Here is a 72,089-nt window from a genome sequence, read left to right on the forward strand (position 1 = left end):
TCTTCATTAATTGTAAACACCATTTTGGGGACGAAAAGTCTAGATACTTTGTAAACAATTCAGGTGAAAATTTTCGAACAGAAGATCTTTTGGATAGTGTATATAGTAAGGATATGAAAGCCGTAATATACTATTCCTATTTCAACGTTACAGATACGCTTATTTCAGTAACTTTCATATTTAAAATTTGCTATTTAAAATTCCCGGTAAAATCAAAGTTGTTGAATACACTGCCGCTAGGAGCGCTAGTATCTGCGAGCAATTTTTAAGCCAATCATATTGAGGGAATTGACTGTAAGAGAATTTTGCAACCACGATCACAATGGCGAGGTGACCCTCGCCAAAAATATATTTGAGTAGAAACACTTGCTATAAGAATTATATATTTATTCCAAATATAGTTCAGATTTTATTTTCTTTTAACACATTTTATAATCAAAACGTGTTTGAAATGACACTTCGGCAATAAATATTTTTTCATTTGCTCTAAAAAAACCTTTCAGACTTTCATCCCTAGTAAGCCTCGGCGAACCGTGAAAAATGTATCGCCTAGAGAGAACGTATAGTGGTATCCTTGATAGACCGTGCTGAAGCCGTAGTGTACATGTATCTTTAACCTCCCGGAACAGCACTTTCCCCAATATCCACGGTCCACCACGTAATCCATAAAGGACCGTGGTAAAACTTCACAAGACCTAGCTCAATTTGAGTACAGAGACCTACTGCCCGATCCAGACTTAAATATTTTGATTTAATAAAAATATTTTTAAATGAAATGAATACAGAGACAAAAATAGCCAAAATTCCACGCACGACGCACCACGTTTCGGTCAAACGGGGCTACCGTGGTCGCCGGGAATATGGTGTAAACCTAGCATTATATGACCTTTGCTCTTAATGGGACATTAATTAATCAAACAAACAAACAAACAAACAACAACTGGCAACGAGCAAACTATACATACTATATATAAACTTGAATAAAAACTTGAAACTTGAGCAAACTATACACTGCCAATTAAGAATAAAATCTGATATAATTGATTAAAGTGTGGTGGTGGTGATAGTCGTGGTATGACGAGGCTCCGATTACCTATCATATTTACATGTGTTTGAGTGTTAAACATAATAATGACCAAACCTCTTTATTCATCATTCAACTTCCTGAACGACGTCATGACGTAATGATTTATTTTTTTTAATTTTTTTTTGTGTGTGTGAGAACTTGTATGCTACCAGAGTGAAAAAAAGTGTTTTATGATATTTGCAACAATATTTGTTGTTATGATTTTAAAATGTTGAATATCCTAAAAATGGAACATATTGATCACAATGTTGGAAGTGTACTGATGGTTTTATTTTTTTTGCACCGCGAATTACGTCGGGAGTACCTATGAGGTCACAGCGGGGAAATTGATTTCGTATTAACGATGACAGTGTACATTACAGCTTTGAAATAACGGAAAACGGAAATATAAACATTAAATTGCCTTCTAACGCGCGTTGTTTAATTTGTCTGCAATACTGGGGGGATTATGGGACCATTAATCCCCCAAGAAGGCAATTCTCATCAGCTAAATGTCGACTTTCACATGACAGAATATTAGACAGTGAAACAATCTCACAGTAAAACGGAAAGCAGATCAGGGAAACAAACCTGAACCAATCACTGGCCTGCAAAATCTTTCTTTAAGTACTACAGAGAGAGCGACGCCGTACCTCAACGCCACACAGTCAACCACAGTGTACCGTTATACGGCTCTTTTAATGTATATAAAAAGACCAAAATTACCTGTTCTGTTGCCTCCAGTTTTACGATTGGATAGTCCAGGGATGAAGAGATCGTAAGTGATCGAAACCCCTAGAGTATCGAGGATGTTCGGCTAATGATTGTTTTTATTATAATATCGACAGCAATCTGCCCAGTAAAACGTTAGTTACAACACATATTCTTACCTGAATCAGGCCTGAAATATAACGTATTTGATAATATTTATTACAAGACTTGCCTGCACTGTGTTAGAATATCACAATAAACTTGATATATATATAGAGAAATTTTGACTGATGTCCTGAACAGTCCATGTCACTGGCACAAAACTGCGAAACGATAATTGGTTGTGATTATGTTTCCCTCGACGGGAAAAAATGTCCGATGTCGTTAATAAAGTCACATTCTCGGAATGACCATGTTATAGATACCATATCTAATGAATTCCAATACACCGCGCAAGACTATAGCAAAGTCATGCAATCTTTCCATTCTTTTACAAGCGTGATTTATGAATAGTTCGATAGATTTTGTCGGTTATTGTTATTTATTCAAATTAGCGCCATTGATAAAACAGATCAGAAGTTATCATTGATAACAGTTTACAAGAAATGCATTTTAATATTCAACACATGCATCAGCGGTTCTGTGTGAATTTAGAGTGTTTCTATAGAGACAATAGCTGCCTGACAGGACGTCGATCAACTTGTTAAATTAGGATTTCTTTGATTGGCGGATTGACTTTTATATGTAGAATTTGGAATATCGAGATATAGTCCTACAGCCACTAGGTAAATGTCATTAGCACATGGGACTTTTTCAGATTCAACCGAAGAATCGAGAGAAATTCGTCAAGCCAGGCTACAATGTCCAATTCACGCAGTATTACCGGTTTTCAATATGAAGGTCTCCTGTACATTCCAACTTTCTTGGGGACGATCATTGGAATTCCAGGGACATTAATCACAGTCTGTTTCTACGGAAAACGGATTAAGAAAGCATCTAACGCGACGGCGTTGTTGCTCACTGCGCTAGCGGTATTCGACTTGCTTTCCCTTGTCTTGAGCGTTTTACCAGGCGCAATTGTACTTCAGGATTTCTACCTTGGCGAATGGATGGACACCGAAGAACACTCCGGGGTATTCTATGTTAGCCGGATACCAAAGTACTGGTCTAACATGGTACTATTTTTAGTTGCAGTTGAACGTGTCATGTGTGTTCTCTTTCCTCATACAGTAAAGGAAATTTTCACAAGGCGCGTTAGTGTAGTATGTACAATACTCATAGTTATAACAGGACCAGTGGTTCTCCTGCCTTTTGCATTGGACGGCTCCTTGGTCACTTTACCTACAAACGGTACCATTACACACGTACAGCTGAAGCCTCAAACATTAATGAATCCTGACGTGTTTAGCGGATTATTGTCCGCGGCTTTCGTGTTTTATTTTGGACTTCCAATCATCGGTATACTGATTAGTAATATCAGTCTGGTGATCGCCCTGTTGTGTAGATTAAAATCTAAACATGCGAAAACACGTGCCATGACGTCATCACAAATGAAGGAGTTGCGTACAACAAAACTGGTGATGGTAGTTACCATGGCATTCATTGTCTGTGTATGCCCTCTAGTGGTACTATATGTACTTGCATCAAATTCCGGAGAGCCTCTTCCTATAAGGTTGATGCTAACTATAGTACCATTGTCTGCCCTTTTGGAAACCGTCAACCACTCCATGAATGTCTTTGTGTATTATTACGGAAGTTGTAACTTCCGGTCTGAAACTCGTGAAAAATTATCCAGGATCTTTATATGCTTTAACAAAACGACCAGTGTAACTCCAATTGACAGCGGTTTATCATGATAAGATATATTTCCATTGTATCATAATCCGTTCGTTGTCCATTGTATCATAATTCGTTCGTTGTCTATTGTATCATAATTCGTTCGTTGTCCATTGTATCATAATTCGTTCGTTGTCCATTGTATCATAATTCGTTCGTTGTCCATTGTATCATAATTCGTTCGTTGTCCATTGTATCATAATCCGTTCGTTGTCCATTGTATCATAATTCGTTCGTTGTCCATTGTATCATAATTCTTTCGTTGCCATTGTATCATAATTCGTTCGTTGTCCATTGTATCATAATTCGTTCGTTGTCCATTGTATCATAATTCGTTCGTTGTCCATTGTATCATAATTCTCGTTGTCCATTGTATCATAATTCGTTCGTTGTCCATTGTATCATAATTCGTTCGTTGTCCATTTATCATAATTCGTTCGTTGTCCATTGTATCATAATTCGTTCGTTGTCCATTGTATCATAATCGTTCGTTTCGTATCATAATCGTTCGTTGTCCATTGTATCATAATTCGTTCGTTGTCCATTGTATCATAATTCGTTCGTTGTCCATTGTATCATAATTCGTTCGTTGTCCATTGTATCATAATCCGTTCGTTGTCCATTGTATCATAATTCGTTCGTTGTCCATTGTATCATAATTCGTTCGTTGTCCATTGTATCATAATTCGTTCGTTGTCCATTGTATCATAATTCGTTCGTTGTCCATTGTATCATAATTCGTTCGTTGTCCATTGTATCATAATCCGTTCGTTGTCCATTGTATCATAATTCGTTCGTTGTCCATTGTATCATAATTCGTTCGTTGTCCATTGTATCATAATTCGTTCGTTGTCCATTGTATCATAATTCGTTCGTTGTCCATTGTATCATAATTCGTTCGTTGTCCATTGTATCATAATCCGTTCGTTGTCCATTGTTATCATAATTCGTTCGTTGTCCATTGTATCATAATCCGTTCGTTGTCCATTGTATCATAATCGTTCGTTGTCCATTGTATCATAATTCGTTCGTTGTCCATTGTATCATAATCCGTTCGTTGTCCATTGTATCATAATTCGTTCGTTGTCCATTGTATCATAATCCGTTCGTTGTCCATTGTATCATAATCCGTTCGTTGTCCATTGTATCATAATTCGTTCGTTGTCCATTGTATCATAATCCGTTCGTTGTCCATTGTATCATAATTCGTTCGTTGTCCATTGTATCATAATCCGTTCGTTGTCCATTGTATCATAATTCGTTCGTTGTCCATTGTATCATAATTCGTTCGTTGTCCATTGTATCATAATCCGTTCGTTGTCCATTGTATCATAATTCGTTCGTTGTCCATTGTATCATAATCCGTTCGTTGTCCATTGTATCATAATTCGTTCGTTGTCCATTGTATCATAATTCGTTCGTTGTCCATTGTATCATAATTCGTTCGTTGTCCATTGTATCATAATTCGTTCGTTGTCCATTGTATCATAATCCGTTCGTTGTCCATTGTATCATAATTCGTTCGTTGTCCATTGTATCATAATCCGTTCGTTGTCCATTGTATCATAATTCGTTCGTTGTCCATTGTATCATAATTCGTTCGTTGTCCATTGTATCATAATTCGTTCGTTGTCCATTGTATCATAATTCGTTCGTTGTCCATTGTATCATAATTCGTTCGTTGTCCATTGTATCATATTCCGTTCGTTGTCCATTGTATCATAATCCGTTCGTTGTCCATTGTATCATAATCCGTTCGTTGTCCATTGTATCATAATTCGTTCGTTGTCCATTGTATCATAATTCGTTCGTTGTCCATTGTATCATAATCCGTTCGTTGTCCATTGTATCATAATCCGTTCGTTGTCCATTGTATCATAATTCGTTCGTTGTCCATTGTATCATAATCCGTTCGTTGTCCATTGTATCATAATCCGTTCGTTGTCCATTGTATCATAATCCGTTCGTTGTCCATTGTATCATAATTCGTTCGTTGTCCATTGTATCATAATCCGTTCGTTGTCCATTGTATCATAATCCGTTCGTTGTCCATTGTATCATAATTCGTTCGTTGTCCATTGTATCATAATCCGTTCGTTGTCCATTGTATCATAATCCGTTCGTTGTCCATTGTATCATAATCCGTTCGTTGTCCATTGTATCATAATTCGTTCGTTGTCCATTATATCATAATCCGTTCGTTGTCCATTGTATCATAATTCGTTCGTTGTCCAATGTATCATAATCCGTTCGTTGTCCATTGTATCATAATCCGTTCGTTGTCCATTGTATCATAATTCGTTCGTTGTCCATTATATCATAATCCGTTCGTTGTCCATTATATCATAATTCGTTCGTTGTCCATTATATCATAATCCGTTCGTTGTCCATTATATCATAATCCGTTCGTTGTCCAATGTATCATAATTCGTTCGTTGTCCATTGTATCATAATCCGTTCGTTGTCCATTGTATCATAATCCGTTCGTTGTCCATTGTATCATAATTCGTTCGTTGTCCATTATATCATAATCCGTTCGTTGTCCATTATATCATAATCCGTTCGTTGTCCATTATATATCATAATCCGTTCGTTGTCCATTATATCATAATCCGTTCGTTGTCCATTATATCATAATCCGTTCGTTGTCCATTTATCATAATCCGTTCGTTGTCCATTATATCATAATCCGTTCGTTGTCCATTATATCATAATCCGTTCGTTGTCCATTGTATCATAATCCGTTCGTTGTCCAATTGTATCATAATCCGTTCGTTGTCCATTATATCATAATCCGTTCGTTGTCCATAGTATCATAATCCGTTCGTTGTCCATTGTATCATAATCCGTTCGTTGTCCAATGTATCATAATCCGTTCGTTGTCCATTGTATCATAATCCGTTCGTTGTCCATTGTATCATAATCCGTTCGTTGTCCATTATATCATAATCCGTTCGTTGTCCATTGTATCATAATCCGTTCGTTGTCCATTATATCATAATCCGTTCGTTGTCCATTGTATCATAATCCGTTCGTTGTCCATTGTATCATAATCCGTTCGTTGTCCATTGTATCATAATCCGTTCGTTGTCCATTATATCATAATCCGTTCGTTGTCCATTATATCATAATTTGTTCGTTGTCCATTGTATCATAATCCGTTCGTTGTCCATTGTATCATAATCCGTTCGTTGTCCATTATATCATAATCCGTTCGTTGTCCATTGTATCATAATCCGTTCGTTGTCCATTGTATCATAATCCGTTCGTTGTCCAATGTATCATAATCCGTTCGTTGTCCATTATATCATAATCCGTTGTCGTCCATTGTATCATAATCCGTTCGTTGTCCATTGTATCATAATCCGTTCGTTGTCCATTTATCATAATCCGTTCGTTGTCCATTGTATCATAATCCGTTCGTTGTCCATTATATCATAATTCGTTCGTTGTCCATTGTATCATAATCCGTTCGTTGTCCATTGTATCATAATCCGTTCGTTGTCCATTGTATCATAATCCGTTCGTTGTCCATTATATCATAATCCGTTCGTTGTCCATTGTATCATAATCCGTTCGTTGTCCAATGTATCATAATCCGTTCGTTGTCCAATATATCATAATCCGTTCGTTGTCCATTGTATCATAATCCGTTCGTTGTCCATTATATCATAATCCGTTCGTTGTCCATTATATCATAATCCGTTCGTTGTCCATTATATCATAATCCGTTCGTTGTCCATTATATCATAATCCGTTCGTTGTCCATTGTATCATAATCCGTTCGTTGTCCAATGTATCATAATCCGTTCGTTGTCCATTATATCATAATCCGTTCGTTGTCCAATGTATCATAATCCGTTCGTTGTCCATTATATCATAATCCGTTCGTTGTCCATTATATCATAATCCGTTCGTTGTCCATTATATCATAATCCGTTCGTTGTCCATTGTATCATAATCCGTTCGTTGTCCATTATATCATAATCCGTTCGTTGTCCATTGTATCATAATCCGTTCGTTGTCCATTGTATCATAATCCGTTCGTTGTCCATTATATCATAATCCGTTCGTTGTCCATTATATCATAATCCGTTCGTTGTCCATTGTATCATAATCCGTTCGTTGTCCATTATATCATAATCCGTTCGTTGTCCATTATATCATAATCCGTTCGTTGTCCAATATATCATAATCCGTTCGTTGTCCATTATATCATAATCCGTTCGTTGTCCATTGTATCATAATCCGTTCGTTGTCCATTGTATCATAATCCGTTCGTTGTCCATTATATCATAATCCGTTCGTTGTCCATTGTATCATAATCCGTTCGTTGTCCAATGTATCATAATCCGTTCGTTGTCCAATGTATCATAATCCGTTCGTTGTCCATTATATCATAATCCGTTCGTTGTCCAATGTATCATAATCCGTTCGTTGTCCATTGTATCATAATCCGTTCGTTGTCCAATGTATCATAATCCGTTCGTTGTCCAATGTATCATAATCCGTTCGTTGTCCATTGTATCATAATCCGTTCGTTGTCCATTATATCATAATCCGTTCGTTGTCCATTGTATCATAATCCGTTCGTTGTCCATTATATCATAATCCGTTCGTTGTCCATTATATCATAATCGTTCGTTGTCATTATCATAATCCGTTCGTTGTCCATTATATCATAATCCGTTCGTTGTCCAATGTATCATAATCCGTTCGTTGTCCATTATATCATAATCCGTTCGTTGTCCATTATATCATAATCCGTTCGTTGTCCATTATATCATAATCCGTTCGTTGTCCATTATATCATAATCGTTCGTTGTCCATTATCATAATCCGTTCGTTGTCCATTATATCATAATCCGTTCGTTGTCCATTATATCATAATCCGTTCGTTGTCCATTATATCATAATCCGTTCGTTGTCCATATCATAGTATCATAATCCGTTCGTTGTCCATTGTATCATAATCCGTTCGTTGTCCATTGTATCATAATCCGTTCGTTGTCCATTATATCATAATCCGTTCGTTGTCCATTATATCATAATCCGTTCGTTGTCCATTATATCATAATCCGTTCGTTGTCCATTGTATCATAATCCGTTCGTTGTCCATTGTATCATAATCCGTTCGTTGTCCATTGTATCATAATCCGTTCGTTGTCCATTATATCATAATCCGTTCGTTGTCCATTATATCATAATCCGTTCGTTGTCCATTATATCATAATCCGTTCGTTGTCCATTATATCATAATCCGTTCGTTGTCCATTGTATCAATAATCCGTTCGTTGTCCATTATATCATAATCCGTTCGTTGTCCATGTATCATAATCCGTTCGTTGTCCATTATATCATAATCCGTTCGTTGTCCAATATATCATAATCCGTTCGTTGTCCATTGTATCATAATCCGTTCGTTGTCCATTGTATCATAATCCGTTCGTTGTCCATTATATCATAATCCGTTCGTTGTCCATTATATCATAATCCGTTCGTTGTCCATTATATCATAATCCGTTCGTTGTCCATTATATCATAATCCGTTCGTTGTCCAATATATCATAATCCGTTCGTTGTCCATTGTATCATAATCCGTTCGTTGTCCATTGTATCATAATCCGTTCGTTGTCCATTATATCATAATCCGTTCGTTGTCCATTATATCATAATCCGTTCGTTGTCCATTATATCATAATCCGTTCGTTGTCCATTGTATCATAATCCGTTCGTTGTCCAATGTATCATAATCCGTTCGTTGTCCAATGTATCATAATCCGTTCGTTGTCCATTATCATAAACGTTCGTTGTCCATTATATCATAATCCGTTCGTTGTCCATTATATCATAATCCGTTCGTTGTCCATTGTATCATAATCCGTTCGTTGTCCATTGTATCATAATCCGTTCGTTGTCCATTGTATCATAATCGTTCGTTGTCCATTATATCATAATCCGTTCGTTGTCCATTATATCATAATCCGTTCGTTGTCCATTATATCATAATCCGTTCGTTGTCCATTTATCATAATCGTTCGTTGTCCGTATCATAATCGTTCGTTGTCCATTGTATCATAATCCGTTCGTTGTCCATTGTATCATAATCCGTTCGTTGTCCATTGTATCATAATCCGTTCGTTGTCCATTGTATCATAATCCGTTCGTTGTCCATTGTATCATAATCCGTTCGTTGTCCATTGTATCATAATCCGTTCGTTGTCCATTATATCATAATCCGTTCGTTGTCCATTGTATCATAATCCGTTCGTTGTCCATTGTATCATAATCCGTTCGTTGTCCATGTATCATAATCGTTCGTTGTCCATGTATCATAATCCGTTCGTTGTCCATTGTATCATAATCCGTTCGTTGTCCATTGTATCATAATCCGTTCGTTGTCCATTATATCATAATCCGTTCGTTGTCCATTTTATCATAATCCGTTCGTTGTCCATTATATCATAATCCGTTCGTTGTCCATTGTATCATAATCCGTTCGTTGTCCATTATATCATAATCCGTTCGTTGTCCATTGTATCATAATCCGTTGTTGTCCATTATATCATAATTCGTTCGTTGTCCATTATATCATAATCCGTTCGTTGTCCATTGTATCATAATCCGTTCGTTGTCCATTATATCATAATCCGTTCGTTGTCCATTATATCATAATCGTTCGTTGTCCATTATATCATAATCCGTTCGTTGTCCATTATATCATAATCCGTTCGTTGTCCATTGTATCATAATCCGTTCGTTGTCCATGTATCATAATCCGTTCGTTGTCCATTATATCATAATCCGTTCGTTGTCCATTATATCATAATCCGTTCGTTGTCCATTATATCATAATCCGTTCGTTGTCCATTGTATCATAATCCGTTCGTTGTCCATTGTATCATAATCCGTTCGTTGTCCATTGTATCATAATCCGTTCGTTGTCCATTATATCATAATCCGTTCGTTGTCCATTATATCATAATCCGTTCGTTGTCCATTATATCATAATCCGTTCGTTGTCCATTATATCATAATTCGTTCGTTGTCCATTGTATCATAATCCGTTCGTTGTCCATTATATCATAATTCGTTCGTTGTCCATTATATCATAATTCGTTCGTTGTCCATTATATCATAATCCGTTCGTTGTCCATTATATCATAATCCGTTCGTTGTCCATTTATCATAATCGTTCGTTGTCCATTATCATAATCCGTTCGTTGTCCATTATATCATAATCGTTCGTTGTCCATTGTATCATAATCCGTTCGTTGTCCATTATATCATAATCCGTTCGTTGTCCATTATATCATAATCCGTTCGTTGTCCATTTTATCATAATCCGTTCGTTGTCCATTATATCATAATCCGTTCGTTGTCCATTATATCATAATCCGTTCGTTGTCCATTATATCATAATCCGTTCGTTGTCCATTATATCATAATTCGTTCGTTGTCCATTGTATCATAATCCGTTCGTTGTCCATTATATCATAATCCGTTCGTTGTCCATATCATAATCCGTTCGTTGTCCATATCATAATCCGTTCGTTGTCCATTATATCATAATCCGTTCGTTGTCCATTGTATCATAATCCGTTCGTTGTCCATTATATCATAATCGTCGTTCGTTGTCCATTATATCATAATCCGTTCGTTGTCCATTATATCATAATCCGTTCGTTGTCCATTATATCATAATCCGTTCGTTGTCCATTGTATCATAATCCGTTCGTTGTCCATTGTATCATAATCCGTTCGTTGTCCATTGTATCATAATCGTTCGTTGTCCATTATATCATAATCCGTTCGTTGTCCATTGTATCATAATCCGTTCGTTGTCCATTATATCATAATCCGTTCGTTGTCCATTATATCATAATCCGTTCGTTGTCCATTATATCATAATCCGTTCGTTGTCCATTGTATCATAATCCGTTCGTTGTCCATTGTATCATAATCCGTTCGTTGTCCATTATATCATAATCCGTTCGTTGTCCATTATATCATAATCCGTTCGTTGTCCATTATATCATAATCCGTTCGTTGTCCATTATATCATAATCCGTTCGTTGTCCATTGTATCATAATCCGTTCGTTGTCCATTGTATCATAATCCGTTCGTTGTCCATTGTATCATAATCCGTTCGTTGTCCATTATATCATAATCCGTTCGTTGTCCATTGTATCATAATCCGTTCGTTGTCCATTGTATCATAAATCCGTTCGTTGTCCATTATATCATAATCCGTTCGTTGTCCATTGTATCATAATCCGTTCGTTGTCCAATGTATCATAATCCGTTCGTTGTCCATTGTATCATAATCCGTTCGTTGTCCATTGTATCATAATCCGTTCGTTGTCCATTGTATCATAATCCGTTCGTTGTCCATTATATCATAATCCGTTCGTTGTCCATTATATCATAATCCGTTCGTTGTCCATTATATCATAATCCGTTCGTTGTCCATTGTATCATAATCGTTCGTTGTCCAATATCATAATCCGTTCGTTGTCCATTGTATCATAATCCGTTCGTTGTCCATTGTATCATAATCCGTTCGTTGTCCATTATATCATAATCCATATCATAATCCGTTCGTTGTCCATTATATCATAATCCGTTCGTTGTCCATTATATCATAATTCGTTCGTTGTCCATTTATCATAATCCGTTCGTTGTCCAATGTATCATAATCCGTTCGTTGTCCATTATATCATAATCCGTTCGTTGTCCATTATATCATAATCCGTTCGTTGTCCATTATATCATAATCCGTTCGTTGTCCATTGTATCATAATCCGTTCGTTGTCCATTGTATCATAATCCGTTCGTTGTCCATTATATCATAATCCGTTCGTTGTCCATTATATCATAATCCGTTCGTTGTCCAATATCATAATCCGTTCGTTGTCCATTATATCATAATCCGTTCGTTGTCCATTATATCATAATTCGTTCGTTGTCCATTATATCATAATCCGTTCGTTGTCCATTATATCATAATTCGTTCGTTGTCCATTGTATCATAATCCGTTCGTTGTCCATTATATCATAATCCGTTCGTTGTCCATTATATCATAATCCGTTCGTTGTCCATTATATCATAATCCGTTCGTTGTCCATTATATCATAATCCGTTCGTTGTCCATTGTATCATAATCCGTTCGTTGTCCATTATATCATAATCCGTTCGTTGTCCATTATATCATAATCCGTTCGTTGTCCATTATATCATAATCCGTTCGTTGTCCATTATATCATAATCCGTTCGTTGTCCATTATATCATAATTCGTTCGTTGTCCATTATATCATAATCCGTTCGTTGTCCATTATATCATAATTCGTTCGTTGTCCATTATATCATAATTCGTTCGTTGTCCATTGTATCATAATCCGTTCGTTGTCCATTGTATCATAATCCGTTCGTTGTCCATTGTATCATAATCCGTTCGTTGTCCAATGTATCATAATCCGTTCGTTGTCCATTGTATCATAATCCGTTCGTTGTCCATTGTATCATAATCCGTTCGTTGTCCATTATATCATAATCCGTTCGTTGTCCATTATATCATAATCCGTTCGTTGTCCATTATATCATAATTCCGTTCGTTGTCCATTATATCATAATTCGTTCGTTGTCCATTATATCATAATCCGTTCGTTGTCCATTATATCATAATCCGTTCGTTGTCCATTGTATCATAATCCGTTCGTTGTCCATTGTATCATAATCCGTTCGTTGTCCATTATATCATAATCCGTTCGTTGTTATATCATAATCCGTTCGTTGTCCATTATTGTATATAATCATAATAATCCGTTCGTTGTCCATTGTATCATAATCCGTTCGTGTCGTAATGTCCATTGTATCATAATCCATCCGTTCGTTGTCCATTGTATCATAATCCAGTGTGGTCCATTTGTTTCATAATCCGTTCGATGTATTGTTTCATAATGCGTTCGTTGTGCCATTATAAACATACATCCCAAGGAAAGACAATAAATTCTGGACGTTATTGTGACTTATTACTGAATTGTTAAATAGATATTACTGACGATCCAAGAGAAACAATACATCTGGACGTTAATTATGACTTTATTACTGATTGTTAATCAAATATTACTGACGATCCAAGGAGACAATAAATTCTGGAGACGATTCAATTATGATATTACTTTATTACTGATTGTTTAATTAATTATTACTGGACGAGCCAGGGAACAATAAATCTGGCGTTAATTATACTTTCTTACTAATTGTTAATTAAATATTACTGACGGATCAAGGGAACAATAATCTGTACGTTAATTATACTTATTACTGATTGTTAAATAAATAATTACTCACGTTCCAAGAGAATAATAAAATCTAGGACCGTTAATTATGACTTATTACTGATATGTTTTAAATATATATTAACTGATGATCAAAAAAACAAGAGAACAATAAATCTGGACGTTAAGTATAACTTTATGTACTGATAGTTTAATTAAATAATACTGAACGATCCAAGTGAACTATAAATCTGGACGTTAATTATGACTTTATAACTGATCATTTAAGTTAAAATATTACTGACGATCCAAGGGAACAATCAAGTCTGGACGTTAAATATTAGCTTTTACTACTGATTGTTAATTAAATAATTACTGATGATCCAAGATAAGCAATAAATCTGGACCTGTAAGTATGAGACTTAACAACTGATTGTAAATAAATCTATTACTGACGAACCAAGGGAACAATAAAGTCTGTACGTTAATTATGACACTTTACTACTGATTGTTAATTATAAGTATTACTGACGATCAAAGGGAACAATAATAAATCATGGACGTTCTAATTATGACTTTTTTTACTGATTGTTTAACTAAATATTAACTTGCCGATCAAAGGGAACAATAAATCTGAAGTTAATTAAGACTTTTACTCTACTGATTGTTAATTAAAGTATTACTGACGAATCAAAGGCGAGACAATAAATATCCGGACGTTAATTTGTGACTTTTTTACTGATTGTTTAATTAAATATTACTGACGATCAAAGGGAACAATAAATCTGACGTTAATTATGACTTTATTCCTGATAGTTAATTAGAGATAGGGTTAACTGACGATCCAAAGGAACAATAAAATCTGACGTTAATTTATGACTTATATTTACTGATTAGTTAGAATTAAATATTACTGACGATCCAGAGGGAACACTAAATTCTGGACGTTTAATTAATGACTTATTTAACTGATTGATAATCAAATATTACTGACGATCCCAAGGGAACAAAAAAATCCTGGACGATTAATTATGACTTTTATTACTGATTCTGTTAATTAAATATTACTGACCCAGATCAACATGGTAGAACAAACAATCTGGAGCGTTTTACTAATGACACTATTACTGATTGTTATTGTAAAAATATTACTGACGGATCCTAAGAGAACAATAAAATCTGGACGTTAATTTATACTTTATTCACTGATTGTTATAATTAAATATTACTGACAGATCTAAGAGAACAATAAATCTGTACGTTTAATTATGACTTTACTACTCGATAGTTAATTACATATTACTGACGATCAAAGAACAATAAATCCTGGTACGTAGATAATGACTTATACTACTGAAGAGTTAATGTGAAATATTAGCCCTATACGATTGGGCTAGGGAACATAATATGGACGTTTTATCATGACTTTAGCTTTTCCTTTACTGATTGTTAATTCATAAATATGGGTTACTGACGATCCAAGGGAACAATGTCAGTAATCTGGACGTTAATTATGACTTGGATGGCATTTTTGGATCTTGATGCAGATCAAGTTAAGAGTAATGGGACTTCGCAGTGGCAAAATGTCAATTATAATTGTTATACTCATGACTTATATTCCAGAATAACCATATGTAAAGTTTATATTTATGAGATCCATTTATAACTTCGATTTCGACGCCTGCGTGCTTTTTTATATTCTGACTGCAGGGCTATCTGGACAGTTAATTACAACAATTTTGACCTAAAGATTAATGACTGATGTTAATAATGATAAACTGATCGTAAAAATTTCAAAGAGAACAATAAATCTGGACGTTTTAAGTATGCTAACTTTTTTACTGAGGATGACTTTAAGTTAATATATTCTGTTACTAAACATTATTCTACGAGAAGGATATAATTTATTTTACAGTATAGGAACATCGAATGTATTATCTGTCAATTAATACAAATTACTACGATACTTACAATTAATCCTTCTCTCCATTACACCCACAAAAAAATTTACCCCTTAATATATCAAACAGACTTGATAGAGAGAAAATAAACCGTCGAGTTGTCCCCCCTGTGTAAACTACTGACTAATTAAATATTACTGACGATCCAAGGGAACAATAAATCTGGACGTTAATTATGACTTTACTACTGATTGTTAATTAAATATTACTGACGATCAAAGGGAACAATAAATCTGGACGTTAATTATGACTTTTTTACTGATTGTTAATTAAATATTACTGACGATCAAAGGGAACAATAAATCTGGACGTTAATTATGACTTTATTACTGATTGTTAATTAAATATTACTGACGATCAAAGGGAACAATAAATCTGGACGTTAATTATGACTTTATTACTGATAGTTAATTAAATATTACTGACGATCCAAAGGAACAATAAATCTGGACGTTAATTATGACTTTATTACTGATAGTTAATTAAATATTACTGACGATCCAAGGGAACAATAAATCTGGACGTTAATTATGACTTTACTACTGATTGTTAATTAAATATTACTGACGATCCAAGGGAACAATAAATCTGGACGTTAATTATGACTTTATTACTGATTGTTAATTAAATATTACTGACGATCAAAGGGAACAATAAATCTGGACGTTAATTATGACTCTATTACTGATTGTTAATTAAATATTACTGACGATCTAAGAGAACAATAAATCTGGACGTTAATTATGACTTTATTACTGATTGTTAATTAAATATTACTGACGATCTAAGAGAACAATAAATCTGGACGTTAATTATGACTTTACTACTGATAGTTAATTAAATATTACTGACGATCCAAAGGGAACAATAAATCTGGACGTTAATTATGACTTTATTACTGATTGTTAATTAAATATTACTGACGATCCAAGGGAACAATAAATCTGGACGTTAATTATGACTTTATTACTGATTGTTAATTAAATATTACTGACGATCTAAGAGAACAATAAATCTGGACGTTAATTATGACTTTATTACTGATAGTTAATTAAATATTACTGACGATCAAAGGGAACAATAAATCTGGACGTTAACTATGACTTTATTACTGATTGTTATTTAAATATTACTGACGATCCAAGGGAACAATAAATCTGGACGTTAATTATGACTTTATTACTGATTGTTAATTAAATATTACTGACGATCTAAGAGAACAATAAATCTGGACGTTAATTATGACTTTATTACTGATTGTTAATTAAATATTACTGACGATTCAAGGGATCAATAAATCTGGACGTTAATTATGACTTATTACTGATTGTTAATTAAATATTACTGACGATCCAAGAGAACAATAAATCTGGACGTTAATTATGACTTTATTACTGATTGTTAATTAAATATTACTGACGATCCAAGAGAACAATAAATCTGGACGTTAATTATGACTTTACTACTGATAGTTAATTAAATATTACTGACGATCCAAGAGAACAATAAATCTGGACGTTAATTATGACTTTATTACTGATAGTTAATTAAATATTACTGATGATCCAAGAGAACAATAAATCTGGACGTTAATTATGACTTTATTACTGATAGTTAATTAAATATTACTGACGATCCAAGAGAACAATAAATCTGGACGTTAATTATGACTTTATTACTGATAGTTAATTAAATATTACTGACGATCCAAGAGAACAATAAATCTGGACGTTAATTATGACTTTATTACTGATTGTTAATTAAATATTACTGACGATCCAAGGGAACAATAAATCTGGACGTTAATTATGACTTTATTACTGATAGTTAATTAAATATTACTGACGATCCAAGAGAACAATAAATCTGGACGTTAATTATGACTTTACTACTGATTGTTAATTAAATATTACTGACGATCCAAGGGAACAATAAATCTGGACGTTAATTATGACTTTACTACTGATAGTTAATTAAATATTACTGATGATCCAAGAGAACAATAAATCTGGACGTTAATTATGACTTTACTACTGATAGTTAATTAAATATTACTGATGATCCAAGAGAACAATAAATCTGGACGTTAATTATGACTTTACTACTGATAGTTAATTAAATATTACTGACGATCCAAGAGAACAATAAATCTGGACGTTAATTATGACTTTACTACTGATTGTTTATTGTAAGGCAGCCCAGATCTTCATATACAAGAAAACGAAGCCATTGTATTGACTGTACAATGTCTTATAATCAAAAGTGAAAGATTTGGGTACTGAAACATAATAACTTTGTATATATACTTATTATTTAAGAATGGTAGGCTTTTATTGAATCTGAAGTCAATCAATGAATAGGAATATGATAGACATATATTAATGTTGTATTTAAAATTATAGTATATGATATATAACATATACATATGTGTATTTCAAATTATAGTGTATGATATATAACATATACATATGTGTATTTAAAATTATAGTGTATGATATATAACATATACATATGTGTATGTATAATTATAGTATATGATATATAGCATATACATATGTGTATTTAAAATTATAGTATATGATATATAGCATATACATATGTGTATTTAAAATTATAGTGTATGATATATAGCATATACATATGTGTATTTATAATTGCAAAAAATGATTACATGTCTTTTTGTATGATCATCATCTTCAGCACGTGCTATCATTAGGATACATCCATATTTTTCAAAAATACATTCATAATTGAAAATTAAAACCCACACATCAGAACATACGCGTCGTATTGCATCACGTGATGTCGTTGTACGCTTCGTTTCCTGTGGTCATTTTCAGGTCTGCGTCGGTGTCTACAAATTAAAACAAGTAAAATAAAACATGAATCACCTATTCCGAATTTGCATATTACAGAGTTATCTGCCCTTGCGGGTAGGTATTGATTGTGACGTCATATGTTTGGGAGAGTAACGTCATACGTTTCGGAGAAAACGACGTGAATTGCGCTCACAAAATAATGACGTTACAATCTATACCTACCCGCAAGGGAGCTTACTCTGTAATATGCAAAGACGGAATATTCGTTTTTCAGTAAGTCTACATAGACACGCGATAGGTGGTTATGTCATATGATGAATTAATCTAAAACAGACTAATATCATTTGGGTAATCGGGTGGTGTAGTGGTTAAGCCGCTCGCCTTTCACTTAATTCCAGGTTAGAGCCTTTCACCTTACATAATTCCTGTCATAAACACTGAAACAATTATCTCCTATTGTTTTAAAGAGAACGAAGGAGTGTTTTCATTTAAATGACTCCTTCATGCAATACTGTTCTATCGTTTAAACGTTTCTGTCTAAATCTGAGCACGTTGGTTATTTCTAAATGTCATTATACTTACATTTCAACTTTCCAAAGATCATTGATTTTTATCATATAAGTGTTCAGGGTCTAAAACATAATTTTAATATTTGATTTAAACATATACAGTGATATAAAAAAATTGTGATTTTATTTGACCACACTTAATAGGTTAACAAAACATTATTAAAACTTGGTGGTATGTATTATATATACTTGAAAGAAATAAAGAAGACAGACAGAAAGAAATCAACTAAAACCAATTCCTAAAATTCAGTAACCAAATATAGCATTACTATTATGAATTAAACAAACCCTATATGTACCTGTGGTTTGATACAGATCCTGATACTTCCGGCCATCTTCTGTTGTATTCTCATCACCGACTTGTGTATAAAAAGGATAACATACTAAATATATATTTCTCCAAATCAGTAAGTTATAATACTATAAATAACATCATTTAATCATGTAAATGACGATCATCTTCATTGGCTTAAATCAATGTTATCATTATATAATTATTATAGTCTAAATTAACGACGCCATTTGAAGCGTCGACTTTGATGGGTTTGATTCACCATGTTTGATGATAGAGGAAAACCGCAGTACCCGGAGAAAAACCACAGACCAGCTTTCGTTACCTGGCAACTGCCCTACATGGGATTCAAACTAGCGACACAAAGGTGAAAGGATTGTGGTAATATGTCGGGACATCTTAACCACTCGGCCACCATGGCCCCTGATAGAGACTAGAACACTGACACACCAGAAAGTGTCCCGCTCAATGTGCCTTATGGTTAGAAAAATAATATCTTCATAATGAAGTTAAAGAGGTTCACTTGATGACAAATCTTGAAAGTAACTGATGACTGTATAGTACTAGAGGTCCCTGTGCGATATTGGCACCTACCAACGATCTACATTTGTTTGTCTAAAAATGGAAAGAGGGATGCTTTTTGTGCTTACAAAACTTTAAATATCAAAATCCAATATGACTGCCTGTTGGCTATTATGATGATGGATCGGTCTCAAAATGCAATATGCACAACTAAGGTCCTAGGGGGACCTACAATTACAACTTGTGAAAGATGCCTTCAGTACTTTATGAGAAACAGCGGCTACAAACTTCAACTATCAAAATCCAAGATGGCTGACTGGTGTTCATCTTGCTAACCAATCAGTAACAGACTTTAGCCGTTCGATTATGTTGTTGACCGATCCGTCACAAAATGTAATATGCACAACTAGAGCCTAGGGGAACCTTATATATGGAATTCGAGGCAAATACTTGCAGTACTATCTGAGAAATCGTAGTAACAAGAAAACGGACAGACGGACAATCGACATTGCGCAAAACCAATATTAATCTTAGTATAATTCATGAGCAACTGAAACATGTTCAGTAGTTTCATTGAATCAAATTAAGATGGAGACTTGAATATTAGGATATTAAAGTAAACCAGTGAGCATTCAAAAACGGAGAGAGAAAAATAAGTTAAAGTGATACCATCTCGATATTCGTGAGTTTACGACCACAGTCGTTATATCCACCTCTGGACTACGCCATAGAAAAACTGAATGTTATACGCGACAACAGGGTGCGACTAATATTAGAATCGGAAATGACAACAAAGCGAAATACATAGAATGGGTGTAGGATTACAGATACACAACAAATATCATGGACAATGCCGTAGTGCACATGATGGGAACACTGACCGATCACAGGCATTCAAATATGAACCAAGGTTTTCTTATATTTTTGTATTAGAAGTCATATATAGGCTATAAGGCATCGGTTTCTAATGGCAAGCAAATTGCCTCATCTAAATTAAGATCAAACCAATCTATTTCACGTCGCCTAGGTAACATTTTAGATTAAGGAATGTTCTTTTTAAACATGTTAAGTTTATCAAAAAAAAGAAGTTTTGATAATGTTGATAAAACCCGGCAACATTATCAATCTCATTTTAATTGGAATGTTTTGTGTAGTATTATCCCTTTAATAAGACTGATATATAGAGAATACATGGTTAGTATCTTACAATACAAGGTTTATTTTGGTGCGAGACTTAGGAAAGCCGAGATGACGAGGCTTTGCCGAGTCATCTTGGCTTTCCGTGTCGAGCACCAAAATAAAACTTGTATTGTAAGATACTAACCGTGTATTCTGTTTATCCTGCAACAATTATGGCATTCAAAACGAAAGCAAATTGACAGTTCCTTACTTTGTTTCGCTCGAAGCGAGACGCTTCTTTGATGCGGAGGTAAAGATTCATTCACTTAACCGAATGAGAGTGTACTCCTTTTTACTGCCGTGTGGGAAATAAATAAGCGCATTCACAAACAGTAACCGTAATTCTATTCAGTGAATATACTCAAATAACAATAAATACCCATTAAAGAATTACTTAACAATACATACCTTTGTCATGAGCCAAGAAAAAGACGACACAGCCATACGAGATTTTCGATATCTTAAAAATGACGTCATTTCGGTGAATGTGACGTCACGTTTTAGCGGACGACTGAATGACGTTTCATTCACCGGAAGGTTCAAGTTCAGGGTCAAGTTAGAAAAGTTCCGTCAGATATGGAACAAATTCACGTGATCGTATTGACGGATAAAGCACAAGTTTATCTGGCAGTAGTTATCGGTCAGTATGTGGGACAGTTGCAGGATAAATATATATATACCTGTGGATTCATATCTATAATAAAACGTCGAGGTATGAAACAAATATACTCTTTCATAAGTGGATATGAAGGATAAGGATATTATACCCTCGGGATCACAAAATGTAGTAAAACCTCGGGTAGTATATCCCTATCCGTCATATCCACGCATGAAAGAGTCTTACAATATACCTGTGGATTGATTCATATCCATGTATTCCTGGTCATCCCCAGTTGCATTCACAGCTGCACCTAATACATAAACAAATGGCTAGAATGTAGAGCTATGATAAGCGTTGTGGTGAAACTAACAACGCAGACATCATTTATTTTTGTATAACACAAGCAAAGAAATGAATCGATCACTTTTTAAAAAATCTCAAACGCCGCAATTTATTACGCCGATTCTGATTAACCTATGCAATGGCGTTAAGATTTCTGAGAAAAACAACATAACGTTATTTTAACATGTTTAGTGTTTTTTATGCCATTGATAACAAGTCAATACTTGTTATAAAAACGTTTTTCTTCAAGAAATTGTCTGCTTTTGCGCGGTGTTTTTTTCTTCTAATTCATTAATAATGACATGTACTTAATATTGATAGTATGAATCAAACAAACTATATAGGGAACAACCATCTAAATAAAAAAGACCTTCGAAATGGCCCCTGTGTATATAAGATTGAGCCCAGGATAGAATTTTAACCCGGCCGCTGATTGACTGGCTAATTATGAATTTCAAAAGTAAATATGTTTTGTGACAGGTAATTATTCCTAGGTAGCCATGATATGAATTTGGAAATTCATTTTGAAATTTAAGGATTTGTTAGTGCAAAATGCACCTGATTTCAAAATACCTACCCTGGTTGGAGTTTGAGCAGAAGGACCCAAATTTTTTTTCTATCTAGTGTTATATGAGAACCTACATGTAGACTTTAATTATAGAACACAATAGCCAACTAATATTCCTTTGTCTTAATAATACAGTACAAAACTTTAACAAAGTTTAACACTGTGGTCTATGTAAAATTATGATGTGGTTGTTCCCTATAGGGCAAAGAACAAACCATACATATATACCTTTAGATTGATTCATATCCATGTACCCGTTATCTTGTATCGTATTATCAGTGGTACCTAATGTGTAGATAAAGACTCACACGTTAAGGTATATTCTCTCTAGAGGTCTGTGATAGAACTAGAATAAAGTAGATTTCGGTTGAACGTATTATGTATACAATTACAAATTCAGAAAAGAATATCCAGAAAGCATTACATCATCAAAATGTCCGAATTTTACATATTTTTATATCTTTCATTGTCACTGAATTATGTCCCTTGGCCTATGGCGGTACAGTTGCATATATGTCAATATTTACATTTTGACAGTTTTATTTTACCGGAACATTAAGTTAAAAATAAAAAGTCATTTGGAATATGCAATTGACACACCAGTAAACAACAACAAATTAAAGTTTTTCCTTAAGCATTCCCTACGTATTCCGTGTGTTGTTGATTACCGATCATTGAATGAAATAATCCAACTGATATTCATACTTAAACATACATAACTACTGTTGGATTCATGAGCCTTTAACACTATTAGTATGAGCCAAATTAACCATATATACCTGCGGATTGATACAACTCTAGATACTCCCGGTCATCTTTGTTAGCGTTCTCAGTGGCACCTAATGCATAGAAAATGTTGAAAGTACTGCAACACGAACAAACTTAATTTTGTTGTGCTAATTATAAATTTGTATAATTCAGAGTTATGTGCGTTAATGGGTAGGTATTTATTGTAACGTTTCAAAGTTCAGGGCGTAAGGTTTTACTTTAAGAGAATATAATGCGAGTTTCACTCACAGACTTATGACGTTTCAATGGATACCTCCCCGCATGGGAGGTAACTCTGTAATGTCTACTTGGAGTTCACTGATAAACTTTAAATGTTATTCTTCTTTTTATGTTTCCATCGGCAGACTTCAAACATTTATTTTGATTTAGATTTTTGAATAAGAAATTAAAATATTACTCATCGCCCTTAACACAAACAATATATTTTGTTACAACATTGGTATATACTTCATCGCTCTTAACAAAAATTTATCACCAGCAACCAGTGGATTCATTGGTATATGACTCATCGCTCTTAACAAAACAGAGTTACAACATTGGTATATACTCATCGCTCTTAACAAAACAATATTTCACAGCAACCAGTTACAACATTGGTATATTTCGCTCTTAACAAAAAAATTTCACAGCAACATTGGTAGTTATCGCTCTTAACAAAAATATGGTATTAACAACACAGCTTACAATATTGGTATATACTCATCGCTCTTAACAAAAATATATCACAGCAAACCAGTTACAACATTGGTATATACTCATCGCTCTTAACAAAAATATATCACAGCAACCAGTTACAACATTGGTATATACTCATCGCTCTTAACAAAAAATATATATCACAGCAACCAGTTACAACATTGGTATATACTCATCGCTCTTAACAAAAAATATATCACAGCAAACCAGTTACAACATTGGTATATACTCATCGCTTCTTAACAAAAAATATATCACGCTCTTAACATCACAGCAACAGTTACAACATTGGTATATACTCATCGCTCTTAACAAAAATATATCACAGCAACCAGTTACAACATTGGTATATACTCATCGCTCTTAACAAAAAATATATCACAGCAACCAGTTACAACATTGGTATATACTCATCGCTCTTAACAAAAATATATCACAGCAACCAGTTACAACATTGGTATATACTCATCGCTCTTAACAAAACAATATATCACAGCAACCAGTTACAACATTGGTATATACTCATCGCTCTTAACAAAAATATATCACAGCAACCAGTTACAACATTGGTATATACTCATCGCTCTTAACAAAAATATATCACAGCAACCAGTATATAACACAACCAGTTACAACATTGGTATATACTCATCGCTCTTAACAAAACAATATATCACAGCAACCAGTTACAACATTGGTATATACTCATCGCTCTTAACAAAAAATATATCACAGCAACCAGTTACAACATTGGTATATACTCATCGCTCTTAACAAAAAAATATATCACAGCAACCAGTTACAACATTGGTATATACTCATCGCTCTTAACAAAACAATATATCACAGCAACCAGTTACAACATTGGTATATACTCATCATCGCTCTTAACAAAAATATATCACAGCAACCAGTTACAACATTGGTATATACTCATCGCTCTTAACAAAAATATATCACAGCAACCAGTTACAACATTGGTATATACTCATCGCTCTTAACAAAACAATATATCACAGCAACCAGTTACAACATTGGTATATACTCATCGCTCTTAACAAAACAATATATCACAGCAACCAGTTACAACATTGGTATATACTCATCGCTCTTAACAAAAAAATATATCACAGCAACCAGTTACAACATTGGTATATACTCATCGCTCTTAACAAAAATATATCACAGCAACCAGTTACAACATTGGTATATACTCATCGCTCTTAACAAAAAATATATCACAGCAACCAGTTACAACATTGGTATATAATCATCGCTCTTAACAAAACAATATATCACAGCAACCAGTTACAACATTGGTATATACTCATCGCTCTTAACAAAACAATATATCACAGCAACCAGTTACAACATTGGTATATACTCATATCGCTCTTTACAAAAACAATATATTCCACAGCTAACCAGTTACAACATTTGTATTTACCCATTCGCTCTTATTAACAAAACAATATATCCACAGCATCAAGTTACAACATTGGTATATACTCATCGCTCTTAACAAAACAATATATCACAGCAACAGTTACAACATTGGTATATACTACATCGATCTTAACAATAACAATATATCACAGCAACCAGTTACAACATTGGTATATATATCGTTCTTAACAAAAACAATATATCACAGCAAACCAGTTACAACATTTGTATATACTCATCGCTCTTAACATAAAAACAATATATCACAGCAACCAGTTACAACAATTTGCGTTTTATATCATCGCTCTTAACAAAACAATATATCACAGCAACCAGTTACAACATTTGTGTTTTATATACTCATAGGCCTTAACAAAAAAATTTAATCACAGCATACCAGTTACAACCTTTTGGGTATATATCATCGCTCTTAACAAAAAATATATCACAGCAACCCAGTTACAACATTGGTATATACTCATCGCTCTTAACAAAAAAAAAAATATAACAAAAATTGGTTTACAATATATCACTCAGCTTTCTTAACAAAATATATACAGCACAGTTACAACATGGTCATATACTATCGCTCTTAACAAAACAATATATCACAGCAACCAGTTACAATAATTGGTATATACTCATCGCTCTTAACAAAAATATATCACAGCAACCAGTTACAACATTGGTATATACTCATCGCTCTTAACAAAAAATATATCACAGCAACCAGTTACAACATTGGTATATACTCATCGCTCTTAACAAAAAATATATCACAGCAACAGTTACAACATTGGTATATACTCATCGCCTTAACAAAAATAAATCACAGCAACCAGTTACAATATTGGTATATATTCTCATGAAAGAAAACGGATTTCCATTAACAAAACAATATATCACAGTACTAAGAGAGAAAGAGAGGGAGAGTTACAAACAACGTCCTTGTAGTCTATAAATCACGATATTCAGAAGCGTTTTACATCAACATCTATATAGTGTTACTAAAATATAGGAGATTGAATAATATTAAAGGAAGTTATAGGTACATCATAAACATTAGTAGTGACATTAACATTATAGGAATTTATAGGACATTCATAAAAACATAATATGACATTATAGGACATTGACATTATAGGGACATTATAGGACATTATAGGACATCTTATAGGACATTGATATTATAGGACACATTATAAGGACATCATATGACATTATAGACATTATAGGACATTGACATTATAGGGCATTATAGGACATAAGACAGCATTATAGGACATTATAGGACATTATAGTACAGGAACATCATAAGACCATTATAGGACATTAACGACATTATAGGACATTCATATGACATTATAGGACATTATACGGACAGTCAACTAGGACATTATAGGGATCATTATAGGACATCAAAACATTATAGGACATTATTAGACATTATAGGACATTAGACATTATAGTACACATAAGACATTATGAGGACATTAACATTATAGGACATTATAGGACACCATAAGACATTATAGGACATTTAACATTATAGGGACATTATAGGACATTAACATTATAGGACATTATAGGACATTATTGGACATTATAGGGACATTATAGGACATTAACATTATAGGACATTATAGGACATTATAGGACATTAACATTATAGGACATTATAGTACATTAACATATAGGACATTATAGGACATTTATAGGACATTAACATTATAGGACATTATAGGACATCATAAGACATTATAGGACATAATAGGAACACCATAAGACATTATAGGGACATTATAGGACATTAACATATAGGACATTTATAGGACATATAACATTATAGGACATTATAGGACATCATAAGACATTATAGGACATTATAGGACATCATAAGACATTATAGGACATTATAGGACATCATAAGACATTATAGGACATTATATGACATTAGGACATTTTAAGACATTATAGGACATTAACATTATAGGACATTATAGGAACATTAACATTATAGGACATTATAGGACATTAACATTATAGGACATTATAGGACATTTAAGGACATTATAAGACATTATAGGACATCATAAGACATTATAGGACATTATAGGACATCATAAGACATTATAGGACATCATAAGACATTATAGGACATTATAGGACATCATAAGACATTATAGGACATCATTAGACATTATAGGACATCATAAGACATTATAGGACATTATAGGACATCATAAGACATTATAGGACATTATAGGACATCATAAGACATTATAGGACATCATAAGACATTATAGGACATTATAGGACATCATAAGACATTATAGGACATCATAAGACATTATAGGACATTATAGGACATCATAAGACATTATAGGACATCATAAGACATTATTAGGACATTAAACATTATAGGACATTATAGGACACCATAAGACATTATAGGACATAACATTATAGACATTATATAGTAGGACAATATGGACATTATAGGACATTATAGGACATCATAAGACATTATAGGACATCATTAGACATTATAGGACATCATTAGACATTATAGGACATCATAAAGACATTATAGGACATCATTAGACATTATAGGACATTCATATAGACATTATAGGACATCATTAGACATTATAGGACATCATTAGACATTATAGGACATCATTAGACATTATAGGACATCATAAGACATTATAGGACATCATAAGACATTATAGGACATCATAAGACATTATAGGACATTATAGGACATCATAAGACATTATAGGACATCATAAGACATTATAGGACATTATAGGACATCATAAGACATTATAGGACATCATAAGACATTATAGGACATTATAGGACATCATTAGACATTATAGGACATCATTAGACATTATAGGACATCATTAGGACATTATAGGACATCATTAAGACATTATAGGACATCATTAGACATTATAGGACATCATTAGACATTATAGGACATCATTAGACATTATAGGACATCATTATAGACATCATAGACATTATAGGACATCATTAGACATTATAGGACATCATTAGACATTATAGGACATCATTAGACATTATAGGACATCATTAGACATTATAGGACATCATAGACATTATAGGACATCATTAGACATTATAGGACATCATTAGACATTATAGGACATCATTAGACATTATAGGACATCATTAGACATTATAGGACATCATTAGACATTATAGGACATCATTAGACATTATAGGACATCATTAGACATTATAGGACATCATATAGGACATTATAGGACATTATAGGACATTATAGGACATCATAAGACATTATAGGACATCATAAGACATTATAGGACATTATAGGACATCATAAGACATCATAAGACATTATAGGACATCATAAGACATTATAGGACATCATAAGACATTATAGGACATTATAGGACATCATAGGACATCATAAGACATTATAGGACATCATAAGACATTATAGGACATTATAGGACATCATAAGACATTATAGGACATCATAAGACATTATAGGACATCATAAGACATTATAGGACATTATAGGACATTATAGGACATCATTAGACATTATAGGACATCATTAGACATTATAGGACATCATTAGACATTATAGGACATCATTAGACATTATAGGACATCATTAAGACATTATAGGACAATCATTATAGGACATCATTAAGGACATCATTAGACATTATAGGACATCATATAGGACATATAAGACATCATAAGACATTATAGGACATCATAAGACATTATAGGACATTATAGGACATCATAAGACATTATAGGACATTATAGGACATCATTAGACATTATAGGACATTATAGGACACATAAGAACATTATAGGACATCATTAGGACATTATAGGACATCATAAGACATTATAGGACATCATTAGACATTATAGGACATCATTAGACATTATAGGACATCATTAGACATTATAGGACATCATAAGACATTATAGGACATCATAAGACATCATAAGACATTATAGGACATCATAAGACATCATAAGACATTATAGGACATTATTAGACATTATAGGACATCATTAGACATTATAGGACATCATCATTAGACATTATAGGACATCATAAGACATTATAGGACATCATTAGACATTATAGGACATCATTAGACATTATAGGACATCCAAGACATTATAGGACACATTAGACATTATAGGACATCATAAGACATTATAGGACATCATTAGACATTATAGGACATCATATAGGACACATATAATATAGGACATAACATTATAGGACATTATAGGACATCATTATAGGACATTATAGGACATCATTAGACATTATAGGACATCATTAGACATTATAGGACATCATTAGACATTATAGGACATCATTAGACATTATAGGACATCATTAGACATTATAGGACATCATTAGACATTATAGGACATCATTAGACATTATAGGACATCATTAGACATTATAGGACATCATAAGACATTATAGGACATCATAAGACATTATAGGACATCATAAGACATCATAAGACATTATAGGACATCATAAGACATTATAGGACATCATAGGACATTATAGGACATCATAAGACATTATAGGACATCATAAGACATTATAGGACATCATTAGACATTATAGGACATCATAAGACATTATAGGACATCATAAGACATTATAGGACATCATAGGACATCATAAGACATCATAAGACATTATAGGACATCATAAGACATCATAAGACATTATAGGACAGTTAGCTCCATTACAATCTTTTCCATTTTTTGCTATCAATATATTTTTTTATATTCATAGTCCAGCAAGATTACTTTAAAAGAGAAAACAAATATAAAGGGAAAAATTCACTAAAATGTTGATATTCACTGCAATAAATAATGATATAAAAGAAGCATTACAAAATTAAATGAAATAATAGTAATAAACTCACGTTCGTCGCTCCCCGTTTGAGGTGCATGTTTTGATACTGTAGTTGGAACATTCTCCCTCCTCACCTCTCCGTCCGCTGAAGCATACACGTGGTAAGGATCTGTAAATATGACAAGACATCTTTAGTTGTCGTATTGTTTAGTACCTACACATGATTTTATTTTCTCCAGATAATTTACTATCATATAATTTTCCCATCAAAGCTATTAATTTATTTCAGATATTTTCTTTCAAATTATTAAAATATACGTATGATTATCGTAGTCTTAGACTTTTCAAAAATATTTAAAAACGATTCAATTTGAAAACAAAACAAGGAATTGCTATTTTTTATTAAAAATAAAAGATGATTAAAAAAACAAGATGTAAGAAAAAAGTTAGCGTTGGTGACTAGATATCTAAAACAAAAGATAATATGCCCTTCACATCTTGTGAATTAGTAATGTCTTTGAGTTCGTGGGTTCTGGCAGTGATTGTATTTTCACTATTTTTCTGTTCTGTTAAATATATTGCAAAATTATATTATATCATAAACTTAAATGTATATATTTTTATTGCTTTTAAAATCTCGCCATTGATGGGCTGATTAACGGCGTAACGATTTTGAAAAAGGTGTATTTCAGGCAAATTGAAATTTCACATTATAGAATTAAATAAATTGAATAAAAAATGTACATTTGTATGGATGATCTTTAACACAAATAGCAACAATAATGTTAACAGCGATACTCTCTTTTTGGCACATTACAAAATAATCTTGAGAATAATTATCGATTGAAATGCCAATGTCTTTATGCAAACATTCCGTTATTTTTCTATTTAAAGATATGACCTTTATATTTAAAAACGATTCAATTTGCCATTAAAAGTTGCAAAAGTTATTAACTATCCATCCTCATCATAAAAAGAAATAATTAAAATACATTAAATGTTAATTTTCATAACGCGGATCGTCCTAAATATCGCGCGTTAGTTGACTATCACTCCGCCAGACGGCAAAAGAGCGAAATAATTTCAGTAGTTATCATATATGACGCAGGAAATCTTGAATTTGTTCGGTGTTGTTACCTCATCTTAGGCTATAAATATGCATTTTATGATATTATTAATGTTTTTATGAAACCTTTAACTTTTACTAATTTGGTAGTAGGCCTTTAACGCCATAATTGCATCACTAATACCTTTAATGTTGAGATATGGTGCATACAAAGGAACAAATACTTTACTGGTGTATTGTTTAAGATTCACCGTATGTCATGAAAGATTTTCGTCCTTTTTATTATCCAAAATCAATTAATTCCTGTCTTATAAGTTTTCAGTACGCAGCTTTGGGACGATTGCATAGAATGTTTTAAAAATAAATCAATAAAGCAGAAAAATAAAATGTTTAAAGTGAAAGTTATCTCGATATTCCAGAGTTAATATTTATGTCTTTTAATTCACTCCTGGATTATGTTATAGGGAAACCAAAACTTAAGATTTTCTGTAACAACAGGACTAGTATTAGAACCGGAAAGGACATTATAGGACATCATAAGACATTATAGGACATCATAAGACATTATAGGACATCATATGACATTATAGGACATCATGACATTATAGGACATTATAGGACATCATAAGACATTATAGGACATTATAGGACATTATAGGACATCATAAGACATTATAGGACATCATAAGACATTATAGGACATCATTAGACATTATAGGACATCATTAGACATTATAGGACATCATTAGACATTATAGGACATCATAAGACATTATAGGACATCATTAGACATTATAGGACATCATTAGACATTATAGGACATCATTAGACATTATAGGACATCATTAGACATTATAGGACATCCTAAGACATTATAGGACATCATAAGATAGGACATCATAAGACATTATAGGACATTATAAGACATTATAGGACATTATAGGACATCATAAGACATTATAGGACATTATAGGACATCATAAGACATTATAGGACATTAACATTATAGGACATTATAGGACATCTAAAACTTTTGCTAATTTGGTAGTAGGCCTTTAACGCCATAATTGAATCACTAATACCTTTAATGCAGAGATATGGTGCATACAAAGGAACAAATACTTTACTGGTGTATTGTTTAAGATTCACCGTATGTCATGAAAGATTTTCGTCCTTTTTATTATCCAAAATCAATTAATTCCTGTCTTATAAGTTTTCAGTACGCAGCTTTGGGACGATTGCATAGAATGTTTTAAAAATAAATCAATAAAGCAGAAAAATAAAATGTTTAAAGTGAAAGTTATCTCGATATTCCAGAGTTAATATTTATGTCTTTTAATTCACTCCTGGATTATGTTATAGGGAAACCAAAACTTAAGATTTTCTGTAACAACAGGACTAGTATTAGAACCGGAAAGGAGAACAAATTCGGATCAGAATATATTAAATGAATGTAGGATAAAAAATACATAAAAACCATGCTACACAATCGATTATGTCGTAGTGCTCCATCCCCGATACTCCAGGGGTTACTATCATTGATATTATATTCACCCCTGGACTATATCATAGTAAAACTGGAGGCAACAAAACAGTACGGGTAATTTAGTGATTTGGTGTATTAAAAGAACCGTATAACGGTACGCTGTGGTTGACTGTGTACTTTAAGATAGGCGTGGATCTCTCTGTAGTCTTAAAAGGAAATCTTTGAACACCTTTGATTGGTTCAGATTTTTTTCTTCAGGGTTGCCCTCAGTTTTACTATGAGATAGTCCAGGGGTAGACATACCGTCAACGTTAGTAACCTCTGGAGTTTTGAGGACGTCATTCAGCCAGAAATCTCTTAAGTAAAAAATAAAGTTTCGGTATTCATAATTTACCAGATGTAGGGGGTACCGGCAGAAATCGCTTGTACGAGGGTTGAATCGCTTTTTACGAGGGGCATGGGGGAGGGGGTTGACACAGAGAGGAGAATTATCGCATTTCAAAACGGAAACATCAGCAGAATTTGGCTGATATCTTGTGCCGAGGAACGTAGAACGTAAATGTATTTTTCGGAATCATGGACATCGTAATTATCCATCCATACCCGGCTCAATTAATTTAAAAGACAGAAAATGTTAAAACTGATTCTCCGATAACGAGGGTAGGGAGTGGAGGTCGCTTGCAATTATAGTATTATGAGGGGGGAGGCTCGCTTCAACCTACCAGTAGAAGATGTTTCAGCACCCAACATTAACGACTTTGAACAGGGGCTGTATAATAATTTGAAGCATCAGGATATATTATTTAACTATAAGGCTATTGCACCACAACTAGAACATGGACTTTAACCATTATAAGTATACTTTATGAGTCCGGTGAAGAGAAACTATATAGTTCATGTACATGGATTTCTTTATAATTTATATTTGACAGAAAAGTTTCTGCTGAATGTAATGTGACATTCACTGCAATAATATATTGTATATGGGAAGCATTCAACAATTGATGAAATAATAGTAATTAACTCACGTTTGTCGGTCTCCGTATGAGGTCCCTGTTTTGCTACTGTAGTAATTAAAACACTCCCCCTCCTTACCTCTGCTGAAGCATACAAGTGGTATGGATCTGTAAATATGATTATTTATATTAGATACATTAAGGTTCTTCTAAATCAGAGACTAAATCAATTCACCAGGGAATGTTAGGGGAGATTACATAATCATCATCCAATTGACCTTCGGACCGTTTCCGAATACAATTGTTTTTCATATCATATATTATGGTTATAATGTCTTATTATAATATAAGTACTTTAAATATTTAAAGTAGCATGCATAATAATTTTTCATTTTTGATCATATAGCAACATTTCTTTATCAAAAGCTACGAAAAAATAAAATAAGAAAACACCATGATTTAAAAAAAAGTAATTTGAAAACAACAAAATGCAAGCAAAAAATAGTATTAGTTAATATATATTCAAAACCGAAGATAATTTACCCTTCATATCTTCAGGACTAGCATTGTCTTGGAGTTTTCGGTTTCTGGCAGAAATTGCAGTTAGACCATTTTGCTGTCCTGTTAAATGTATTGTGATATTAATAATACAATTTAACAAAGGATGACAATTTATTGATTATTACTCGTGCACTACCCGGGGCTCGATCTCACGATCTACAGCACCCAATCTCCTAGTCAAACATACCCGGGCCTTTTACCACCGCGCCACATCCACTTCCCCCAAAAAGGACGTTTCAATGATAACTTGATAGTCGGTTCGACATGCTGACATGATCATGGGTTCGTGTCTTCTGATTAGCTAATGAATTTATGATAATTAATATATAAGAGAAAAGAGTGCGAATATTATTTAATTTTGTCTGGGAAGATTCTATTGTAAGGAATTCAAACAATGCCTGAAACGGGGTAGAAAAACAACAACAACAACAGGAAATGAAAGAAAAACATAATAAGACATTTTGCATCATGTTACGAACATGTGTTTGTTTTTACCTTCACCAGTGCGCTGTCTTCTGATTACTAAGAAAAGGCCAATAATCGTCAAAGTCAGAATACCAACAACACAGCCAGACATGCAGATATCAATACATAGATACATCACAGGTGTACATTTCGGTTCGACATGCAGATATCAATACATAGATACATCACAGGTGTACATTTCGGTTCGACATGCAGATATCAATACATAGATACATCACAGGTGTACATTTCGGTTCGACATGCAGATATCAATACATAGATACATCACAGGTGTACATTTCGGTTCGACATGCAGATATCAATACATAGATACATCACAGGTGTACATTTAGATAGGTCACCGTAAAGTTACAAATAAACAAACATTATGCATGTAAATCTTCACCTAGGATAACCCTTCAAAGCCCCATATAAGAAGTTTATGAATAATTATAAAATTAACTGATCACACACTTATAACATAGGTCATAATATGTTTTATATGACAATGAACAATATTAAAAAAACATGCTTAGCCTTTACACTTGTCTATAGGACATTGGATAAATAAAAATTACACATATTCCCTCCTATATTGTTCTTTAGAAATATCATGAAAATGTTTTTGACAAGACCTTTAAAAGGATGGTTGTAATTCTCTCGTTGTATATCGTCATGGAGATTATTCCAGTCTTTTGCAGCACTATGAAAGAAAGTGAGGGATTCTGGTCCTTTGCCAATGAGTGTAAAGGATTCTTTTAGATAAAAAGGATACTGATTTTTGAAAATATTAAACAAATGATAGAGTTTCAGCTGTTTAACTCTAAATGTTACATTAAGCATATTGAGTTGTTCAATTTCAACATGGGTAATTCGTGTTCTAGGTTCAAGCTCTGATATAATAATTTGTAGTTTTTGTTTGAGACCTTTTGTAAGCCCTTCAAATCAGGATGTACATTCACATGCATAGTCAAAGCGGCATTAAATGCTGTTCCTATACAAAACAAATCAGCTGCTGGTTTACTTTCAGGATAATGTTATTCACAGTTTGTTCTCCAAATAAATCTAAAACCACACGGAGATATTTTACTTTGGATCTATAGTAAACTACAGACTACAGCAAGGGTGATATCAGGGAGGATTGTCATTTTCCCTTGAGGTCCAAAAAGGATACTCTCCGTTTTACCCAAGTGAAGGGATAATTTATTGTCTACGAGCAAATCCTTACAAGAATATAACACTTTAGATAATATTTGAGATATAACTAGAGGATCTCTGTGTGAAAATATTATTGCACAATCATCGACATATAAAAAAAACTTGCATTCCGAATTTATACTAACTGGCACATTATAAACATTGATAAGGAATACTAGAGGTCCCAGTAAACTCCCTTGGGGTAACATGGTTAGCCTCAAAGTTTGTTCCATTTACGTTGACTATTTGCTTTCTGTTTTTTAAAATAGGAATTGAACCACCCAACCGATTCAATCCCTATCATTTCGAGTTTTTCCACACATGATATCATGGTCAACGTTGTCAAATGTTTGGGACCTTCTGTGGTCAACCAGGTGAATGAGACATGAATCGGTAGAGAACGAATTTTGGAAGCCTGATTGAAGCTCATATAAAATATTGTTTGATTTCAAATATGTTTCCAGTTGCTTATATACAAATCTCTCTAAAATTTTGGAAACTGTATTAAGAATGCTAACTGGTCTGTAGTTATCTGCGTTCAACCTATCTTTCTTTTTGACAAGTGGTTTAACTTTCGCAAATAAGAAGATAAAGACGGTTTATTCTCTTATATTTTCCATGTATGAACGCAGCATATAAATTACTGAAGATTGTACCCTGGATATTTTTTCTCTGTCTAACAGGATTGCTGCTTGATTATGGATTTAAAAACAAAATTGTCTGACAGATAATGATCCCATGGTAACAATGATATGACTGCCGATTGAAATTTCAGTAAAAAATGGACGTTATTTCAAAATGGCTACCCTGGTTGGACCTGAAGGACCACATTTTATCTATCTAGTGATACATGTGAATCTTTAGTTTTAACTAGTTATTGAACATGATGTTATATGACTTTTCGATTGATGATTAAACCAAACCGATGCTGCTTAACAGATATTTTTTACCTTCTGTGCGAATTTTGAATGTGACGGTCAGCATCTTCCCTACGCCGTTACTGATGTTAACGTGACTGTGGATGTATCCCTCCGCGGACGTGATCAGGACGGATCCCTGGACAGTATATGTATAGCTGTTATTCTGTACTATAGACGTATCCATCACACCAGTAGACCATCGTATAGTGGGTGACGGGTTCGCAATCACAATTGCATCAAGTGGAATTGCCTGGCCTCTCTTTCCCGTCAATCTAATTATACTGTCACACGAATACCTTCTGCGGGGTGTACCTGAAGATGTAAAACATAAATATTCTTATTATTGTTTTGTTTCAATAAACTATTTTCAATTGATTATTATCCCCCCATTCTATTCTTATTCTATTATGGTACATTTCAAATCTAATAGCATTGAATATATGTTAATGATTTATATCTTGGTAAAGTTTATTTCAAACCGATTCAGTAAAGAACATATTTTCTAAATTTCTAAATTTCAGTTCGTCTATTAAATTATGTATTTTAGACTTACATGTGACCTGAAGTCCAAACCGTATCTCGGAAGGATTCTGAGTGACTGCATTGCTCGCTATGACGTCATAGGTCCCTGTGTCGTCACACTGGAGATTGTCTAATACCAAGTCATATCCTCCAGTAACACCATTGATATCTGTCCACGTGATCACGTGATTGTGACGTATTAGGGTGACGTTAGGATTTGGGTTACTGTCTACCTCAACATTGAGTACCAGACTATCAGCCTCATGGAGTCTGATGACGTCATTAGGGATGACAGGGCGCAGTTCCTCAGTTTCATTTTGGTACCTTAGTTTTGTGATTCGGGCAGGAACTTGGAGAACATAGATTGGATACATGAATGGTTTTCAACATTAACGATATGAAATACAGACATGTATTATGTAAGGCAATTGTCAGATAACCAGTGAATGTTTCACGTGTGGAATACATGGTTTGGATACATCAGTGGTTTACAACATTAACGATATGAAATACAGAAATGTTTTATGTTAGGCAGTTGTCAGATAACCAGTGAATGTTTCACGTGTGGAATACATGGTTTGGATACATAAATGATGTACCGTATAAACGTCCTAAATTGTGATAAGCATTAAAGGTCCAGTACCTTTAAATCAAAAGTTTCTTAAAAACATAACAATAAAGTAAGAAGACATCTATCGTTGGCCTATGATGATGTTACAACTCAAAACAAAAACAATATCCTGTGTAGTCTATGTTACCAGAACGCTATTTTGCCGTCTGGCGCAGAGATAGTCTACTAACGGCTTTAATTAGGACGATGGCGGGAACATAAGACGACCCGCATTATGAAAATCAACATCTAATCTATTTTAAAGTCAAATTAGTTGTCCATCAGGTGTTGATTAGTGTATTATCAACGCAATTTTACCTTATCAACCTCGTTATATATACCTGTTTTTAGAACTGAAAACCGTTTTTGGAAGGTAGTAGGCCTTTAACTAAGGAATTTGTGATATTTCCAGTAAATGAGTTATTTCGGCCTCATTACAAAGTTAATAGTGTTGTATGATCAGCATTGCCATCAATAAAGCCGTGATACGTTTTTTTTACGTTGACAATTGATATCAATAGTCATTTTTTTCTTTATAAAATAAATATACATGCATCAATGTATTCCATTGAGTAAGAAATATGTCTTTGCACTATATAACGTTTCAAAACATTCTGCAAAAATACCATACTCACAGCGAGGTTTTAGAACGAACTCGGCACTGTCCTCTGAGGGTGGCCCGCTGTACCCTTCTGTCGCCTCTCTCGTCTGACAGGTAAACATGTTGTACCTGTCCCTCATAAGTACTGGAGTGATAACGAGGCTTGTGTCCTTGACATTAAACCTAGTGTCGGTAATAGAACTTCCGTTAAGTTTCCATGTGGACGTCATCCTCAAGCCGTGGTTGTCCGGCTTACTTCGTGATACTGACGATGCACACTCTAGATCTACAGTCTCGTTAACAAGAGGCAAAGTCTCGGAGGATGTAATTGTCGGCACTGTCGGTGTGTCTGAAAATCAAGTCAATATATACTATATAACACGAAGTCTCCGTTTAGTTTATTTTTTGGTGTTTTCGTAATTGCTATATATGGAAGCAGATATATAAAAAGCATCAGCAATAGGAAATAATCTAGAACCTCCCTCAGAGTAACGAGCGCTAAAAACCAAAGGTGAGACGGCGTTAAGCATTACACATTGATGGCAAAAGCACACAAGCTTATCAGTAGGTTAATGGCAATAGCTAGAGCTTAGTTACTCCAACAATGTTAGAGGTATAGCACGACGAGATACTTTTGGAACATTACGTCGTATCTAAACTCTAACTTCCGACAGACCATTTACCCGAATGTTTGGATTGTGACATTATAAAACGTTTCAATCATATTTAAATAGTCGTCAATGTCAAATACCTACCTCTTTTTCATAGATTAACATGTATTTTAACAAAATCAATCTCCTATCGTAAATTTTCATGACCCAGACAAACTTCATGTTGATAGCAATCCGGCCGGTGAAAAGAAAACACGATTTGCAAAGTCCATAAATCGCTTGATTTGCCTTTACCTTTACTTGTATTCTGCCCGCTTGAATTAACGTTCCGTTTTTTGTAGTAACCAGCCGCCATATTTAAAACTAGGTCAAAATGTTACGGAGAGGATTAATCATATCTAATACGCTAAAATGCTATTTCACGAGACCCAAGTTATGGTTTTACTAGATAAATGGGATAATTAATACCTAAACTGTAAGTACACATCAATGTTATCACCGTTAGAACATTAAATATTGATTTTATTGCATTTTCCTTCCGCCTTTATCCGACATCGGAAGCTGCATCAAAGAAATATGCCTTTAATGGAGCGGATAAGGTCATTTTTTATATAATCGTTCAAAGTTTGAAGAAAGAATGAAATTTTGCATATCGTATCTTTAGGACATAAGGTTTCAGGAAAAAGATGGACCCAAAAAATCACGGCCCCTGGCGGCCGCCATATTGGTTTTCAAAATAGCCGTCACAAACCACCTTCTGCGACCCATATCTCACGTTCTATACCAGCTAGGCCTAAATTCTAAACGTCTACACCCATATTGACAATTAGGAACATCCTGTGAATCTTAAACTTCATGTAGAAGGACCGCCATTTTGTATTTCAAGATGGCTGCCAACTTTGCGAGCTATATCTGTATATAATACATCTAATGGCTAATTTAACTTTAACCAAATAAACACATTCAAATGTAGTGAGAGTATTTATAATTTTGTAGTGTTTGATACATCAATAGTTTTATTGTTATTTAAACTTCAAAATGACCACCATTTAAAAATCCAAAATGGACGTTTGAATTAAAGTTGTCTCAGTAAGTAAAAGTTAAAATGTTGATACATATGAGATGCCTTGAATGAACTTGGAATAAATCCCTAAATTGCAACTCTATAGGCGTCAACAAATTATCATTTTTCGTGTGCTTCATCAAGTCCTCAATTGGAGGGAGGGCGTTATAATTGTACCTGCTGCCCCTATTGTACGAGCGTAAAAGGCGACTAAATTTAGGATCTTATATTTTCTGTTCTTCCTAAATGACTTTATGGTTCCTAATGCCTCCCTTGGCACCGCCTCACTTTTGACCTTGAGTTGAGCGTTCGCCCTTGTAAGGAAGGATCTGGGTTCTGTCAACTGGCCGAGACACACCAAAGTCTATAAAAGTGGTAGTTTCTGCTCCGACTTAGCGCTCAGCAAACAAGGAGTGGGACGACTGGTTCGTCGTTGTCAGTATAAAGTGACCGGATGGGATGTGTTGCTTGGTGTCTTCGGCGGCATGCTTCAGTAATATAGCACTATAAAAAGGGCAACAGTTCCACTATACAAGAGGACACAACACGAACATACCGTAGTCTCTAAAACACGCACCTAACACTTCACACACGCCACACACTAAATATATGGAAGGCTTTCCTTAAATGACCCTGGCTGCTAATAGGACGTTAAAATAATCAAACAAACAAACAAACAAACAAACGTCAATTGGAACATCTTCAAAGTAACAAATCAGCAGTGATTGGCCGAAACTCTCTCCATCTGTGGATTACACCCAGCTCTTACCTTGTCGCTTCTACTGCGATCAGTCGGGCGCCTTCTCTCCTGTTTTGATAGTACATCTACAGCTGATTACTGTCACTGCGCATTCCTTTTAATGTTGGAAATAGCTTTTAAGTTGAACATGCAGGAAACAGGAACACCATCTCCGACATTCTAGGGTACTGATATTTTCTACCAATCCTTTATACTTCGGCTTCCTACTTTCAAATCCCTCCTCAAAGTTTAAGTTATCCATAACTACGGCAAGAGTTGATGATTTAGATCCCCAAAAGCATATGTCGGCCTATAAGAGAGCCGAAATCTAGGGATCGTATATTCCTGGTTTTGAATAAAGCGCCTGCAATCACCGCCATGCTCAGTGACTTCGGGTTTTGTCGGATTCTTAATCGTATCACGGGGCTGACGTTCGACACGACCTGCACGTGGTGAGCCAGGTAAGTAACGTAGGCGCACATGTGTTTGTTTATGTTTTACTTCTGGCTAATATGAGCAAATCATGCTGGTATATTTCCACAGATTGAGTATTAGAAACATCCAATTTACACATTGCCGTAAAATATTGTGTATCAAATATTGTAATGTGGGAGCATTATTTTCTTTGTAGATAGAGTCTTCTAAGGTCGAACACATCTTTTGTTTAATATGAAAAATTGTTGAGATTTTCTCTTGGTTTCATAACTCTCGTTTTACTTCGAGATTGTCGCGACGATGTTCGGAAGAGTTCGGAATGACTCGGCATCTTTCGAACCTAATTTTTACGTGTACATATACTCCCATGGCTATCTTCGCAAGGACGTGTTTGTGGTTAATTTCTAGGGCCGCTACTGTCAAATTAATAAACGTACCACAAGGTATCATGTCAGAACCGGTAGACATTCAAGATTTTCTCCGATTATTATAGAGGGAATATCTTCCCTTGAATCCACAAAATTTCTGAGGACGCGGTTGACGGCCGGACATGAACGTAGTTATGTAATATGAGTGCGGCCATCTCATCCATGAAGCCTTCTTTGGTAGACGAATCCCAAATGACTCTGCATTTAGTATTTTTGTTTGCAGGCCTGATATTAAGGTGAATCTCCATTCTAATTTTAAATGATTCAAACCATATAGAAAAACGAAACAATATTAAGATGAGGTCAGTCAATACGGTTTTTAGGTTTAAGGTTAATTCTATTGATATATTCTCAATATCCACATGATTTGATTTTGCCTTCAATTGTACTTACCAGTAACGACTATAAGAGTCCCTCCCAGTACAATATCTCCAGATATTATTTTAGTGTAGTAATACCCAGCATGTGTCACGTGTGTACTGTCTATCTCCAGTTCAGCGTACTCTGATGCGAGACGGACACTTACACCGTCCTCCGTGGTATTGTCTCCGTCAATTTCTCCGTAAAGGAATTGGTAAAGGGTCCTTGTGTTAAGGGCAACGACAGATATTGCCGTGTTGGGTGGCTTAGGCAGCATTAACCTCGTAATATCACCTTCACTTATGTAAGTAGCAGGATCTATTGTAAACAATTTTAAAATCATTAAAAATAAAAAAAAAATGTCAAAAATAAAAATGCATGGCAAATCTTTTACCAGAGTGCAAAGACATGCTGTATCAGTATTAAAAATATAAGGTTTTAAAACCGAAAAAAAAATCCGCTGAGAATCATAGTCGTTACATTTATTCGAAAATATACCAATATCCTTTGTAAAGCAATGTATGATTTTAAAAAAAAAAAAAGAAGTCAAAGAAATTAATATAAAAAAGTCTTCATTCTGTTATAAGACATTCTTAAATGTGACAATATTATGTAATGTTATGTTTCAAAGAAAGTAAGAAAATGATATTAAAACTGTTGACTTTTGTAGACTTACCCGTGGTTATATTTACCATGACTGAGCCACTGACTATGCCATTAATCAGTGTTGATACTTTGATCGTGTAGGCCGTGTCTGGTTTGATATCGCTGAATCTATACACATATATATCTGGTGACAGATAGTCGAAATCCGTAGATTTTCCTGCTTCAGTAACCATGACAAAGTACTGAGAAATCCGCAGTCCGGGTAAAACATCGGGACTGTCCCATGTTACTATGATGGTACCGTCCGCTATGTATACCGCCGACAGGTCAACCGGAGGAACGGATTGTTCTGGCAAATACAAAATCATGATAAAACCTATTTTTTTATTTATGCATTGAATGTCTTTCGGTTGGTATGCATAGCTAATATGAATTCCAACTTATCAAAAGCATATTCCATGAAGCGCGCTGGCGGTTCATTTTTAATATACATATGTGAAGTTTGATTACCAGTTTATGATGAAATCGTAAAGACATTGCATATATTACTGCCGTTGAACCCTATCTGTGAACGCCGAAAGTGTAATACAATTACGACAAGTATCAATAGTACATAATCAAATACAAGTATTCCGCGGCGTCGAGAATCAAAATGTTTTCTCATTGGATGGTTCGTTAACAAGGTGGGCGAGGCCCAATAAGACATGAAGGGCACGTGGCTTTATAAATGTATCAGCGAGGACCGATGATATGTCAACATAAACAATTATAATATTCTAAAATTGATCAAATTATCGCTGGTGTTATTTTCTTTATTTAAGCAATAAACTGTTACCAGATTGGGCATACAGTTAATATGAAGCCCATCCGGAAGGAAGATAAATAGAATGGCGCCCGTTAGGGCGCCATGGATATTTATCTTTCGGACGGATGGGCTTCATATCAACTGTATGTCCAATCTGGTAACAGTTTATTACTTATATTTCCATTACGATCATTCAAATTTAAAACTATACATGTATATCTTTTGAATTTCCCGTTTGTGCTAGTGTTGACGTCACCAAGTTCAATAAACGGAACAGCCATAGCATCAGCTTCTGAATATAGTTCAACACAAAACGGTTTGAAACAAGCGAACAAATGAAAATTATGCGATAATATTTTTTTATACATGCTATTTTGTCAACACGATAATACCATTAGATTTCATAGACCGCACAACTTTAAAACCTCTTTTAAAAATATTTGACCGTTATGTATAGGCGTAAGTATACAGTGTATACATTGTCAGTGACGCGGCGGAAACGTCAAATGTTCATACGCTTGACCAGATTGGAGTTCATAGCCAGATATTGCCCATCTGGTTTAACATAGATTAAACGGGAAACTGAAAGTAGAATGGAAATATTAATTAGTACCCGGCTTAGTTTTCATTATCGACAATATGAATTCGGGAAGGTTAGGAAACTAATGATCTATATATAAAACTTACGCTACCCTGCATGCAGTTCAAGTTTGGAGATACACACATGCAATGTACGTCTCGTAGTACTGTACGTACATGTAGAAATCTTCATCTTGCATCTTTGGTATTTTTGGTATATTTTGCCTATCATATTCATATCAAATCTAGGAAAATGTTGTTTTTTTTTAGCAAATGGGGCTGGTTAGTCTTAGTGACGGGACTTTGTATCTGGATGATTTTGAAAGGAATATTATCGCTCTATCCAGCGGATGTAGCCGTTTTTAGGAAGATATTCTAGAAATATGTTTTTATATAAGTTAAAGACAGAGCATAAATGATTCCCATCATTTGAGCAATAATTGGTGTTTAATCGTATATATATATGTCTAGTTAACACAAAAAGTAATTTTAAATAATTTATTTAGTTTTTGGTGCATGCACAATCAGTACTGCATTCCATCTAGGACATAACTACCTAATGTGTGTTATTAAACATATCTGTACAAAACATGCAGCTTTCAAACCAGTACACAACAACCAATAAAAATCATTCCGTAAATATGCACAATTCACGTAATTTCATAAAACAATATCTTAATATGCGATATATTCCAACCATTTAGGATGTTGTATCATGAGTATCGGGAACAGGAAGGAGACGTTAAATCGCCATTGTGTAACAGGAGAGGGAGAAAATGTAGCGGCCAGACCGGGATTCGCACCCAGGACCCTCCGAACACTAGTCGAGTGGTCTACCGACTGAGCTACATGGCCACCGACGATCGACCCAGTCCAATCCCGTTACTTTAATATAGAAGAGCAGGGAAAATACACATACCTTCGGGCGCCCCGACCAGGAATCGAACTCGACTCGCTCCTTTTACAATTATATGTGAATCAGATGATCGTGCATGACATTAATTTCCAAGCTTGAACAGTCAGTTAGTCATAGGTATTTAATAGTGTATGTGAAATTTTCCATCTTGCATTTGATAGCCAAAACATTTTATGTCGATGGATTCTTTGCGAGTAGATATAGACATATCCCTGCAATCCGGCCGTTTTTGAAGCCTACAGAAATACACTCTATAGCTGCTTACTTTCGCCAGAAATAAAATTGCGCTGTTAACTTTACCGTTTTGAATACTCGAGAAGAAAAATTAAGTTATGGGACAAATTGCATGGCGTTTCAATGTAAGACAATGCGCGAACAATTCTCTCCCCGAATTACTGTTAATCGAATACCCGCAATGTAAAGTAATTGAATGTTAAATAGCTTGCATGGATTTTCACCGTAAGAATTTGGAATTTGAACTTGCTAAAATGGCCTAAAATGGGGGTTTAAAATCCTTTGTCTCCCTCTAAAATAGGGAGGGTTTGCAAGAATGGTACGCACAATAGCGATTTTTAATTGTAGGTCTTCAAATTAAATCGTCGGTAAGAAAGCACGTAAATAAATTATCGTGGAGACATAGTATCTCAACAAATCAATCCAATCAGATTAGTATGACAAATACTTCAAGCTTGTACACAAAATCTTAATAAACATTTCCTTAAGGTTGATTATCCTACCTTGACATGACGTCGTACAAACAAGCATAAATGACAGCAGGACCTTGAAGGCCGCCATGATGAAATGGACTTTACAGTGGTAGATGCAATGCAGTCTCTTTTTTTAGCCAGGAAAAATATATTTCCTAGAAGAGGTCGAAGTTCGTTTCCTTTGATTGATACCGTTTTATAACTGTTGAGGTGGTGATTTATGTCCGTCAGAGTGAGTGCTTGACACATCATTTTACATCCGTTGTAACTTCACTTCTATCTCTATATAGCGACAATTCCATCCGCACACTAATCATCCTTATCATAACCTAATCTGTTCACATCATCTATATCCACATCATTCATAACCTAAACTGTTCACATCATCTATATCCATATCATTCATAACCTAAACTGTTCACATCATCTATATCCACATCATTCATAACCTAAACTGTTCACATCATCTACATCCATATCATTCATAACCTAAACTGTTCACATCATCTATATCCACATCATTATCATAACCTAAACTGTTCACATCATCTATATCCACATCATTCATAACCTAAACTGTTCACATCATCTATATCCACATCATTATCATAACCTAAACTGTTCACATCATCTATATCCACATCATTATCATAACCTAAACTGTTCACATCATCTATATCCACATCATTCATAACCTAAACTGTTCACATCATCTATATCCACATCATTATCATAACCTAAACTGTTCACATCATCTATATCCACATCATTCATAACCTAAACTGTTCACATCATCTATATCCACATCATTATCATAACCTAAACTGTTCACATCATCTATATCCACATCATTATCATAACCTAAACTGTTCACATCATCTATATCCACATCATTCATAACCTAAACTGTTCACATCATCTATATCTACATCATTATCATAACCTAAACTGTTCACATCATCTATATCCACATCATTCATAACCTAAACTGTTCACATCATCTATATCCACATCATTCATAACCTAAACTGTTCACATCATCTATATCTACATCATTATCATAACCTAAACTGTTCACATCATCTATATCCACATCATTATCATAACCTAAACTGTTCACATCATCTATATCCACATCATTATCATAACCTAAACTGTTCACATCATCTATATCCACATCATTATCATAACCTAAACTGTTCACATCATCTATATCCACATCATTATCATAACCTAAACTGTTCACATCATCTATATCCACATCATTCATAACCTAAACTGTTCACATCATCTATATCCACATCATTATCATAACCTAAACTGTTCACATCATCTATATCTACATCATTCATAACCTAAACTGTTCACATCATCTATATCCCACATCATTATCATAACCTAAACTGTTTCATCAATCATCTATATCTGTTCCATCATCATCCAATCATATCATAACCTAAACTGTTCACATCATCTATATCCACATCATTATCATAACCTAAACTGTTCACATCATCTATATCCACATCATTATCATAACCTAAACTGTTCACATCATCTATATCCACATCATTATCATAACCTAAACTGTTCACATCATCTATATCCACATCATTATCATAACCTAAACTGTTCACATCATCTATATCCACATCATTATCATAACCTAAACTGTTCACATCATCTATATCCACATCATTCATAACCTAAACTGTTCACATCATCTATATCATCATTCATCACTGTTCACATCAATCATTCATAACCTAAACTGTTCACATCATCTATATCCACATCATTATCATAACCTAAACTGTTCACATCATCTATATCTAACTGTTCACTCATATCATAACCTAAACTGTTCACATCATCTATATCCACATCATTATCATAACCTAAACTGTTCACATCATCTATATCCACATCATTATCATAACCTAAACTGTTCACATCATCTATATCCACATCATATCATAACCTAAAACTGTTCACATCATCTATATCCACATCATTATCATAACCTAAACTGTTCACATCATCTATATCCACATCATTATCATAACCTAAACTGTTCACATCATCTATATCCACATCATTATCATAACCTAAACTGTTCACATCATCTATATCCACATCATTATCATAACCTAAACTGTTCACACATCATTCATCTATCCATCACATCATTATCATAACCTAAACTGTTCACATCATCTATATCCACATCATTCATAACCTAAACTGTTCACATCATCTATATCCACATCATTATCATAACCTAAACTGTTCACATCATCTATATCCACATCATTATCATAACCTAAACTGTTCACATCATCTATATCCACATCATTATCATAACCTAAACTGTTCACATCATCTATATCCACATCATTATCATAACCTAAACTGTTCACATCATCTATATCCACATCATTATCATAACCTAAACTGTTCACATCATCTATATCCACATCATTATCATAACCTAAACTGTTCACATCATCTATATCCACATCATTCATAACCTAAACTGTTCACATCATCTATATCCACATCATTCATAACCTAAACTGTTCACATCATCTATATCCACATCATTATCATAACCTAAACTGTTCACATCATCTATATCCACATCATTATCATAACCTAAACTGTTCACATCATCTATATCCACATCATTATCATAACCTAAACTGTTCACATCATCTATATCCACATCATTCATAACCTAAACTGTTCACATCATCTATATCCACATCATTATCATAACCTAAACTGTTCACATCATCTATATCCACATCATTATCATAACCTAAACTGTTCACATCATCTATATCCACATCATTCATAACCTAAACTGTTCACATCATCTATATCCACATCATTATCATAACCTAAACTGTTCACATCATCTATATCCACATCATTATCATAACCTAAACTGTTCACATCATCTATATCCACATCATTATCATAACCTAAACTGTTCACATCATCTATATCCACATCATTATCATAACCTAAACTGTTCACATCATCTATATCCACATCATTATCATAACCTAAACTGTTCACATCATCTATATCCACATCATTATCATAACCTAAACTGTTCACATCATCTATATCTACATCATTATCATAACCTAAACTGTTCACATCATCTATATCCACATCATTATCATAACCTAAACTGTTCACATCATCTATATCACATCATTATCATAACCTAAACTGTTCACATCATCTATATCCACATCATTATCATAACCTAAACTGTTCACATCATCTATATCCACATCATTATCATAACCTAAACTGTTTCACTATCATCTATATCCACATCATTATCATAACCTAAACTGTTCACATCATCTATATCCACATCATTATCATAACCTAAACTGTTCACATCATCTATATCCACATCATTATCATAACCTAAACTGTTCACATCATCTATATCCACATCATTATCATAACCTAAACTGTTCACATCATCTATATCCACATCATTATCATAACCTAAACTGTTCACATCATCTATATCCACATCATTCATAACCTAAACTGTTCACATCATCTATATCCACATCATTATCATAACCTAAACTGTTCACATCATCTATATCCACATCATTATCATAACCTAAACTGTTCACATCATCTATATCACATCATTATCATAACCTAAACTGTTCACATCATCTATATCCACATCATTATCATAACCTAAACTGTTCACATCATCTATATCCACATCATTATCATAACCTAAACTGTTCACATCATCTATATCCACATCATTATCATAACCTAAACTGTTCACATCATCTATATCCACATCATTATCATAACCTAAACTGTTCACATCATCTATATCCACATCATTATCATAACCTAAACTGTTCACATCATCTATATCCACATCATTATCATAACCTAAACTGTTCACATCATCTATATCCACATCATTATCATAACCTAAACTGTTCACATCATCTATATCCACATCATTATCATAACCTAAACTGTTCACATCATCTATATCCACATCATTATCATAACCTAAACTGTTCACATCATCTATATCCACATCATTATCATAACCTAAACTGTTCACATCATCTATATCCACATCATTATCATAACCTAAACTGTTCACATCATCTATATCCACATCATTATCATAACCTAAACTGTTCACATCATCTATATCCACATCATTCATAACCTAAACTGTTCACATCATCTATATCATCATTCATCATCATCTATATCCACATCATTCATAACCTAAACTGTTCACATCATCTATATCCACATCATATCATAACCTAAACTGTTCACATCATCTATATCCACATCATATCATAACCTAAACTGTTCACATCATCTATATCCACATCATTCATAACCTAAACTGTTCACATCATCTATATCCACATCATTATCATAACCTAAACTGTTCACATCATCTATATCCACATCATTATCGATAACCTAAACTGTTCACATCATCTATATCCACATCATTATCATAACCTAAACTGTTCACATCATCTATATCCACATCATTATCATAACCTAAACTGTTCACATCATCTGGAAATGATGAGTGTGAATATGATGGTTGATGTTAAGTTTGGGGGATATGATGAGTGTGAATGATGGTGATGTTAAGTTTAGGGGATATGATTATGGAAATTGATGTTGATGTTAGAGTTTAGTGGGAATTGGTTGAATGTGATGGTTATGTTTTATGGTGATGGAGTGATGTTAAGTTTTAAGGGGGATATGATGAGGTGAATATGATGTATGTTAAGTTAGGGGATATGATGAGTGTGAGTATGATGGATGTTAAGTTTATTTATTTATGAGTGTGAGTATGATGGATGTTAAGTTTATGGGATATGATGAGTTGAATATGATATATGTTAAGTTTAGGGATATGATAGAGTGAATATGATTTATGATAAGTTTAGGGGATAAGTTGATGAGTTTGATTATGTGAATAAGGATTGTGCAATATTAAATTTTAAGTGGTGATATTATGAGTTGAATTAATTATGTTTATGGTGTTATATTTAGTGTTTAAGATGGTGATTTTAAGTTTTAGGGGTTATGATGAGTGATGGATGTTCAAGTTTGAGTTTAGTGTGATTATGATGTATAAGTTTGATGGGGATAATGATATGTGTTAATAATGATGGCTGTGTTTTGAAGATATGATTTTGAATTATGTTAAAAGTTTATCGGGAGATTGTAGGATAAAAATGTTGATCATTTAAGTAATATTAGGTGATAGATAATGATTGTTAAGATGATGTATTTAGGGGCTATGTGAGTGTGATTATGATGGTGCATGTTAATATGGGGATATTATGTTGCGTAAATGTTCGATTTTAAGGGGATATTATATGATGAAGTTATAATATGATGTGATGTTAAGTTTATATGATAGGGATGATTAAAAGTTTATGGGGATTACTGGATATTACATAGTGTGAAAATGACTGGTTAAAATTGATAATGATGAATATATTATGTGAATATGTGGGATGTTTAAGTTTAGGTGTTATAACTGGGATGATGATGAAATGATTGGTGATGTTAAGTATTAGGTGTGGATAATATGATGGTAAGAAAAATATGATGATTATATTTAAAGTTTAGGGGATATGATGAGTGTAATAGTGAGTATTAAGGGGGAATCTTGATTAGTATTATGGGTTAGTTCAAGTTCTGATGTGACATCATGTGAGTTATGAAACTTGTTTAATCGTTTATCGGCGATATGATGGTGTGAATATGTTTAAGTTAAAGTATGGTATTAAGTGATAACAATATGTGATTATGTTATGTTAGGGTAAAAACTGTGAATATAATGTATCCCCCGTTATTTATGGGATTGCATGTAGCTGAGTATGAATGATATGGTGATCGTTACGTTTAGGGGGGAACCTATATGTTTATGCGCGTCTACATGTTTTAATATTTCATGGATCCGTTAAATGTTTAGGGGATCATTATATTGAGTGGGAGAATATGATGTATGATGTTGATGTTAACATCATTAAGGGGATACTGATGGGATATTTATGAACCTAAGTTGTATGTTAATCATCTTTAGATGATGAATGTTAACCTAATCTGTATGGTGATGTTACAGTTTTCGGTGATATGATGAGTGTGAAAACGCCTATGTGGTGATGTTTAATAACCTAAACCGTTTAGGGGGATGCTGATGATAATGAAACGTGTGAATATGATGGTGATGTTAAGTTTTAGGGGATATGATGAGTGTGAATATGATGGTTATGTTAAGTTTAGGGGATATGATGATAATTTGAGTGGTGATATATATGAGTGTGATGGTGATGTTAAGTTTAGGGGATAATGATATGATGTAGTTAAGTGATATATGATGAGTGTGATATGATGGTGATGTTTAAGTTTAGGGGATATGATGAGTGTGAATATTATGTATGATTAAGTTTAGGGGATATGATGATGTTATAAGTTAAGTTTAGGGGATCATGATGTCATATACCTAAACTGTGTCACATCAATCTAGGTATCCCAATGAGTTCATAACCTATGTTAAACATTTATCCAGGGGATAAATGATGTGAAACTGTGGAACATGGTGATGTTAAGTATATCCATATGATTCCATAACCTGATGTTAACAGGGGGATATGTATGACATGTTAAATGCCTATGTTAAAGTGTTATGATGCAGTTATATGATGGATCATTATGTAACCTAAATGAGTGTTCATGATGGATGTTAAGTTTAGTCTATATGCACATAATGAACCTAAAAACTGTTCACATCATCTATATCCACATCATTCATAACCTAAACTGTTCACATCATCTATATCCACATCATTATCATAACCTAAACTGTTCACATCATCTATATCCACATCATTATCATAACCTAAACTGTTCACATCATCTATATCCACATCATTATCATAACCTAAACTGTTCACATCATCTATATCCACATCATTATCATAACCTAAACTGTTCACATCATCTATATCCACATCATTATCATAACCTAAACTGTTCACATCATCTATATCCACATCATATCATAACCTAAACTGTTCACATCATCTATATCCACATCATATCATAACCTAAACTGTTCACATCATCTATATCCACATCATTCATAACCTAAACTGTTCACATCATCTATATCCACATCATTCATAACCTAAACTGTTCACATCATCTATATCCTACATCATTATCATAACCTAAACTGTTCACATCATCTATATCCACATCATTCATAACCTAAACTGTTCACATCATCTATATCCACATCATTATCATAACCTAAACTGTTCACATCATCTATATCCACATCATTATCATAACCTAAACTGTTCACATCATCTATATCCATATCATTATCATAACCTAAACTGTTCACATCATCTATATCCACATCATTATCATAACCTAAACTGTTCACATCATCTATATCCACATCATTCATCATAACCTAAACTGTTCACATCATCTACTAAGTTCACACATCATTCATAACCTAAACTGTTCACATCATCTATATCCACATCATTCATAACCTAAACTGTTCACATCATCTATATCCACATCATTATCATAACCTAAACTGTTCACATCATCTATATCCACATCATTCATAACCTAAACTGTTCACATCATCTATATCCACATCATTATCATAACCTAAACTGTTCACATCATCTATATCCACATCATATCATAACCTAAACTGTTCACATCATCTATATATCCACATCATTATCATAACCTAAACTGTTCACATCATCTATATCCACATCATTATCATAACCTAAACTGTTCACATCATCTATATCCACATCATTATCATAACCTAAACTGTTCACATCATCTATATCCACATCATATCATAACCTAAACTGTTCACATCATCTATATCCACATCATATCATAACCTAAACTGTTCACATCATCTATATCCACATCATTATCATAACCTAAACTGTTCACATCATCTATATCCACATCATTATCATAACCTAAACTGTTCACATCATCTAATCACCACATCATATCATAACCTAAATGTTCACATCATCTATATCTACATCATTATCATAACCTAAACTGTTCACATCATCTATATCCACATCATTATCATAACCTAAACTGTTCACATCATCTATATCCACATCATTATCATAACCTAAACTGTTCACATCATCTATATCCACATCATTTCATAACCTAAACTGTTCACATCATCTATATCCACATCATATCATAACCTAAACTGTTCACATCATCTATATCCACATCATTCATAACCTAAAACTGTTCACATCATCTATATCTACATCATTATCATAACCTAAACTGTTCACATCATCTATATCCACATCATTATCATAACCTAAACTGTTCACATCATCTATATCTACATCATTATCATAACCTAAACTGTTCACATCATCTATATCCACATCATTATCATAACCTAAACTGTTCACATCATCTATATCCACATCATTCATAACCTAAACATGTTCACATCATCTATATCTACATCATATCATAAACCTAAACTGTTCACATCATCTATAATACTATCATTATCATAACCTAAACTGTTCACATCATCTATATCCACATCATTATCATAACCTAAACTGTTCACATCATCTATATCCACATCATTCATAACCTAAACTGTTCACATCATCTATATCCACATCATTATCATAACCTAAACTGTTCACATCATCTATATCCACATCATTATCATAACCTAAACTGTTCACATCATCTATATCCACATCATATCATAACCTAAACTGTTCACATCATCTATATCCACATCATATCATAACCTAAACTGTTCACATCATCATTATCATTATAACCTAAAACTGTTCACATCATCTATATCCACATCATTCATAACCTAAACTGTTCACATCATCTATATCCACATCATTCATAACCTAAACTGTTCACATCATCTATATCCACATCATTATCATAACCTAAACTGTTCACATCATCTATATCCACATCATTATCATAACCTAAACTGTTCACATCATCTATATCCACATCATTATCATAACCTAAACTGTTCACATCATCTATATCCACATCATTATCATAACCTAAACTGTTCACATCATCTACATCCACATCATTATCATAACCTAAACTGTTCACATCATCTATATCCACATCATTATCATAACCTAAACTGTTCACATCATCTATATCCACATCATTATCATAACCTAAACTGTTCACATCATCTATATCCACATCATTCATAACCTAAACTGTTCACATCATCTATATCTACATCATTATCATAACCTAAACTGTTCACATCATCTATATCCACATCATTCATAACCTAAACTGTTCACATCATCTATATCCACATCATTATCATAACCTAAACTGTTCACATCATCTATATCCACATCATCATAACCTAAACTGTTCACATCATCTATATCCACATCATTATCATAACCTAAAACTGTTCACATCATCTATATCCACATCATATCATAACCTAAACTGTTCACATCATCTATATCCACATCATTCATAACCTAAACTGTTCACATCATCTATATCCACATCATTATCATAACCTAAACTGTTCACATCATCTATATCTACATCATTATCATAACCTAAACTGTTCACATCATCTATATCCACATCATTATCATAACCTAAACTGTTCACATCATCTATATCCACATCATTATCATAACCTAAACTGTTCACATCATCTATATCTCATCATCATTCATAACCTAAACTGTTCACATCATCTATATCCACATCATTATCATAACCTAAACTGTTCACATCATCTATATCCACATCATTCATAACCTAAACTGTTCACAACATCTATATCCACATCATTATCATAACCTAAACTGTTCACATCATCTATATCCACATCATTTCATAACCTAAACTGTTCACATCATCTATATCCACATCATTATCATAACCTAAACTGTTCACATCATCTATATCCACATCATTATCATAACCTAAACTGTTCACATCATCTATATCCACATCATTATCATAACCTAAACTGTTCACATCATCTATATCCACATCATTATCATAACCTAAACTGTTCACATCATCTATATCCACATCATTCATAACCTAAACTGTTCACATCATCTATATCTACATCATTATCATAACCTAAACTGTTCACATCATCTATATCCACATCATTATCATAACCTAAACTGTTCACATCATCTATATCCACATCATTATCATAACCTAAACTGTTCACATCATCTATATCCACATCATTATCATAACCTAAACTGTTCACATCATCTATATCCACATCATTCATAACCTAAACTGTTCACATCATCTATATCCTACATCATTCATAACCTAAACTGTCACATCATCACATCATCATATACTGTCACATCATCATACTTTATCATAACCTAAACTGTTCACATCATCTATATCTACATCATTATCATAACCTAAACTGTTCACATCATCTATATCTACATCATTATCATAACCTAAACTGTTCACATCATCTATATCCACATCATTATCATAACCTAAACTGTTCACATCATCTATATCCACATCATTATCATAACCTAAACTGTTCACATCATCTATATCCACATCATTATCATAACCTAAACTGTTCACATCATCTATATCCACATCATTATCATAACCTAAACTGTTCACATCATCTATATCTACATCATTATCATAACCTAAACTGTTCACATCATCTATATCCACATCATCATAACCTAAACTGTTCACATCATCTATATCACATCATTATCATAACCTAAACTGTTCACATCATCTATATCCACATCATATCATAACCTAAACTGTTCACATCATCTATATCCACATCATTATCATAACCTAAACTGTTCACATCATCTATATCTACATCATTATCATACCTAAACTGTTCACATATCATCTATATTACATCTTTCATAACCTAAACTGTTCACATCATCTATATCTACATCATTATCATAACCTAAACTGTTCACATCATCTATATCCACATCATTATCATAACCTAAACTGTTCACATCATCTATATCCACATCATTATCATAACCTAAACTGTTCACATCATCTATATCCACATCATTATCATAACCTAAACTGTTCACATCATCTATATCTACATCATTATCATAACCTAAACTGTTCACATCATCTATATCCACATCATTATCATAACCTAAACTGTTCACATCATCTATATCCACATCATTATCATAACCTAAACTGTTCACATCATCTATATCCACATCATTATCATAACCTAAACTGTTCACATCATCTATATCCACATCATTCATAACCTAAACTGTTCACATCATCTATATCTACATCATTATCATAACCTAAACTGTTCACATCATCTATATCCACATCATTCATAACCTAAACTGTTCACATCATCTATATCCACATCATTATCATAACCTAAACTGTTCACATCATCTATATCCACATCATTATCATAACCTAAACTGTTCACATCATCTATATCACATCATCATCATAACCTAAACTGTTCACATCATCTATATCCACATCATTATCATAACCTAAACATGTTATATCTACACATCATACATAACCTAAACTGTTTCATCTACATCCACATCATTCATAACCTAAACTGTTCACATCATCTATATCCACATCATTATCATAACCTAAACTGTTCACATCATCTATATCCACATCATTATCATAACCTAAACTGTTCACATCATCTATATCCACATCATATCATAACCTAAACTGTTCACATCATCTATATACCACATCATTCATAACCTAAACTGTTCACATCATCTATATCCACATCATTATCATAACCTAAACTGTTCACATCATCTAATCCACATCATTATCATAACCTAAACTGTTCACATCATCTAATCCATCTCATCACATCATTATCATAACCTAAACTGTTCACATCATCTATATCTACATCATTATCATAACCTAAACTGTTCACATCATCTATATCTACATCATTCATAACCTAAACTGTTCACATCATCTATATCCACATCATTATCATAACCTAAACTGTTCACATCATCTATATCCACATCATTATCATAACCTAAACTGTTCACATCATCTATATCTACATCATTATCATAACCTAAACTGTTCACATCATCTATATCTACATCATTATCATAACCTAAACTGTTCACATCATCTATATCCACATCATTATCATAACCTAAACTGTTCACATCATCTATATCCACATCATTATCATAACCTAAACTGTTCACATCATCTATATCTACATCATTATCATAACCTAAACTGTTCACATCATCTATATCTACATCATTATCATAACCTAAACTGTTCACATCATCTACATCCATATCATTATCATAACCTAAACTGTTCACATCATCTATATCTACATCATTATCATAACCTAAACTGTTTCACATCATCTATATCTACATCATCATATTATCATAACCTAAACTGTTCACATCATCTATATCTACATCATTTCATAACCTAAACTGTTCACATCATCTATATCCACATCATTATCATAACCTAAACTGTTCACATCATCTATATCCACATCATTATCATAACCTAAACTGTTCACATCATCTATATCTACATCATTATAACATCATCTATATCCACATCATTCATAACCTAAACTGTTCACATCATCTATATCTACATCATTCATAACCTAAACTGTTCACATCATCTATATCCACATCATTCATAACCTAAACTGTTCACATCATCTATATCTACATCATTCATAACCTAAACTGTTCACATCATCTATATCCACATCATTATCATAACCTAAACTGTTCACATCATCTATATCCACATCATTACATAACCTAAACTGTTCACATCATCTATATCCACATCATTCATAACCTAAACTGTTCACATCATCTATATCCACATCATTATCATAACCTAAACTGTTCACATCATCTATATCCACATCATTCATAACCTAAACTGTTCACATCATCTATATCCACATCATTCATAACCTAAACTGTTCACATCATCTATATCCACATCATTCATAACCTAAACTGTTCACATCATCTATATCCACATCATTCATAACCTAAACTGTTCACATCATCTATATCCACATCATTCATAACCTAAACTGTTCACATCATCTATATCCACATCATTCATAACCTAAACTGTTCACATCATCTATATCCACATCATCATAACTAAACTGTTCACACCATCTATATCCACATCATTCATAACCTAAACTGTTCACATCATCATATCACATCTCAACTAAACTTCACCCATCTATATCCACATCATTCATAACCTAAACTGTTCACATCATACATTCATCATTATAACCTAAACTGTTCACACATCTATTCACATCATTCATAACCTAAACTGTTCACATCATCTATATCCACATCATTCATAACCTAAACTGTTCACATCATCTATATCCACATCATACATAACCTAAACTGTTCACATCATCTATATCCACATCATTCATAACCTAAACTGTTCACATCATCTATATCCACATCATTCATAACCTAAACTGTTCACATCATCTATATCCACATCATTCATAACCTAAACTGTTCACATCATCTATATCCACATCATTCATAACCTAAACTGTTCACATCATCTATATCTACATCATTCATAACCTAAACTGTTCACATCATCTACATTCATATCATTCATAACCAGTCATCAGTATCCGCAGAAGTTAAAACCATTTATTGCCATTCTCATCTATATAACCCAGTCCGTATCAAACAAAGCCCGTCACCATCGTCATCATCATCATCGTCGTCATAATCATTATCATCGTCATCATCATCATCATCATCATCATCATCATCATCATCGTCAATATCATCATCATCATCATCGTCATCATCATCACCAGCATCATCGTCATCATCATCATCAATCATCATCATCATCGTCATTATCATCATCACCATCATCATCGTCATCATCATCATCAATCATCATCATCATCATCAGCAGCATCATCACCATCATGTCCGAATAAGAAGAATTGGCGATCTTTTTATAAAATTTAGAAGATGTGTGTAAGATAGTAGGCCAGTCTATATAAATGTAGTATGACTTTTTGGTATTATTTTAAAATGTAACATTTTAACTTTAAAATTAAAAGCATCACTGTTGAGATATATTGACATATTATTTTGATTATTTTTTTAATCACGAAGAATTTCTATGTATTTTTCTATATGTTGGTCTAGAATGGTGCTTCAGAATACCGTTTGTTAGCTTACGTCTAGTTAACTCTTTCCGTACCGTTGTCGTATACAGACGACAGAAAACGTGACAGTGTCATGTAAGGACGTGGCAGGTTTGATGGTGGAGGAAAACTGGAGAATCCGGAGAAAAGCCATCTACCATCGATTAGTAGCTGTCAGCTGGCCCATATGCGATTCGAACTCGCTACCCAGAGGTAGAGGACTTGTGGTAATTTGTCGGAACATCCTAACCACCACTGCCCCCACCTAAATACCTACGTCCAAATTAAAACATAGAGGGTCACTAAGGACACACTTCTAGAATCGTGCGGTAAACAGGGAAAACCTATAAAACAGGTCATAATATGTTTCTATGAGTTGATATACTCTGTCGGCCTATATAATTCGCCGATCAAGCTGTAAATTACAACTACGGAAATCAAACTTAGTGTTATAAAGTACATCCCATCACGGCATTTTCCTAACGACATACGATTTTGTAAGCATTAGCAGGTCGTACACAATGTATAATATGATAAACAATCTACATGTATACGTGATAGTGTGTTAATGCGTTAGAAATACATCCAAATAGAAATCAGTTAAACCAGTAGTCTTATACAATTACTAATGGACCGCATTTGACAACCACCCCCTCCCCCATTTCATGTTAGCGCGCAAACGCTTTGTGATAAGAGATCTTGTACATTTTGCGTTTTTAATGTTTCATTGCGATTAAGTAATATCTGTATAATATACAAACGAAAGCTGATTTTTTTTCTTTTTTATTTATCTTAATTTTAAATGTGAAACGATCGATTTACGTACCTTATGCCATTACTGAAACGGTACTGTAAATAACACATCTGTTTGACTTCAAAATAATAAAAAAAATTCAAACTGCAGTGACATTTTTAGAAAATCCAATTTAGCTAAGGAACATTTCGCGTTATGGCAACATGCGAACATCAATTTGGTGTTACCAGTTGTTATAGTCTTCGTAGCAACTTTTGAAGCAAAACGTCTACCTTGCGCACAGAACTAAATTATTTCCCATAGGCGACAATGTTAACATTTGCCACTGTCCAGGTTAAATGAAGTTTTGAAGTCTTATCACTCATCACAAATTTTGAATTTTGAGGAAGGTCATATGACACACCTGTGGATAAAATTTGTTTTAGGTGCGCTGCTATCTTAAAAATGGTAATGAACTAATTAGCTAATATTTTATCACTGTCATCGGGTAGACGTTTTGTTTTGTTTTTCGTCCTATTAACAGTCAGGGTCATGTAAGGTCGTGCCAGGTTTGTCTGTGGAGGAAAGCCGGAGAAAAACCACCGACTAGCGATCAGTACTTGGCAACTGCCCCACATGGGATCCGAACTCGCGACCAAGAGATGGAGGGCTTGTGGTAACATGTCGAGACTATTTAGCCACTAGGCAACTCCGTCGCCCATCGGATACACGCCTACAACATTCGTAACATCATTGAAATAAAAAAATGTAATACAAATATAAAATATTATTAAGTTATCTCAAAATGTGCATTTATGGCAAAATTGTTTAGATGACTATATTTAACAATATCCACATCAAACGTTGTACATTATTTCATCAAATACATCGCTAAAATAGACATAGGTATCTGCAAGCAGATTTGAGGTTATGGAGGCTCAAAGTTTGTTTCATAGCTGCAATTTACTTATGAAGATATTTCAGCAATATTGCCTACCCGTATAAGGCTATAATTGACTTGCGTTTTAAGTGCATCTCTGTGTACACGACAATGTTTAGATACTACACACGAAAAACTTAATGAAGGAAAATACGGAGACACCTTAAATCAATACTTTTCTTTATTTCAATAAAGTTATAAAAGTTGTTGGCGTGTTTCCGCGTAGTGATAAATTGTTAGTTAATTAGTTAGTAATAAATCTTTGTAACATCGTACATATATTATTATTTTGTTTTTGTGTTTGTTTAGTTTTTCATTTTCCCATTTGTTTTGTTTGGGTTTTTTTCTTTTGTTTTTCCCCCTTTTTTCTCTCTACTTTTTATTAACTGAACCAAACCATATAACTGGTTATATTTGTACATATTTTCTATTACATTTTTGCATTTACTGGACATTAAAATGGTAGCGAAACTTTTATCCGCGAATCTTTCAAATTACTCGTTTTTAATTAAATGTTTAAAATGTGTACCCCCTGTAAATAGCCAGCTATACAGTGAATGGAAGTTGACTACTCCAGACGTAGCGTTAGTTCAATTGTCTGTTCATGGGTGATTGGATTAACCTACTTCCTTGTCCCTATTGTTCTTCCCAATATTTTATTTAAATCAATACTACGACATTAGATATGGCGGATGGCTGGAAAATTGTGGTGTTTGTGATTATTTCTTTACCAACAAGCCTTGGTATGTATGTGTTCTTACCATCCCAACTTTCATGTGTCTACTTTCCTTTTGTTGTTATTTCACTTTCTATTTTTACTGACTATCCAAGTTACACTTGCATGTATGGGTATATATGCAGTTATACAAAACACAATTTTTACTTATATAATTCCGTTCTGTTTTATATCATTTTAGGTTTTTTTACTTACTATCAAAGCTACTCTCTATGTATGGGTATATATGCAGCCTTACAAAAACAATTTTCACTTATGAAATTTCGTTCTTTTTTTATATCATTTTAGATTTTTTTTACTTACTAGCAAAGCTACTATATGTATGTATGGGTATATGTAACATTACAAATATAATTTCCCTTTCCCAAATGTATTCTGTTGTTATATCACTTTCTATTTTCACTTCATATCAAAGCCACTATGTACCATTATATATTCATGCTTAAGTGACAAACATCACTGAATAACACCGACTAAGATAATGTATTTTTAACCTTTTTACCAATTGCTATTTACAATTATTCGCGGAAATGTTATTTTAATTCTGTAGCATAACGTTGTCGGGGTACACAATAAAGATGGCTTGCAGGCTAACGTGTCACATGGGTTTATCACTAACTATTCACCTGGGGGTTGGAACCCCAGATGGGACAACTTTTGCCAGCTAGATTCCAATGATAATAAGGTCGATGTTTTTTTCTACGGGTATTCCAGTGTTCCTTCAAAACATGATAATATTCGTGGATCAAAATTTCCGCGATTTTACAAAAAAATGATTTATTTTTTATGAGGCGATTTAACTCAGACCAATAGTTTTTTTTGACAGAATATGCAGACCTTCACTATCACTAAAGCAAGTATAAAGAATAATTAACTAAAGGAACACTGACATGAAACCTCGAGAACACCTCAGATATATGTATATTAGTTTTTTAATTGGCAAATCACGTCACTTTAACAGTTTTAGTGTTGCCTTTGGTTTTCATGGTTTCATTGTAAGTTTCTCATTTTTTTAGAACAAAATAACCTTCACATTCAATCAATGCATTATACCTCTATTAATACTGTGTTCTAGAACCTTTGATTTCTGATAAAATATTATAATATACATGTAATATATTAAATATGCTCCACCGCCGACATAACATAAATGATGTCAATCATTTGAACAATAATTGGTGTTTAATCGTCTATATATATGTCTAATTAACACAAAATATGATATAAAATAATTAATTTCGTCTTTGGTGCATGTGCAATCAGTACTTCATTCCATATAGGATATAGTGTCATGGAATTTTTCGGGATGCAATTAATTATTTTTTCATATTTTTAACTTAAAGTAAAATTAGAAGCTCAAACTTTTCAATGGTGGTAATGGTGTAAAGTAAGTCACTTTTGTAACTGGAGAAATATACTAAATCGTCTGCTCCTGTTATTTATAGTGAAAAAATACCATTTTTCAGCGGTGGAGCATCTTTAATTACAATATAAATATAATTAAATATAAAAATAATAAATAAAAACATAACATTTTATAGTGCTCTCTCACTGAAACATGCGGCAGACGCACTGAACATGCACAGAGTAGCCGGTCCCATTATACTGAAAAAGGGCGAACCAATCGTCCCACTCCCCTCATGTTGAACACTAAGCACGAGCAGAAACTAAATTATGACGTGTCTCGCCAATGGAATACAACCACTTGCGTTTCGATGTTAGAATGCAATTTTCATACAAACCAAGTGGACTGCGTCAAATAATTTGTTTTAGTATTTTTAAAGTTAATTTTTGATGCAGGTGTCTGAATATACTATTGTTTGTATGATAAACATGTAGTTCGCTACTACAAGATTCTTGAGTTATGAAATAAAAAATCATTCTGCCATTCCCATATTTGTCGCACCTCAGAATGGGAAATCTTAAATGATAGTCTTTGCTAGATTTTCTATCTCGTGCTATCTGGCTGGTACCTTTACGTGATTTTTGGCGGAATTCTACCCCATCCATGTAACAGTCCGCGCATAGACGTCATAATCTCGATTATGATTAGTGACGTCACACGCTTCAAAAAACCAATATTATTAGATATATGTGCATTCAGTTATTTACCATGCATTGTTTGGTTTTTCCTGTGTTGTTTTTAATTATAGAAACATTATATGCCGATTGTTCATCGGTTTCCTTTGATATAACCCAACTATATTTTACGCGAAATGACTGAGTTCGAAGCGCAGATGAAATGGTTAGGTGGCTTTGAACCATAAGGCCCAAGACAGGATAACATTATGCTCTGAACACGTATAGATGTGTTTTGTTATATTTAAAGAGGCGCGAGAAAAAACAGTTTTTACTTGTAAGTGATCGAGATCGGGTTATCTCAGTCGGGGGTTAAGATTTTGTAACATAATCCCAACCGAGGCATAAGCCCTGGTTGGGATGTCAATCACTTACAAGTAACAGATTTTATTAGTTACATACATCCATTTGCGATACGTAAAGCCAAATATAAAAAAATCAAGTTCGCCAAACTCGGGCTCAGTAAGCTGTCGAGCCGCTTAACCCAAATATTTAGCTAATATAATATCCCTTAGTTCAAATATTCAGCTTCTCCAACTAACCTCGAATAAATACCTTTCTCGAGGTCAATTTACTTGAATATTTAGTTTCCCAGATCTCCTCTAATTCTCGAGTTCACAAACCCATATCACTGTACTGTAGACGTAAACATAATGATTTTGGCAGTACATATACAGTCAAAATTCATTTCCAGTTCCTATTTGTACTTGTAACATAAAGACTTAAACATTGTAAGCATTGTAATTCTATACCTGTTAGTAATTTTTGATAAGATATTCAAGCTTCTTTGAAAACGAAATTGAAAAAAAAAGTATTGAATATAATGCCTGTAATTTAATTAACTCATTCAGGTACTAAGTAGACATTCAGGTACTAAGTAGACATTCAGGTACTAAGTAGACATTCAGGTACTAATTAGACATTCAGGTACTAATTAGACATTCAGGTACTAAGTAGACATTCAGGTACTAAGTAGACATTCAGGTACTAAGTAGACATTCAGGTACTAAGTAGACATTCAGGTACTAAATAGACATTCAGGTACTAAGTAGACATTCAGGTACTAAGTAGACATTCAGTAGACATTCAGGTACTAAGTAGACATTCAGGTACTAAGTAGACAAATATTTCCATGATTTTCCTTATTTTTACAATGAAACAAACTGAGTTCTGGCGCATTGAATTCTCAGTTATGATCTTAGTATGGACAATGTCTATACCGCTTTAAAATATCTCGCGAAATCATTATGTATGTATGACGTCATACTACTTTCGGTATGTGGAAAAATAACCTCAAAGATCTAACCAATAGAAGTTGGTGTAACAACTGAAATAACTTTTTAATGAAATTGCCACAAGGATTACTTCAAATAATTAGCCAAGGTTTTACTGAATATTTTAGTGCACTCAAACGGGAAGTGAAAGGATCGCATAACAGGGTTCAACAATGTTTTTTAAATGTAGCGGCAATTTTATTTGTTACTTTGTACCTTTGGTTTGCAAAATTATCACGATATATTCATCTATTGAGAAAATTACATAGCTTGGCGTCATAAAACATTATTTTGATACCGTTATGGATAAAAATGAGTCCTTTCAAACACATCTGCTGAACAATTTTACTAAGGCTGAGCAATTTTACTGAAGTCAGTAATACGACCATTGTACAGAACCAGGATACCTTTTTAATTTTATAAACGTATTTTAATGGCTGACTTTAATGGTACTGCATATAACTGCTATTCTGGTGTATTGTTTTAGATTGAAAACTGATAACGTACCGAAAGTGACTGATGTGCTTGTGAGTAAGGAAGTTTTTCCTTGTGTTTTCCCTACTGTAAGGACTTTGGTACAGACCATCAATGGCTACATCCGTAGAGTACTTCAGCTCTCGTGTGACTGCGGTCACTAAATTATCACTCAACACTTCAATTATATAGAAATATGGGTCAATACAATATTACCATGTGTGGATACTTGTCTTTGTTGATTCCCGTACCTGCGCACTATAGATGTAAACAAACATGTAGACGAACACGTTGTGTTAGTGTTATTTTGGTCTGAAGAAGTGGCAGCACATATATTCCATAGAATTTTTTTTGGATTGTACTTTGAAATTATTTTGGCCTTTTATTTCGGATTACTAATACACTAGCTTTATACCGTTTTTACCACATGTTGTTTTGTCCTTTAGTACATGTCGACAGAAATAGGCCTAAGATGATCAAATTATAGTGCCCTATATCAGCTTTAACGCTGTCGTCACTGTTTTTCACCAAAACATAAATCTTCATTGACGGCTTGTAATTGGTGATGTGATGACATGATCCAATGCTGAATAGACAAGGATAATATTTTCATATCAGACTTTCGCATACTCACAACAATTCTTTCCAGCACCGTACAATCAAAAAGGTTTTATTCCAGACATTACCAAAATACTTAAGAAATACAACTTATATGAATATGTCTTAAAATTTTTCGATGATGGATCTTTTCCTTCAAGATATTGTTGGAAGGCATTAGTCCACAAATCTATAACTATGTATGAAACAAATGCCTGGAAATTGAGAATGTCAAATGACGCAGAATTCACACGATTCTTATCATTACATGATTGTTTAAAACCCCATTACCTTTGGAAACTAGCTCTACGTCATCCAAATTGCCTTGAAAATGTAAGATATATTATGAAAATGATTGTGTCTGTACGTCTAGAAAATTCTGTAATATTATGTCACTATTGCGGAGATTTTTACACTGATATTGTTAGTCATATTGTTTTGAATTGTTCATAAACTGAACAAATAAGAAATTATTTCATATGTTCAATTGTATCAATCACAAATGTAGATTTTATTTCATATTTATACTCCCTCTCAGATTTTGAGCTAATACATGTATTATTAGGAGGTCCCTTGGACTATACATTGGAATGTTATGATATAGAACAATTCAGATTGACATGCGCGTACAATTTTAGAAAAATGTTCAATTCGTATATGTAACTGATTAAAACTTACTAGTTTATGAATATATATAAATATTGAAAATAATATGATAAAGAAATATCCGAGAGAATTGTGCCCTCTTCTCTTTTTCCCTGATTTATAATAACCATGTTGTGTATTTTCCCCTATTCTCTCTCTAATTTTGTACATATTATCTCATGCTGTTATCATATGTTGTTTTTTTCATATACATTTGTAGTATCATTATATACTCTTCATTTTGGAGGAAATAAAGATAATGATAATCATCAATGTATCCATATATCATTTAAGTATTATTTAACAATTTGCATTGATATATTTTTCACATAACAAGAAAATAAGGTCTTTATAAAATTGACCTATTTTTATCATCGCGTTTAACAAAATCTTGTAAATAAAACATCAAGGTTGTTAAACAGAAACGACAACATTATTTATTTTATCATATTACCGTTTTAATATCGTTTCCCGCAAACCCATTATTCCTTGAAGTACTTTATCTTTTCAATAAATCTGTCATTGTTTTGTATATATATACCATCAAATATTTTCATTATATAAACGTTTAACTTTTATTTTCATACTTGATTTTTCTTTTTTTTCTTCTTTTTATAACGGAGATGGCTATATCAATGTATATTAAACACCAATGCACGTAAAAATATGACAACCGATGCTTCAATATACATTCACTAAAATTTCGAAATACATAAGAAAACAGACAAAGCGGTTTATGAGTAGCTTTTCTGTAAGTCAACTAATTGTTGCGATGACTTCTTTCGTGTTTTTCTGCCGATTGCGTTATCCCGACGATATAATATCGCAATATAGACTGATTCTACTGGACCCTTCGCGGAAGTTTGTTTTCTCGACTTCCCATTGTCCGCGAATAACGTAAATATTACTCCTAGTACTTTGAAGTTTTCTGGATTTTTTAATATTACATAATTGTCTGCCCTTGCGTGTAGATATTGATTGTGATGTTGTGTGTTTCAGTAGTTAACGTCATTCATTTCAGAGAACACGACGTGAGTTGCGTTCATAATACAATGACGTCACAATGGATGTCTACCTGAGAGGGAGGTAACTCTGCATTTAATATGAAAACACGGAATTCGCTATCCACAACTACTTTTATCATATAGCACAAGGAATTTTAACGAATTTATCAAATAGCCCTTACCTTTAAATGCCAGTATAATGGTGTTTTTTTATTCAATAAATGTTAAAATTAGATGTTTATTATTGATTTATTAATTTGTTACAGGAGATGGACTTGCTCCAGTAAACCTAACCGCTGAGTACATTGCTAATGGTTCCATTCGAGTCACGTGGTGTGACCATCCAGACACGAAAATCCACCAGTACTTTGTGAACATCCTAGACATCAGGCATTTTTACCTGCCAAACGATACTCATCAGTACGTACTGGCCAGGACAACACCAAACACAGTCTACACAATAAAGGTCTCGTCAACGTCCATCACGTCTGTACTTGGTACATCGGAGACATCCATCACTACACGTACGTCGCTACGACTTTAAATCTAAATAGAGAATTTCGCAATTGTAGTGCCACGGACATTTATATATATTTAAGTTTAAGGAGGTTTTTGTTCACTGGCTTATGAACGATCTTGTTTGACAGATATTTCCAATGGCACACGACATTGTACAACAAATCATAACATTTGTGTCTTACATGTAAATTTCGACAGGTTTTTCGTGACAATACTTTCGGTCATAAGGATATGTTTATGTGACACCATTCTGATGAAACAGCCCATGCCAAGAACTGATTAAATAATGTAACAGTCTACCCAGCATTCTGTGTTGTTTTCAGGAGCGCAACAAAACCAAAATGACATCATATTTTTATTCGGCATCTATAAGATATTTATTATAATTAATATTTCTTTGTTTGCAATAAAAGTTGTTTGCAAACTTTTGTGAGAATCTGGATTCAAACAGATCAAACTTTTTTTTTTCATACCCCTATCAAATTACAAAAGAAATTGGTATCAATGCTTAAATTAATTACATCTGTTGTATTTGGGTATGGACTATTTACAAGGTCTGAAATTATGCCATACATGGTATGTATTTGCTTGCTCGTCAGATTAATGTTCATACTGAACTGAACGTTAAATTTCGTTGGACGCCAATAATAAAGCGCTCATATATCGAAAATGTAAATATAACGTAGACTTTTTTAAGCAAACTATAGTTCATATGCCTGCATCATGTACACGAGTTATCTGATACGGATTATACATATAGTTCATATGCCTGCATCATGTACACGAGTTATCTGATACGGATTATACATGTAGTTTGGACTCCCTACACAGGCAATACATTTTTGACTGTTTTCACAGGAAAATAGAAATATACATTTCCTCAGAAACGATTGTCCACTCAATAATATGACTGTTGCCCGGCGAGGAATTTGTGCATGCGCTTAATTGTTTACGTCATAAATACCGGCGCCATCGGCCTCGAGAAACAGTTTCTAGGGTTGGTCCCAAAACCCCGGGAAAAGAGTTTTGACTGTTGACTGATAAGGCAAGAAACATCTGTATAATGTGATTTTCACGTGAAACGGGGCAAAAATCAACTGCATGTTCTTCATATCAACTGTGACACAAATCTACTTTTCATGAAAATTCTTCTTTCTCGCCAAGGGTCAGGTGTAAATAAGTCTGGTGGTTATTCCTTTACAGCGACAGCCATGTACAGACCGGTAGATGGCGCTGCAGAATTCAGCCTTCCCCTGCCCTCTGTTGGTTATGTGATCCTTAAAGTCAGTAAAAGACAAGTTTTGTCTTTTTATTATGGAAAACTTAGCCAAACACCCATCCCTGGTCTATCGGTCTATGTTAATGACACGGTGACGTTGACATTTAACCGCCTGACAACAAGAGACGCTGGCTACTACTACATAGAACGTAACCTGGAACCGATGACTCCAGGCCACCTGCTGGTAGTTACCGGTGAGTCTTTTTTTGTTTTATATTTTGAGGCACTAGTAATAATGATTTTTTTAAAATACAAATTTATCGATCTATTTTATTGATCTGATTTTATAAATAAGATGTTACTATATTACGACTGATAATACAGACTTTTAAGTAAAATGTAATATAAATGTAAACATTACACGTAATTACGTGAGATAATATTGAATGTATTATATTTCTTTGATATTTTGTTTCTGTTGGCACATGTAAACATAACTTTTTGTATATGAGTATTAGTTCATGCATATATACATATGCCATCATGCATCTGATAAACGTATCATTTTTTATTACTTGTTTAATTTATATCACTATCAACCACCATGTTTTTTTCTTGATTAATAGTTAATTATTCTTATTACTATAATTTAATTAACTGATGATGAATTTACTTTATCCTCAGGTGATATTGTGCAGTTTGTACTTGTATTTTGATACTTAAATCTATTAAGTATTATTATCATCTAATCTTCAAGATGGATGCTAATGAAGAAATAATAATATACTGAGACCAATATATAAGACACAAAAGGGTGTTTCCTGTAGTTTGAAGTATGCTGATGTCAATGAAATGTTTAATCATTTATTTTTCTTTTGCAATCGTCGTAATATTAAGAAGAGTATTTTTTCAGACGCACCGGCGACACCATTGATTACGTCATCAAACCAATCACCTAACCTTGACTCGTTTGTGACCTTGAATTGTCAATCTGAATCCCAAAGTAAGCCGATCAACCACGGATTGGAAATGACTTACTCCTGGACACTCAACGGAAGTCGGTCAGACAGTAGTCGATTCGTCGTTAACGGATCCAACCTGATGATTTAACAGGTATATAGAGTTATCTTCTCCTAACCAACACTAGGGGTTGCGTGGTATATAGTTAGCTGGGGTTATAGTGGGTATGGTTACAGTCTCTCCCAGAGTGCATTAGACA

General features: G+C 33.5%; 3 protein-coding genes across 6 annotated transcripts in view; 1 reads left to right on the plus strand and 2 right to left on the minus strand.

Moving 5' to 3' along the window:
- Positions 1-18,352: 18,352 nt before the first annotated feature.
- LOC138306186 (uncharacterized) lies at positions 18,353-34,688 on the minus strand. 3 transcript variants are annotated; one of them, XM_069246582.1, is made up of 9 exons: positions 34,644-34,688; positions 34,173-34,268; positions 30,663-30,761; positions 23,529-23,588; positions 22,978-23,034; positions 22,090-22,149; positions 19,545-19,604; positions 19,259-19,308; positions 18,353-18,711 (listed from the first exon to the last, which is right to left on the minus strand). In XM_069246582.1, exons 1-8 carry the CDS (start codon positions 34,648-34,650, stop codon positions 19,277-19,279), a joined length of 471 nt encoding a protein of 156 aa, XP_069102683.1. In that variant the 5' UTR covers positions 34,651-34,688; the 3' UTR covers positions 18,353-18,711; positions 19,259-19,276. The 3 variants fall into 3 exon arrangements, with proteins under 3 accessions (XP_069102683.1, XP_069102685.1, XP_069102684.1); XM_069246584.1 differs by lacking the exon at positions 23,529-23,588; XM_069246583.1 differs by lacking the exon at positions 22,978-23,034.
- A 360-nt stretch (positions 34,689-35,048) lies between these two features.
- LOC138306602 (uncharacterized) lies at positions 35,049-46,400 on the minus strand. The gene is made up of 7 exons (XM_069247040.1): positions 46,256-46,400; positions 43,289-43,567; positions 42,646-42,930; positions 39,011-39,325; positions 37,797-38,114; positions 37,274-37,555; positions 35,049-35,059 (listed from the first exon to the last, which is right to left on the minus strand). The coding sequence occupies exons 1-7, from the start codon at positions 46,311-46,313 to the stop codon at positions 35,049-35,051; spliced, it is 1,548 nt and encodes a 515-aa protein (XP_069103141.1). The 5' UTR covers positions 46,314-46,400.
- Positions 46,401-62,898: 16,498 nt separating this feature from the next.
- LOC138306097 (uncharacterized) overlaps positions 62,899-72,089 on the plus strand; it is a 13,305-nt gene continuing 4,114 nt past the window's right edge. For both annotated transcript variants that reach the window (XM_069246459.1, XM_069246460.1), the window contains exons 1-4: positions 62,899-63,066; positions 69,399-69,656; positions 70,855-71,124; positions 71,784-71,983. In XM_069246459.1, the coding sequence (XP_069102560.1) occupies positions 63,009-63,066; positions 69,399-69,656; positions 70,855-71,124; positions 71,784-71,980 (783 nt within the window). In that variant the 5' untranslated portion in view covers positions 62,899-63,008 and the 3' untranslated portion in view covers positions 71,981-71,983. The remainder of the gene's footprint in view (positions 63,067-69,398; positions 69,657-70,854; positions 71,125-71,783; positions 71,984-72,089) is intronic.

Source organism: Argopecten irradians, chromosome 13 (genome assembly GCF_041381155.1).
Source record: "Argopecten irradians isolate NY chromosome 13, Ai_NY, whole genome shotgun sequence".
Lineage (NCBI taxonomy): Eukaryota > Metazoa > Mollusca > Bivalvia > Pectinida > Pectinidae > Argopecten > Argopecten irradians.

Excerpts from the sequence above, each read along its gene's own strand:
- LOC138306186 (XM_069246582.1), bottom strand. Across the intron at positions 19,605-22,089 it reads GGATATGAATCAATCCACAG|TCGGTGATGAGAATACAACA; the intron begins GTATATTGTAAG and ends TTTATACACAAG. Across the intron at positions 19,309-19,544 it reads GGATCTGTATCAAACCACAG|ACCCTGAACACTTATATGAT; the intron begins GTACATATAGGG and ends ATTATGTTTTAG.
- LOC138306602 (XM_069247040.1), bottom strand. The coding sequence starts at position 46,313 with ATGGCGGCCTTCAAGGTCCTGCTGTCATTTATGCTTGTTTGTACGACG. Across the intron at positions 43,568-46,255 it reads TTGTACGACGTCATGTCAAG|AACAATCCGTTCCTCCGGTT; the intron begins GTAGGATAATCA and ends TGTATTTGCCAG. Across the intron at positions 42,931-43,288 it reads CATGGTAAATATAACCACGG|ATCCTGCTACTTACATAAGT; the intron begins GTAAGTCTACAA and ends TGTTTACAATAG.